Source organism: Jatropha curcas, chromosome 5, assembly GCF_041381405.1.
Source record: "Jatropha curcas cultivar XTBG-Jc1 chromosome 5, XTBG_Jcur_1.0, whole genome shotgun sequence".
NCBI classification, from domain to species: Eukaryota; Viridiplantae; Streptophyta; class Magnoliopsida; order Malpighiales; family Euphorbiaceae; genus Jatropha; species Jatropha curcas.
This window is the reverse complement of record NC_143155.1, coordinates 19,143,716-19,215,804: the sequence shown is the minus strand read 5'-3', so window position 1 is coordinate 19,215,804 and position 72,089 is coordinate 19,143,716. Positions and strand designations below refer to the sequence as shown.

At 34.1% G+C, this 72,089-nt stretch overlaps 5 protein-coding genes across 5 annotated transcripts; 3 read left to right on the top strand and 2 right to left on the bottom strand.

Moving 5' to 3' along the window:
• Nucleotides 1-21,253: 21,253 nt before the first annotated feature.
• Nucleotides 21,254-27,810, top strand: LOC105639128 (seryl-tRNA synthetase / serine-tRNA ligase). The gene is made up of 9 exons (XM_012223078.3): nt 21,254-21,517; nt 21,621-21,691; nt 21,776-21,937; nt 22,039-22,144; nt 22,751-22,944; nt 23,744-23,847; nt 23,931-24,114; nt 24,408-24,587; nt 27,362-27,810. The coding sequence occupies exons 1-9, from the start codon at nt 21,385-21,387 to the stop codon at nt 27,569-27,571; spliced, it is 1,344 nt and encodes a 447-aa protein (XP_012078468.1). The 5' UTR covers nt 21,254-21,384; the 3' UTR covers nt 27,572-27,810.
• A 1,381-nt stretch (nt 27,811-29,191) lies between these two features.
• On the bottom strand, nt 29,192-30,778 carry INH3 (inhibitor-3). Its single transcript, XM_012223077.3, has 2 exons — nt 30,302-30,778; nt 29,192-29,493 (listed from the first exon to the last, which is right to left on the bottom strand). Exon 1 carries the CDS (start codon nt 30,698-30,700, stop codon nt 30,317-30,319), a length of 384 nt encoding a protein of 127 aa, XP_012078467.1. The 5' UTR covers nt 30,701-30,778; the 3' UTR covers nt 29,192-29,493; nt 30,302-30,316.
• A 3,859-nt stretch (nt 30,779-34,637) lies between these two features.
• LOC110010364 (uncharacterized) lies at nt 34,638-42,730 on the top strand. Its single transcript, XM_089721325.1, has 7 exons — nt 34,638-34,770; nt 36,041-37,230; nt 37,804-38,145; nt 38,480-38,717; nt 38,846-41,424; nt 41,500-41,639; nt 42,201-42,730. The coding sequence occupies exons 1-7, from the start codon at nt 34,638-34,640 to the stop codon at nt 42,541-42,543; spliced, it is 4,965 nt and encodes a 1,654-aa protein (XP_089577451.1). The 3' UTR covers nt 42,544-42,730.
• Nucleotides 42,731-44,567: 1,837 nt separating this feature from the next.
• On the top strand, nt 44,568-59,587 carry LOC119370310 (uncharacterized). Its single transcript, XM_089721724.1, has 16 exons — nt 44,568-44,838; nt 46,060-46,608; nt 46,874-48,094; nt 48,204-48,531; nt 49,437-49,692; nt 50,116-50,332; nt 50,461-50,813; nt 50,935-51,492; nt 51,890-53,090; nt 53,656-53,997; nt 54,349-54,586; nt 54,715-57,293; nt 57,369-57,508; nt 58,070-58,386; nt 58,488-59,024; nt 59,261-59,587. Exons 1-15 carry the CDS (start codon nt 44,725-44,727, stop codon nt 58,937-58,939), a joined length of 8,865 nt encoding a protein of 2,954 aa, XP_089577850.1. The 5' UTR covers nt 44,568-44,724; the 3' UTR covers nt 58,940-59,024; nt 59,261-59,587.
• A 4,091-nt stretch (nt 59,588-63,678) lies between these two features.
• On the bottom strand, nt 63,679-64,752 carry LOC149496331 (uncharacterized). Its single transcript, XM_089721324.1, has 2 exons — nt 64,537-64,752; nt 63,679-64,332 (listed from the first exon to the last, which is right to left on the bottom strand). Exons 1-2 carry the CDS (start codon nt 64,750-64,752, stop codon nt 63,679-63,681), a joined length of 870 nt encoding a protein of 289 aa, XP_089577450.1.
• Nucleotides 64,753-72,089: the final 7,337 nt, after the last annotated feature.

Below are 72,089 nucleotides of genomic sequence, written 5' to 3'. Positions count from 1 at the left end.
TCCATCCATTTTCATGGTAGTTTAAGGCAACCTCAATTTTCTCCAAGTAAGTAGAATTTCTTGAAGCTTTATATTATTCAACCTCTAATTGAGCTATATTGTAGATAAGTTATAAGAATTCTGATGTGTATAGGAGAAGGGAGTTCAAAGATTGTAGAAAAAAGAAGCTAAAGAAGAGCTCAAGCTTTTTGGAGTGGAGGTTTGATATCTCTTTTCACTTACCATTTTCTTTGCATGAGAATTTGTGTGGTGTGTTGAAATTGAGACAATATATTGCTTCATGTTGAGTGGGAGGACTGGTAATGGTGAGAAAACAGGGGAGGAATTGAGTTTATGCTGAAACAGGTTTTGCTGGAAAGGAACCAGTGACTTCACCTTGATTTTGACCCTATTTAATGATGGAATTAGGAAGTGTCATAGAAGAGTTATTTGTTCCTCTATGTGTTAGCTTTACATGGGTTTTTGAATCATCCAAATCGGAGTTGTATATTGAGAGATATGACCAAACGAGTACAGACTGCGCAGGCTGAAAAACGCGACGCGCGTGCGCGAATTGCATGACGAGCTCGCGAATTTCACCTGAAACGCACTGACTCTCATTTTGCACTTCTCGTGCTCGCGACTTTGCACTGCGCGCTCGCGACTTGTGCCCGATAACTCACTGACTCTCATTTGGTGCTTTACGCGCTCGCGACTTTGCACTGCGCGCTCGCGATGACTCTCATTTTGCATCTCGCGCTCGCGACTTTGCAAGGCGCGCTCGCGACTTATGTTTTCATGCACTTTTGGACTTCATTTTTTTATGCAATTGGATTCCTTTGCTCAATTTGTATGCCTCCAATCATTTTAAAACAAAAAGACAACATTAGAACATGTATCAAAACAACATGCAAGCATGCAAATGTTGTGAAATTAAATAAACATTATGATTTATGAAGTTATGAACTATTAATATGATGTTGTATTATACTATTGACATACCAACCTTATGCTCCATTGAGGTTAGGTAGAAACCATGTCGATAAGGCTATGTCGCGACATAGGATAGCAGATCTGCACTCCATACAGTTCGATACTCCGGCTACAGGTCGTTGAGTGGATATGATTATATATGGGCCATAGCAGCCAAGCATACAGTATTCATCCAGTTTCCTACAGTTTTTCTTATCACTTCGGTTTCACTATAACCTTATGGAGCCATACAAATATCTTGACATAACATTGCATGAATCATACAGTATTATAAACAGTAAGAAAGATAATCAAGGTATCATGAAAGTATCATGATGTGTGTGTTTATATGTGCCATATGTGTTTACATGGTTCTTTCTATACATGTATGTGCTTAATTGTTTCTTTCTATATTGAGATATCCACTGAGCTTTATTTGCTCAGCAAGTTACCTGTTTAACTCGCAGGTTTTAAGACTGGACCATAGAGAGTCAGCTTACAACTGCTGCAGTTCATCTGTAGAAGACTCAGTCTTCAGGGTAGCTACTCATTTGGATGTGTATCTTTTGTCTACCCTTTTTATGGCATGTACAGGGCACACAGTTGGGCCCATTCCATTTTGAAACTAGTATCATGTCTTGTAAATATTAAGTACATTATTAATGTAAACAATATCAGCATGACAGGATATAAGCAAACCAGTTTGTAGCGTCTCGGTTCGGTTCATTCGGGTTTACGGGTGGACCGGGAAGGGATGTTACAAATTTTGCTATCAGAGCCCTAGGTTTAGTTTCCCCGGGCTTGCATGCATAAGTCAGTATAGTGTACATGCCATGACTACCCTGATGAACTAAGCAGTTGTTATTCTTTTAGGAGGATGTCTCAGGAAGGTGAGAGCGAGTCACACGCCTCCAGAGCAGTGGAGGGTGAGGCTCCAGTAGCACCAGGTCAAGCCAGAGCAGTGGAGGGTGAGGCTCCAATAGCACCAGGTCAAGAGGTATTGTTAAAGCAACTTGCGGATACTTTTAGACAAATTGCAGGGGTGATACCTCAAGCACCAGTAGTAGTAGAAAGAGAAAGAAAGCCCCCACTAGAGAAGCTTCGAAAATATGGTGCGAAGGAATTCAGCGCTAACAAGGATGATAGTCCAGAAATAGCTGAGTATTGGTTAGATGGGACATCGAGAGTTCTGGAACAATTACAGTGTACACTAGAGGACAAGTTGATTTGTGCCACATCATTGCTAATAGATGAAGCATACACATGGTGGAATACTGTTCAGCAGCGAGTATCAGCAGAGCAGCGTACATGGCAATTCTTTTTGGACGAATTCAAGAAAAAGTTCATCACAGAGGCTTACCTAGATGTGAGAAGGAAGGACTTCTTATACCTTCGGCAGAACAGAATGTCAGTTGCCGAATATGAAAGAGAATTCACCAGACTCAGCAGGTATGGTGAGCGGATAGTGGCTACAGAAGCCGAGAGGTGTAAAAAGTTTCAGGAAGGCCTGAACGATGAGATTCAGATGGGAGTGGTAGCTTCCAGATTCAGAGAGTTTTCATCTTTGGTAGAGGCAGCTCAGGAGATAGAGCGCATTCAGGCCAGTCAGCGTACCAGACGCCAGCGGTCTTAGCAGAGGAGAGACCAGACTCAGAGTGCACCTAGTACCTATCAGTCGGAGAGCAAGAGATTCAGAGGTGCTAGTAGTTCAGCTAGTTCTAGACCTTCCTTTAGCCAAGGCGCAGCTAGGGGTGCTAACACGCCAGCGGTATCAGTTGTGGCTAGTTCTGCTGGTGGTAGTCGAGGTTCAGGCAGAGGAACTGGTAGAGGCACCAGTAGAGGTGCAGAGTCAGCCGGTTATACTTTTCCACCTTGTGAGCATTGTGGCAGACGGCATGGTGGAGATTGTTGGTTGGTGACTGGTAAATGTTGGATTTGCGGAGCATCAGACCATCAGAAGAAGGATTGTCCGAAGAGGGCAAAAGTTCCTATACAGTTCATAGCAGGCAGAGGGAGAGGTGAGAGCTCCGGAGGGCAGAGACAGCAATCAGAGACTGTGGACAAACCCGATACAAGAGGTCCAGCCAGGGTCTATGCTATGCGAACCAGGGAAGATGAGGAAGCTCCAGATGTAATAGTTGGTGAGTTTTCTTTATGTGATCATACAGTTTATGCTTTAATTGATCCTGGCTCATCTCATTCATACATTAGCGTACCTAAACCTTGGGTTAAAGGGTTAGAAGTTGCATATGTGAGTTAGGGTATGGTAGTTACTAATCCATTAGGCGATGTAGTAAAAACCCATACAGTGGTCGAAGGATGTCCAATTGTTATCCATGGAAAAGAGTTTCCAGGAGATCTTATGGAGTTGCCATTTAGAGAATTTGATGTGATTCTGGGTATGGATTGGCTATCCAGACATCAGGCTATAGTTGATTGTGCAAAGAAAAGGGTGACACTATATACAACAGCAGGGGAGGAAATTATAATAGTCGGGAAGCGGCGAGATTTTCTGGGTAATGTGATATCAGCCATGGCAGCAAAGAGATTAATTCAGAAAGGTTGTGAAGCATACTTGGTATGTGCATTACAAGCAGAGAAAGAACAGTCAGAAGTGCAAGACATACCAACAGTGTGTGATTATCCAGACGTATTTCCAAAAGAGTTACCAGGGTTACCACCAAGGAGGGAAGTGGAGTTTACCATAGACGTCTATCCTGGAGCAGCACCAGTATCAATTGCACCTTACAGAATGGCACCAGCAGAGCTAAAAGAGTTAAAGATCCAGCTACAGGAGTTATTGGATAAAGGCTTTATCAGACCCAGTGTATCACCTTGGGGAGCACCGGTATTATTTGTAAAGAAGAAAGATGGATCATTCAGACTGTGCATTGACTACAGACAACTGAACAAACTGACAATCAAGAATAAGTATCCATTGCCTCGAATCGATGATTTGTTTGATCAGCTAAAGGGTGCAGGCATGTTTTCTAAGATCGACCTTAGGTCGGGATACCATCAGTTGCGGATAAAGGAAGAAGATATCGCTAAGACTGCATGCAGGACCCGATATGGTCACTATGAATTTTTAGTAATGCCATTCGGTCTCACAAATGCACCAGCGGTTTTCATGGATCTCATGAACCGCGTGTTTCATTCATATCTGGATCAGTTTGTGGTGGTGTTTATAGATGACATTTTGGTCTACTCCAGAGGCAGGGTTGAACATGATAAACATTTGCGGATTGTACTCCAGACATTGAGGGATAAACAGCTGTATGCCAAGCTCAGTAAATGTGAGTTTTGGCTGGAAGAAGTTTCTTTCTTAGGACATGTGGTGTCATCTGAGGGTATCAGAGTGGATCCTAAGAAGATTGAAGCTATTGTTGATTGGAGACCACCCAGAAATGTCACAGAAGTTCGAAGTTTTCTGGGTTTAGCCGGTTATTATAGAAGGTTCGTAAAGGGATTCTCTATCATTGCATCACCTTTAACAAGATTATTGAAGAAAGCAGTCGTATTTCAATGGGATGATAAATGTCAGCAAAGTTTTGACACTTTGAAGAAAAAGTTGACTGAAGCACCAGTGTTGACCCAGCCAGTGTCAGGTAAAGACTTTGAGATTTACAGTGATGCCTCTCATACTGGGTTAGGATGTGTACTCATGCAAGACAGGAAAGTGGTAGCTTATGTCTCCAGACAATTAAAGCCACATGAATTGAATTATCCAACCCATGATTTAGAACTGGCAGCCATTGTTCTAGCATTCAAAGTATGGCGGCATTATCTGTACGGTGAAAAGTGTCACATTTACACAGATCATCAGAATTTAAAGTATTTACCGACACAGAAGGACTTGAATTCAAGACAACGGAAGTGTATGCAGATTCTGGCTAATTATGATTATGTCATTAATTACCATCCAGGCAAAGCTAATGTGGTAGCTGATGCCCTTAGCCGGAAATCATTGTTTGCTTTGAGAGCAATGAGAATTAGCATGGAGTTGTAACAGCAGGGAGTTATTCTAGAACAGATGCAAGTACAGCCATCTTGGGTTCAGGAAGTTGCAGAAGCACAGAAGAAAGATGCACAAACAGCACTATGGGTGAAACAAGTACAGGAAGATCATGATGGGAAATTCAGATTGGATAGCAGTGGAGTATTGTTTTATGAAGACAGAGTTGTTGTACCACAGACAGGGGAGCTTAGACAAAAGATTCTGCATGAAGCTCATAACAGTCCATACACAATGCATCCAGGTAGTACCAAGATGTATCAGGATTTGAAGAAAGGTTATTGGTGGCCGGGCATGAAGAAAGATATCGGAAATGTTGTAACAAGATGTTTAACATGTCAACAAGTAAAAGCAGAACATCAATTGCCAGCTGGGTTGCTTCATCCAATAACAGTGCCAACATGGAAATGGGATCAGATCACAATGGATTTTGTGACTGGATTACCTCAGACGCAGCGGAAGCATGATGCAGTATGGGTAATTGTAGACAGATTAACTAAGTCCGCGCACTTTCTACCAGTTAGGATGGACTATTCTCTGGACAAATTAGCAGACATTTATGTTAGAGAAATAGTTCGATTACATGGAGTTCCATCATCCATTATCTCTGATCGTGATTCAAGGTTTACATCGAAGTTTTGGGGTAAACTGCAGGAAGCATTAGGGACAAAATTGCATTTCAGTACTGCATTTCATCCTCAGACAGATGGCCAATCAGAGAGAGTAATTCAAATCCTGGAAGACATGATGAGATCATGTGTTATAGAATTTGAAGGCAGTTGGGACAGATATGTACCTCTCATGGAATTTGCCTACAACAACAGCTATCAATCGAGCATTAAGATGGCACCATATGAAGCATTGTATGGTAGACAATGTAGGACACCTGTGTGTTGGACAGAACTGAGTGAGAAGAAGATTTTGGGTCCAGATTTGGTTAGAGACACGGAAGAGAAAGTGGAAATCATCAGAAAACGACTGAAAGAAGCAAGTGATCGACAGAAGTCCTATGCCAATTTAAAGAGAAAGGATATTGAGTACTCGGTTGGTGATAAAGTATTTCTGAAAGTTTCACCATGGAAAAAGATCCTAAGGTTTGGACGAAAGGGTAAGCTTAGCCCTAGGTTCATTGGTCCATACGAGATTGTCGAACGTGTAGGACCATTAGCCTATCGCCTAGCGTTACCTTCGACCTTAGATCGAATTCATAATGTCTTTCACGTATCCATGTTAAGGAGATACAGATCAGACCCATCACATGTGTTATCAGCAGAAGAGATTGAAATTCAGCCGGATCTCACTTATGAAGAAGAACCAGTGCAGATCTTAGCTAGAGAAATTAAAGAATTGCGGAACAAGAAAATAGCATTGGTAAAAGTTCTTTGGAGGAATCATAAGACAGAAGAAGCAACTTGGGAATCTGAAGAAACCATGCGACAACAGTATCCACAATTGTTCACAACAGGTAAACTTCGGGACGAAGTTTTTTTTTAGGAGGGGAGAATTGTGACATCCTATCGAGTCGAGTCGAGTCAAGTCGAGTTGAACCAAACCCGGTTGGGGTAGAATGGGTTTATAAGTGGACTTACTTGATTGAAAGAAAAAGATCAAAGTATAAGGGTTAGGATTTATTTGCATTAAAAGATCAAGCTTGAGTATTAAGTTATAGCCTTTTGCCAATTGAGGTACCATTTAGTAAGTTTCACATCTTTTTTCTTGATATTTTGATGGCCTACCCGTGATAATCATTTTCACTTTCCCATTTTCATCTTTATCTTCATCTTCTTCATCTCCTTCCTTTCTCCATCCATTTTCATGGTAGTTTAAGGCAACCTCAATTTTCTCCAAGGAAGTAGAATTTCTTGAAGCTTTATATTATTCAACCTCTAATTGAGCTATATTGTAGATAAGTTATAAGAATTCTGATGTGTATAGGAGAAGGGAGTTTAAAGATTGTAGAAAAAAGAAGCTAAAGAAGAGCTCAAGCTTTTTGGAGTGGAGGTTTGATATCTCTTTTCACTTACCATTTTCTTTGCATGAGAATTTGTGTGGTGTGTTGAAATTGAGACAATATATTGCTTCATGTTGAGTGGGAGGACTGGTAATGGTGAGAAAACAGGGGAGGAATTGAGTTTATGCTGAAACAGGTTTTGCTGGAAAGGAACCAGTGACTTCACCTTAATTTTGACCCTATTTAATGATGGAATTAGAAAGTGTCATAGAAGAGTTATTTGTTCCTCTATGTGTTAGCTTTACATGGGTTTTTGAATCATCCAAATCGGAGTTGTATATTGAGAGATATGACCAAAAGAGTACAGACTGCGCAGGCTGGAAAACGCGACGCGCGCGCGCGAATTGCATGACGAGCTCGCGAATTTCACCTGAAGCGCACTGACTCTCATTTTGCACTTCTCGCGCTCGCGAATTTACACTGCGCGCTCGCGACTTTGCACTGCGCGCTCGCGATGACTCTCATTTTGCATCTCGCGCTCGCGACTTTGCAAGGCGCGCTCGCGACTTATGTTTTCATGCACTTTTGGACTTCATTTTTTTATGCAATTGGATTCCTTTGCTCAATTTGTATGCCTCCAATCATTTTAAAACAAAAAGACAACATTAGAACATGTATCAAAACAACATGCAAGCATGCAAATGTTGTGAAATTAAATAAACATTATGATTTATGAAGTTATGAACTATTAATATGATGTTGTATTATACTATTGACATACCAACCTTATGCTCCATTGAGGTTAGGTAGAAACCATGTCGATAAGGCTATGTCGCGACATAGGATAGCAGATCTGCACCCCATACAATTCGATACTTCGGCTACAGGCCGTTGAGTGGATATGATTATATATGGGCCATAGCAGCCAAGCATACAGTATTCATCCAGTTTCCTACAGTTTTTCTTATCACTTCGGTTTCACTATAACCTTATGGAGCCATACAAATATCTTGACATAACATTGCATGAATCATACAGTATTATAAACAGTAAGAAAGATAATCAAGGTATCATGAAAGTATCATGATGTGTGTGCTTATATGTGCCATATGTGTTTACATGGTTCTTTCTATACATGTATGTGCTTAATTGTTTCTTTCTATGTTGAGATATCCACTGAGCTTTATTTGCTCAGCGAGTTACCTGTTTAACTCGCAGGTTTTAAGACTGGACCATAGAGAGTCAGCTTACAACTGCTGCAGTTCATCTGTAGAAGACTCAGTCTTCAGGGTAGCTACTCATTTGGATGTGTATCTTTTGTCTACCCTTTTTATGGCATGTACAGGGCACACAGTTGGGCCCATTCCATTTTGAAACTAGTATTATGTCTTGTAAATATTAAGTACATTATTAATGTAAACAATATCAACATGACAGGATATAAGTAAACCAGTTTGTAGCGTCTCGGTTCGGTTCATTCGGGTTTACGGGTGGACCGGGAAGGGATGTTACATTATCACTTCATTCTATAATAATAGAATTAAGTACATAATAAGTAATAGTGCAAGCAATTTGTACGACAAAGTATAATACAAATTAACCACTTGTATTTATTTTAAGCTAAACAAAACTTATATATATATATATATATATATATATATAACGAGTATAGTCAACATGTAACGGACATCATACAAAAGACTAATTATAATTAAAAGAAATAAACAAATAAAGTTAAAATGGACTTAATTTTAAACAAGTAAATAAAGAAAAAGCTCCAAAAGAAATTAGTTCTATTGGAAGGTGCATGATAACTCAAAATGGACAAACACCATGTAATTAAAATCATTTGTTATCAAATGCTGCAGACCATTGAGTAAATCCACAATCAATAATAAATATTTGGCTTGTTAAGAAAATCAAATTGGCTAGCAATATATTCGAATGGAATACGTTTATGTCCAAGCCAATCATAAAAAAGCAACAATAAAGGGATTGAAAAATATGGCTTTTTCATATACAGAAGAAATATAAGACTTTTATAATAACTTTGAAATGTTTCATGTACTTCCAGTAAAAAAGAAGGATAATGAACACAGTAGAAACCTTATAAAATAAAATGCAATTCCAAAAAAGCCCTATTTAAAAAATTGCTAAGAGCTAGTAATAAATAATAGTTACCCGTGTGAACAACATCCAAATATAATAAAACATCTCATTGTTGCTCATCAATAAAAATAGTTTGGAAAAATCAGTACTTGGTTAAACTCTACAAAAAGGGCTTCTCAACATTGACTTTGAAAACTTTCTTCACTTCTTTGCTAAGGTCAATTCTTCACTTCCAATCACAATACCACTGGGTTTTTTGAACGCTGTTGGACATAGCTTGTTGCTAGCTCCTTACCTTTAGCATTTGACATGGTTTTTACAGATGCAGCCAATGTTGTTGCTCTGTAGCCGCTGACATACTTTACACTCTCATTGCTTGGACTCTTCTCATGTACATAAATAGCAAAACATCATGTTAACAAAATCTGTAAAATGAACTATTTAAAATTCATTTTTCAATACACTAAATCATGAAAATACCTGAAAATACATCCGACCACTCTCCGTTGAGACATAGCATCCATAACCTTTTGATGCCTATTATAGATTAAGCAATCAGCAAACAAAAATTTCAGATTTTTAAAGCACTAAAACAATCCAAGTAGAGTGTATTATAGGATCCAAAAAAATATATTCTCACAATTAATTTATCCCTTGCAGCAATTGCTGCCGGATTCATCTTTGCTCTTACTTTTACATAATGGGGATGGTTCTTTGACTTATTGTTGGGTGGCCTTGGGTTTTGGAGGCCTGCCTCACTTGATTTCTTGGGAATCAGTATTGGCATTAGTTGCCTCCTTTGTGGGTCTTCCCTTTCTTTTCACCTCATAATATCAAATAATACATTAATGTTAAACATCATATCTATGATTATAAAATATATATATTTGGAGAGTTATGGCTTAACCTTTGGAGGATGTGAACTTGGTTCAACTTCTATAGGGTTGGCCTTACATGTCCTCTTATTGTGTCCAGACTGGAAGCAGTTTTGACACTTCATCTGTGAGCCGATCCTTGGTAATTTTCCTACTTTCTTGGGTTCCTTATCAGCTCCATATCTCCTCTTCCTCTTAGGCCTCCCTCCCTTCTTCTCATAGTTAGGTGGTTTTATTAGATTCTAATAAACGTCAAGCCACATTTTAGAACCATCTAATGGCTGAAGTGCATCATTATATGTCCTCAGATACGTCTCTTTCTTTAGATATGCATCAATAAAATTAGTGTCTTCATACTTCATGTAATTTATACATGAAAGTGCATGGCAACAAGGGATCCCCGTTACGTCCCAAACCCTGCAAGAGCATGTCTTCCCATTTAGATCCACTACAAATGCATCTTCACCCATATTATCTTGGAATTTGTCACCAACAGCAAGCTTTGGGGCTCAAAGTCTGGTTTGAAATTTTGATTTTTCAAGCTTTGCTCTCACTCTCGGTGGAATAACATTACTCGAATTCAACATCATTTCTCTCTTCTCATGCATCCTTTCCATTAGAGCACTCCTAATTCCTTCCAACATATTAATGATAGGCATGCACCTCGCTTTTAAAATATACCCATTAAATGTTTTAGATAAAATTATTCTCAATAACATCATATTTAGGGAGGCCATCTATGAAAGCTTTGCAGAACTTCTCCGAATTTTGTTTCATAAATGCATCGTAGGCTTCAACGCATTCCTCCTTCAACTCTTTCATAACTTGTTTGAATTCCGCACTACTTGTTGCCCTCCAAAATAGTTTTTTGAATGTGTCACCTTTGAAGTGCTTCTTCCAGTTTGCATAGATATGCCTTGCATAATTTCTATGCTATCAACAAGGGGCTAGCTCTTGAATAGCATTAATGAGACCCTATAACAAAAAAAAAAAAAAAAAATCAATGTAGTAAGCATAAACTGATGTCTAATTTATTCTAAAAATCAAAAGTGAATGACTTGACCTTTTGTTGATCATTAACAAAGGTCCATCCAGGTCCATCGCTCAAACCTAATTCTTTAAAAAAGATTCATAAAAACCAAGTCCATGTAGCTTAGCATTCAATCTCAACAATAGCCCAAGCTATTGGGTTCATTTGATTATTAGCATCTCTACCCATTGCAGATAAAAGAATTCCACCCACTGGAGTCTTTAAAAAACAACCATCTAGGCCAATAATAGGCCTACAAGAATAAGCAAATGATTTTACTAAACAACTGGACCCAATATAGTATCTCTTAAACGTAGTCATTCCAGCCTTTGCTTCATCATCAAACATAAACTCAAATCTATCATTCCTGTCAACATGATTCAACTCAGCATTATATGATCTCAATTTAGCATAATGATCCTCAAGTGAACCACTAAGCATGTCTAGGGTCTTTTGCCTCGCCCTATAATATAGAGATACTGTAACTGTCAAACCAAACTTCTCTTTCAACCATCCTGAAGTTCCTTAACATTCCACTCAAGATTCTTCCTAAACTTGCTAAGGAACTTCTTTGCAATCCATTTTCTAGTTGCTTGTCTGTTTCTGAGAGTCCTATAACATTTATGCTCATCATAATATGTCTTCACAACAAATTTTCTCTCTCTTTGGAGCTGGCTAGCATATATTCTCCATGGACATCCTTCAACACATCTTGCATCTGCCCTTGAACCACCACTTTTTTTCTATTTTACATTAAAACCATTGGAATTTGCAAATTTCTCAACAGCTTCTCTAAACTATTCATGACCTGCAAATCTCATCCCAAATCACAAACTTAAACTTCGAATGGTCACATTTAGGATCATACACAACATCCTTCTTTCGTTTTCTTAACCTATTCACTTCATACTCACTATCACTGCTATGAGGAGTTAAAACATCATCTTCGCTTTCATCATACACACTTAAGTAGCCACTATCTTCACCAATATTATTTGTTGCATTATAGTTTTTAATCTCCACCTCAAGACCATTTTATGATATAAATAAAACTCCTTCTTGATTATGATTATATTTAGAACAGATTCCCTTCATATAAGCTTTCTTGTTTCTTCTTGCCAAATGGTGCTCTTCATCGTCCGTTGATATCTCCTCTTCAGTTGATTCAATAGCAGCATTAGGACGTCGTAAAACCTTTCTAACTCATTACGGCATCGTTCTAATCTCTGGTGGAGTGGCACATTAAACTCTATTTAAAACTATGTTATTTCATTGTTGCTTTTTAATTATCTTCTATGCTGATGTGTCTATCTGATGTGGCACTGATGAGGCAATTGGTGGGTCTAACTAACGGACAACTTAGTTGTTCATAAACGAGCTCTTAACGGTTGCTAAAATTGCAAGAAAAAATTAAGTCCAAGGTACCATTTGCCAAAATTAAAAGGATTGGATAGAATTACAAAAATGATAAAAGTACAAGATTTTTTTGGTCATTAACCCTTCATTAAAATTATTATAGGTAATCTCATTATTCCCTTATTCTCACATCTATATATACTAGTCTTTTATAAGACGTGCGTTGCACGTTAACTATAGTCGTTATATACTCATTTTTATCTATATATATATCATAAGTTTTATTTAAATTAAAGTAAATAAAAGTGGTTGATTTCTATTCTACTTTGTCGTACAAATTGCTTGAAATGTTATTTATTATGTACTTAATTCTATTTTTATATAATGAAATAATATTAGGATGAAGTTCAACCCAATTCTTAGACTTAATCCTTTATTCCATAATTTATAAATGCAGATTTTTAAAACTCTAATAGGTGCTCAAAAAAAAAAAAAAAAAAAAAATCAAGTCATCACTCAATCTCCAACCCCTACTCTCAATTCCAAATCAATGTCTATATACAACTATAATTAACAATAATAATAAATTATTTTTATTGCTAGGTCAAAGAAAAGAATGAGAAGATGATTTGAATTGATAATAGAACTCACTTTGACCACAGTGACAATATTATTTACCTAATATATATGCACATACATACAAATTCTTGAAACCCAAAAGGTGATCAAAACATAAATATATAATTGCAGTTTCCTAAATACTATTTTCTTTTAAGTCAAACAGATTTAGAATATAAGAGAAAAAAATCAAGAAAATTAAAAATACTTAACCATCAATAGGCTATCTATTTATTGCAATGGAAATATAAATCTCTTACTAAATTAAAATGATAGTAGTTACAAATTATTCAGTAACGAAAAGAAAATAAAAATTATTATTAAGAATAAATATTTCAAAACTCACCTAACAAAAAAAACGTTTCAATGTATATAGATATATAAATATATCAATAAAATATTTTTTTTTAAAATTAAAAATTTCAATTGTTTACCATCCAGTTTTAATTATGTAAATTCTATTTGAAAATTTACTTTTTAAAAGATATATCCAATTAAATATACAAACATAAAGAACAAAAATATTAATAAAAATAATATACTTTTTTCTTCTTTTTTATCTCTCTCCTAAATAAAATATTATATTATATATATTTTATTCGAAAATTTATTTTTTAAAAAATATATCCAATCATATCATACAAACAAAAAGGAAAAAGAAAATTAATAAAAAAGTATATTTTTTATTGATATCTTAAAAGAATTAAATATTTAATAAATGAAATATAAAAAATTTTTAAATGTCTCATAATCATATATATTCATTAAAAATAAATTTAGTAAATATAAAAATTAAAATTTTAAAATGTTTAATTATATATATGTATTTATTTAAAAAATTATTTCTTTCAATTCTAATGGCCAAAATAATATTTTGTGCTACACAATAATCAAATTGGTAGCTCCCTAACAAAAAAAAAAAAAATGTTTCAATTTATATAGATATATAAATATATCAATAAAATATTATTTCTTTTAAAATTAAAACTTTAACTGTTTACCATCCATTTTTAATTATGTAAATTCTAGTTGAAAATTTACTTTTTTTTAAAATATATCCAATCAAATCTTACAAACATTAAAAATATTAATAAAAATAATACAATTTTTTCTTCTTTTTTATCTCTCTTAAATAAAATATTATATATATTCTATTTGAAAATTTATTTTTTAAAAAAATATCCAATCATATCATACAAACACAAAGAGAAAAAATTATTTTCTTTCTTTTTTATATATATTTTCTAAAAGAATTAAGTATTTAATAAATAAAATATAAAAAATTTTCAAATATCTCATTATCATATATATTTGTCACGACCCGACTCCATGGGCCGGACCGGCACTAGGGCCCAGGTAAGCTTAAGGCCCCCGAAGCCCGTAGTAAGCCTGAAACACTAGAATCTATTATCTCGGTATAAATTTCAACATTCAGCCCATATGATTATGAAAAATAAACCTCAACATTTTATTAGTTCTCGGCCCAAGTTTATCTTCTACAGCATTCTATAGTTCGGGCCCAGTTTACAATACATCACATTCTAATATGGTTTACAGAATTATTTTGTCTATGTTAATTCACGACTAAATATATGTAAATCCTACAACTGCGGAGTCACCAACTCTTTGGTATACATAGCTTTTTATACACATAATTACATAGTGAAATAATTATGGAACTATGAAAATTTCTCTATTGCCCTGCGCCGAAGAAACATAGCCTAAATCGGATTAAAGAAAAACTTACTTCCTGAAAAATCAAACAAGACATGAGAGTTTTCTAAGGAGTAATAATTATTGCTCAACACACACAGTCACACAAATGTGTAAACATATCAATCTAGTCATCCGACTAGTTATATGCTCTCGCAGTCAGTCACACAAATGGCACATACCAGCACAGCAGCACTCACAATCATTAACATCTTCATATAATCACATCACGTGGAAATTAGTCAGTAGAGTCACCGAACCCCCGATGAGCCGTCCTCCCACATGGCTCATCCTCTCACATGTGCACCAGGGAGCTGATCCCCCATACTGGCCGACCGGTCTAATCCTCACTTAACCAGCCCTCTCATTGTTTTTCTATCCTCTCTTTTCTTTTTCATACCAACAGGAGGCAACCCGGTGGTCTCCATCCAATCTAGATCATCAAGCACTCACAACAGGAGGCCACCCTACGGGCTGCGATCAAATCTAGACTGTCCGGTGCGCAACGACGAGAAGCCAACCCGTGGTTAACGGTAACGGTAACGGTAGGTGCACACGGGGGCGCCGATCTCCCATTTACCCGGCTAACAGAAACAGAATCAAGATCCATATAGCAGAATCAGAATATAACAGAAATCAGAATCAGGATCCGTATAATAGAAACAGTCTCACAAACCCATGGTGACCCACTTCATCCCAATTCCACACAAACAAAGCATAGCATTATCACAACACAATTAATCAAACATTGCAATTAAATGCGGACATATTGATCAGCTGAACATCGTAATGCAATGCAACATTAGACATCCATTCTCAAATGCAATTAAATAATTAAATAATAAGTAAAAATTAACAATAAACAATAATGATGAAATAAATAAATAATTGAATAATTAAAGGAATAATCATGATAGTAATAAAATAATCAGAGCACTCTATTTATTAAATAACAAGTTATAGAATTAATCTAAATAAATTTATTAATTATGTTATTAATTAAAACTAGACTAAGTTCTATCGAAATTTCGGCAACACCTCCCCTAAAAATTGGACTATCTACCTGCTCAAATATCACAATATTATTATATATTTTATCAATCAATGCACACAGCCCATCCGTCGGGCAATCAATCAAGTCGAGTTTCCATCCTCCATTAATAGCAATATCACCATTCAACCATAACTCGCAAATTAAAAATAACCTTCACTTGTTCCAAACATATTACCAATCATTCTTGTTCAAGGTATAAACATCATATTTAATTGTTATTAAAACTCTATATTAGTCACTAAACTAATGCATACTTTAAGTAACCCAACTCGCAACTTAAACATATAATTAAGGCCCATCAATTTTTCTGTCTTTGACATAAAAATACAACTTCTAGATATAGCTAAAGCGTTTTATATTTGAATTGTTAATTTAGCAAGAATATTGTTATCAAGCGGTAACCGACATAAGAGTATTAAATATATCAATACATACATATATCTGTTTCCATGCCGATTATATAAAAATGGTACGAAGTATCCGAAATAGCTGCTGCCCACCAACAAAAATATAGTTTCCTAAACTTAAGCTTATACCGCATCAAGAACCTGGTTTACGACTTCACATACTCATCCAGCCAAAACACTACAATTCAAGAAATCAACTCAATAAATTGTTGCTCGCTCAAGGGCTTCAAAGTTTTCTATTTAATACCCATGATATATCCATTGGTTTTGCACATTTCTTAATAAAATTCAGTTTATAACTCATTCAAAATGGAAACAAGTTAATAATTCCTTCATAGGATAACAAGGGCTTGAACATATATCTAACTAGCTATCTTCAACCTAAAGAATGCTTAATTCTTCGCAAGGATTTATAATAAATATAATAATGTAGCCATCGATATAGGAATTACTTTATATACCAATTCAAAAGCAAAAATTCGAAATTCCTAATCACATTCACCGAAACAGTAGCTAGATATATATAAATTTCTGCAATAGCCTAAGTATTAGCAATAATAATTGCAGTCATAATCATGCTACACTCATTCTTAAACTATAATCAAAGAATTCATGAAAATATACTGAAACAGGGTCAAAAATCAATTTACCTAGCTATAGAATGTGTGGAAAATTGAATATTTCCGGTTAAAATGACCGAAAATAGCTCGAATGCTCAAAACCGATACTGTTGGTGCGAACTTGGATGGAACTGACGAGGACTGTGGCCGACAAGGCTATTAGCGTCATGAGGAGGGTCTAATCGACCGGTCTTTGGTTGATCTTGCCGGAGAATCGAAGAGAGGAGCTGCAGGAGGTTGTGCCGATCGGAATAGCACAGCTCTCCTTTGCTGCGCCAGCGGAAACAGAGAGAAAAGGAAACTGGAGGTGGAGGAGTGGTGGTCGAAGGCGCTGGTCTCAGGTGATTGGAAAAACGAGAGAGGGAAGGGGGGGGGCAGCGAGCTCGCGCGGAGAAGAAGAAGAGAAAGAAAAAGAAAGAAAGAAGAAAGGCGGTTTCTAGCAAATTCTAGGCCATTCCGGTTCGATTCAAACCGGTTTGGTCTAATTTGATGATTTTGCTTGATTCTCGGATTTTTCCACTGATTCTCAAGTTATTCGTGTGGTTTTCGAAAAATCAATTCGATTTCTGGGTTCGGTTCGATTTATTTCGATTGTTTTAGTTAGGTTCCGTAACTTTTTCTCCATTAACTCAATAAAAATAAAAAAATATTAATAGTAACAATATTTGATTTCAGGATAATTAATTTATATATATTCATAATAGATTAAATTGCTGGAGTTTCATATTATTTCTCGAAAATTTTAACTGTTCTCAAATCGAAAATTTCCGATGATATATTTGGGCTTAGGCCCAACTCGCAAACCTGGGCTCGAATTGAAATTGTTTGGTATTTATAGCCCATATAGTTGAATATCGAGATTTTTGATTTAATAAAAATTTGAAAGTTTCGAAAATAAAAATTCGGGGTATTTCAATATTCAATTAAAAATAAATTTAATAAAGATAAAATTTTAAATTTTGAAATGCTTAATTATTTATATGTATTTATATATGAAGTGTATGTAGCTTTTTAAAAATCTTTTTTTCTTTTAATTTACTTAAGTGATGGTGAATATGCTGTTTGGATTAGGATAATTTTTTATTGTTCTCTTGCCAACTATTCCATGTATATAATGAAATCAAGTAACTAATTATTAAACATTCTCAAATTGTTGAATATTCTACTAATTAATAAATTGATTATTTCTATTTCAGGACCCTTCGAATGAACAAAAGCATATCAAAAATAAAATGGAAGGCTTCTTTTATTCCGTTCTGATCTGAATGCAATTCACATGAATATTGGTTTAATTGAAAATTTTATATGACTTCTTCTTCCACCGACTAATTTGTTAATGTTGTCTTATAAGATACTCTCAGTTGCTGGATTATTTATTATTAATTATTAGTTTTTAAATTGTTAGCTCATAGTTTTGTTTTTTTCATCTATGTTCTTGGCCTTCACTACTTTTTTTGGGAAGGTTTTCATCTCATCTAGGCATTTGTTTGGAAGGTAGTCCACGAAATATTAGGTTCTTGAAATCAAGAACTACAGCTCAAGGGAGGCGTTGAATATTTGTTGTTATTTTGACTCAAAAATTTTATTGTATCTTTTTGCTAAAGGAAAAAACATTATTGCTTTCTATAACTTTTAATTTGGTAAAAATCTAAATAAATAATTAAATTATATTTTACTATTAAATAATTTAATTATAAAATAAATAATATATACATCTATATATCATCCATTTGAATTGGAAAACTTTATTTGTATAGAATTATATATGACAAGATAAATTGTTTGAATTATAAACTTTAACTAAAACCTTTATAAACTTTAAGTAAAGCCTAAATATTTAATTGAATTGTATAATTATTTAAAATAAATTAATGGCACTACAAATTTCTATAATTTAATAATTTTACAAATAAGATGATAATTTAATAAAGCAGTCTGCGGGAAAATATATTTTTTAATAATATACTAAATACAGCTTCTAAATACAATATACAACAATAAAAAAATTTATAAGAAAAATGGGTCTTTGATATGTATTTATAAATCATAAGCAACCCGCCAAAATTTATATGCAAGTTTTCAGAAGGCATTACCATTTACCAGTGTTTAATCTCAATGATGCATACCCAGCCATGATATTATCATTTTTGTGGCTTGATTTAAAATTTGTGAAAAATAAGAAAAATTATCAAATATCTATTAATTAAATTATAGAATCTGTAGAAAGAAGAAAAACTAAAACTAAATAACTTACCTTTATTTGAACAAAAGAATCTCCAACATTAATTATGCTTCATGGATTATTGATTTTGAAATCCTTATATGACTCCCTTAAAGAATAATAATTATTAAGAAAGTAGAATATTAAAACTATAAAATTACTCAAGTAATATAGAATTTCTTCATAAAATTAATTATTTTGCATCACATTAATTGTTAATCATATATATATAACTTCAATGGATATTAAGAAATGATAAAAACAGGATTATCGTTTAATACAAAAATAAAAAAAATAAGTGTTGCTCCTTAATTTCTTAAAATTACCAAATAATTTTAGAAAATATAACTATTCTCAAAAATATTATATGAAAAACACATAAATATGCATACCTCTTAACTTTTACTTAATTTTGTTTTCAAAATTTATTTATTTAATTTCTCACTTCTCATTCATAGTTCTTTCATTTTATATATATATATATATATATATATATATATATATATATATATATATATATATATATATATTTCGATGCTTCGATTTATTACTCTTAAAGGAAATAAATTTTTATTAATTACCTCCTATTTTGATACATTGAGGCTCCGTTGTTTCTATAAAATAACTTGTTGAAAAGTATTTTCATGGAAAACATTTTCCTTGAAAAATATTTTTCAAATGACTTATTTTTCATTGTTTGATTGTAATATTGAAAATTAGTTAAACACATTAAAGTCTTTATCTCATAAGACCATAAATATTAATAATAATCGAAATTTTATAATTTAAAAATTTTATTGTTAAATATGAAAAGAATGCAAAAAGAAAATATAAATTACGAAAGCCGCTGGTGGCGGTGGCAGGTGGTGGTAGCCGGTGGCAAATGATGACCGTAATAATAACTATGATGATTAATAAATTAAAAAATATAAATTTATAATATTTACTGATGTTCAGAAAATGTTTTATTCTCTTGAGAATGAGAAATTGTTTTCCTTAAAAAATGACTTAATTTTCCTTTAAACAGGAAAATATTTTCCATTGACTTATTTTCTTGAATGCCCCAAACAACAAAAAATTGTGAAAAATATTTTCTTGCAAGTTATTTTATGGAAACAAACAGAACCTGAGTTTCATACAATAATACGCTTTCACTATTTCAATGGGCTACACATAATTATTGCATCAAACATTCTTTTTTCTTTTCAAATGTAAGGATTGAGCAGCTAACTTAACCATTAATTAGAATGATGAATTTTCAATTCTGCATATTACATTTACATCACATTACCTTTGCAAAGTAACATGTAATATGCATAAGTAATATAAATTCTATACATTCGTACAAAGTGCGGGAGATCACCTAATGTGTATATATATATAAGAGACTTGATTTCTAGGTTGTATAAAAAATTTTCCTTTTATTTTCAAAAAAAAAAAAAATTCTTATCCTTTTATTTCTCTTTTTATTGAACATTTACACTCAATTAATATTTTTTTTTAGAATAACTAAGATACTATTTCTTGAAAAGTAAAAATTACTTCATCTGTCCCAAAGATAATCCATTTTTCCTTTTTGGTTTGTCTCAAAATATATTTCACTTTCCTATTTTTTTACATTATAGTTAATTCTTGAATAGTTTACTATACCTTTATTAAAATTTACCTTATTTTCAGTAATCCTTATTAATTCTTAGTTATTATTTCAATAATCATTGTTATTTAAGATGAGCATAATAAGAAAGTTATATTAATAAAATCGTCCTTTAACCATATTTATTAATCTGTGTGAAAATAGAAAGTGAATTATCTTTTTTAGGACAGAGGGAGCATTACTTGAATTTTATTAAAAAATCATATTAGATTATATTTATATTTATTATTTTTAAATATATAGAGGGTAAAATTATAATTTTACAAGAATGAGATTTACTTTCTCTCTTCTATTTGGAAACATAGAATAAAAGATTCATTAGTTTTCACTACTATTTTCTTACTCCCTTATTTTCTTTCATTCCCTTCCCAAACATAGTGTTGGGTAACCCATTATACTTTCCCCTATTTTAAATTTGGTTTTGCTTACACTTATGCTCCCACTTTGTCAAGAATCTTATGCTTTCTTTGGGAAGTGGGGAAGTAAAATAAGGGGTGGAGGTAAAATGAGAGTATAAAATTTTACTATTCATTTTTCTAGAGTGAAAATGAGGTTAAATTATTTTACAGCCTCCTTGATTTTTTACCTTAAACTAAATAAGAGATTTTGATAATCTCAGTAAATTTTACCATTTATTTAACTTCCATCTAAATTTTACACCCATCCAAATAAAGGTTTATGAAATTTTTCACCTCTTGAGAATTGTCACTTGTTCTTCCAAACAAAAGGGTCTAGTAGCCGTCACAGACCTCTCATCACCAAGCTTTAATCCTAGGGTTTCTCTGCACTATCAGAAGAAGAGTAAACAGTATGTTGGACATAAATCTCTTTAGGGAAGACAAGGGCCACAACCCTGAACTCATCCGCGAATCGCAGCGTCGTCGTTTCGCTAATGTAGATATCGTCGACGAGATCATTCACCTTGACAAGGAATGGAGACAGCGTAATCTTCTTTTTCCTTTTTCCTATTTCTGTCTTTTCTCTTTCTTTCTTCAAGTTAACAATTGAGTTTTGTTACTTATTTATGTTTTTTGGTTTCATTTTAGGTCAATTTGAACTTGATAACCTGCGCAAAGAATTTAATAAGATAAATAAAAGAGTTGCTCAGCTCAAAATTGTGAGCATTTCTTTTTCCTGTTTTATGTATTTAGTTAATTTCTTGAGAAATTAAATTTATTTTTGTGTGAATGATGTGAATAAGGCTGGTGAGGATGCTTCTGAGTTGATTAATAGCACCAATGAGAACAAGAAATTGGCTTCTGAAAAAGAAGCTGAGGTTCAGCAGGCTGCAGAAGCTTTATATAAGAGATTGGAAGTAGTTGGTAACCTTGTCCATGATTCTGTTCCTGTTAGTAATGATGAGGTATGTGCTTGTATTATTATTTTCAGTTCGCCTCTATTCTTCCCTTGAAATGTGGAATTTACTGCACTATGAATCATTTTTTTTTTTATTTTGTCCTGCAGGCTAATAATGCTGTGATTCGTGTTTGGGGCGAAAAACGATCAGAGCCCAAATTGAAAAACCATGTGGAGCTTGTTGAGCTTCTTGGTATTGCAGATACTAAGAAAGGTATTCAAGTATGATTTACTTGTTCGAAATTCTTGTTTTTCTATTTGATTAACAATATATATTAAGTTCTTGTGTTCCGCTCATCCAAAGATATTGGCATTGCTTTTCTTTATTGCATTGCTTTACTACTCGACCTTGATGGCTGAAGTACAGTGTGGAAGTTTTCTGTTAGTCGTGTTTAATATCTTCTCTTGAATGTAAACTTCCCAAATTTCTTAATCTTAATTATCCAATGTATGATTCATTACAAATGATAAAACTTGGCTTTTTTCATATTGCATTCCATAAATGTAGTTTTTGCAATAATCATTTTCATTTATATCAAACTTGGATTTCCAAAGGAATACCTCAGTTTAATGGAATTCAATTATTAAAAACGAGACCTAAGTAAATGTTCATTTTTATCATGGTAATTATAAGTTGGTTGTCATTTCACGCTTGCTATTGCTAATATATTTGTTGTTGGTAGCCACATTGAAAGCAACTAAGTTGCTTTCATGAATATATCTAGCTTGTGCAAAAGAAATTTTTCTTTGTAGATTCTTTTCTTTTCTTTTTCCGGTTTCTATGATATTTGTGTTAATGCTTTGTGCTTGAAATGATTAGGATCTAATGTTGCTGGAGGGAGAGGCTTCTATCTGAAAGGTGATGGTGTACGACTTAATCAGGCATTGATCAACTTTGGCCTTGACTTCTTGGAGAAGAGGGGTTACACAGCCTTGCAGACTCCCTTTTTCATGAGGAAAGACATTATGTCAAAATGTGCTCAGCTTGCTCAATTTGATGAAGAACTTTACAAGGTAAAGTTTTGAAAGGTATCAATAGTATGTTTAGATATTCAGATGTAGAGAGGTGGGAGGCAGAATATGAAAGAGAGTTGAAGCGGGTGGTGTGATAAGACTCTCTCTGTCTCTCTTTCTTGTCTTTGTGTGTGTAGGCATGCTTGCATTGTAGTTATCCAAATGTTCTTCCTAAATATATGTTAGTAAAATTGGCATACTAACCGTCCTTTGAATAATGGTTGGCAGAATGATAGAATTTCACTTCTTGGAGCACTCTATCTCCTATATCCAGTTTTGTCCATTTTCAAGAATGTCACGCAATTTTTTCTTAGGAGCATATGGATGCTATTTATGATATTTTCTCGTCAAAATTCCTGTATTTCCCGAGTTGTATGTTGTAAATCAAGTTGGGTTGCTCTTAACATAATGCAAGTCTTAGTTATATATTTTAAACTTATTATTCTTGTATCAGTTATTTTTTTTCCTGGTTGTGTAATGGCTTTTGTATTTAATTATCAAAATTGATGTTCTTGACCCTTTTTTACTTTATTTGGTTGTCCAAACTCTAATATGCTTTGTGTTTAATGCATTTCCCTCTCTTTTGTTCTGCTGCTTTCCTTTGCATCACACACATTCACAAAAAAAGAAAAAGAATTATATTAATATTTATTCTAAGTCATGAAATAGCCTTGCCTTGTGATAATTTGGGTCTCAAAAAAACTTATATTCATGTTAATTATTTGGTTTTTTTTTCTTTTGTATTTCATTTGCTACTGGATGAAATGCAAGGATCACCGATGTAGTTGGTTTTTGATAGGTGACAGGTGAAGGAGATGACAAATATCTAATTGCTACTGCTGAGCAACCTCTATGTGCTTATCATTTAGAAGATTGGATCCATCCCTCCCAGCTACCAATCAGGTTAGTTTTTTCTAGTGATCAGTGGTCTCAATGGCAGAAAACTGTGACTGTATTGGTCTCATTAATTTAATACTTTTTGACAGATATGCTGGTTACTCGTCTTGTTTCCGTAAAGAAGCTGGTTCACATGGTCGTGATACATTGGGAATTTTCAGAGTCCATCAATTTGAGAAAGTGGAGCAGTTCTGTATTACCAGCCCAAATGGCAATGACTCGTGGGAAATGCATGAGGAAATGATCAAGAACTCCGAGGACTTCTACAAGATGGTATGATATCCTAACTTAAAACTTAGGATGTTCTTGTTTTTAGATTGTTTTCTTACTTCTCAGTTTTGGAAGAATATTGATTGTTTCCCAACTTGCAATGCTTGGCTCTGTACCTGATATGTGCCTTAAGAAAATCTAGAAATTGGTATAACCAATCTCTTTCACATAAACAATGGTTTCTGAAAAGAAATATGACCAGATATGTAAGGCCAAGCCTTGTTGATGACATGCTAATAATCTTGTATTGATGACACAATAAAAATAAGTTGCCTGACAGTCCCCTTTTCAAACAGTTGAACATTCCTTACCAATTGGTGTCTATTGTTTCTGGCGCTTTGAATGATGCGGCTGCCAAAAAGTATGATTTGGAGGGATGGTTTCCTGCTTCAAATACATACAGAGAGTTGGTCTCCTGTTCCAATTGTACAGACTACCAGTCAAGAAAACTAGAAATTCGATATGGACAGAAAAAGGTACTTATTATGCACTTCTTTTGTTCATACCGTAATATGGATGTCATGTATTTCATATGTTTCTGGCTTATTATCTTAGAAACATTTCTGGTCTACCATTTGAGAAATATTTTCTGTCTTCCATTTGAGCATGCCCACCATATGGTGAAAATATTGAAAAAAAAAAAGAAAAAAAGATTAAACTAAAGTGTGTTTGGTAAAATTGAAAATTAAATGCTGAAAATTTAAGAGCTGATTCTGAATTCAAATTGCTGCATGATACGGGTGCTGAAATTTCTAAATTATAGAATTTTTTAAAAGCCTATACACATTTTGTTTGATGCAAATATTAATTTAGAAACTTTGACCGATTGTCTTGAGCAGATTTGGCTTAATTGAAACTTTTAAGTGATGTGTAAATAAGTATTATCAAATAACTTAAAATTAAAAAAGCAGTGAAAATTTTAATTCGAAGTTCTGATTTGGACATCAAACGCGGCCTAAGTATTTCTTTGAAAATCATTGGAAACTTCTTGCCTGTATATAATTATGTTTTATTTGCTTTATATTTAAATCATATAGGAGTGCTAAGAGGGTTTGGACCAAGATCAACCCTGAAAAGTATGGTAAGATGGCAGCAAGATTTAAATGTGGATTAAGGATGGATTAAGAGGTTAAGAAAATGCGATTAGTAACATGGGAGGTGCCTTTTGAGATTCTATAGGATAACCGAAGAGGATAGAGTAGGGTTGTACTAGAGAGATGTTTGGCATTTAAGTAGAGGAAAGACCTGAATTTATCTGAAGTTTCTTGCACAATGAAACAATAGAAAATTTATAACCTGATGGGTTTCACATCTTGAATTTGTTCGACATGATAACTAGAGTCTCATTGGAATCATGCGCGGGTTAGAGTTGCACCAGGCAGTTGCAAAGAAATTTTGTATTCCTTGGCTTAGATAGTTTTAATTGTATGTTTATGAGATTTTACTTATCCAGACCTAACACCAGAGAGAAAGCTCACTGACTGATATAGTTGAACTATTCTTTATTCCCAGTCTGTAAGTGATTTACTTTCTGAAAAATTATATTTAAGAAATTTAGGTTTAGAAATCCTTTAGGCATAAAGGAAAACAACAAAGAAACAAACTTATAAATAAGAATAAAAAGAAATCAAGTTCTTTTGTGCTGCATAACACTAGGATGCATTCCTCTGAAGTGCCTTGAAACATTATCCCTAATGGTTGTCAGGAGGATGATATTGATATCTTATTCCTAGCCTAACCACCACCTCATTTCTCATAATTGTCAACTTCTACAGTTCTCTCTCTCTCTCTCTCTCTCTCATTTCCTTCTTTCTTTTCTTCCCATCAAAGGTATTTTGTTAAGGAGTAAATATAAGCTCTTGACTACAGGGAACATTTTTATGGCCCAAATTCTCGAAGAGGGTATGTGTGAATTGTATTATTATCCTGTTGACTGTTGTTATGGTGTTAGTATTCTCATTAATGATCAGAACTAGTTGCTAATATGTCATATTGTTTACCATGGGAATTTGTTCCCTCATAAATTTGCTTAGTTTAGTTAGTAAAGCTCCAGCTGCACGACCTGGATTATTATTTGAGAAACTATATGTTTTTGGCTTTCATCATTCTCCATACTGGGTCCAGCTCACTAGTTTTTCCACCAGCTGGATGAACAGCCTTTAAATTATTCTGCCTTCTTCTGCAACTTGTTGAACATAAATATGAAAAAAGGTCAGTTAAGTACCCTCTGAATAGCTCTTACCTTGAACATATTTTGTTCCTCATTTCCATAACTACTTGGGGTAAAGCTGACGGGTTAGCTATGATCTTAATTTTCTGTTCTTGGCTCCACTTATTTTCCTGCAGATCCTACCTTTAAACCTAATCTACAGCTTTTGTTAAAATCATTAGGATGCATGACCTTTTCTGTAGAATGTTCTAACTACATTTTTTGGTTGATATGAAATGCTTCGATCGGCTGAAACTTGTTTAACAGGAAAATGGCAATGAATCATTTTTCTTCCAAATGTTGCATGGGCATTCTTAGTACATCTGTAGATTGATTATTAGTGAATAGTGATACATTGACTGTCTTGCTTGTTAATGCGAGGAGGCATCTTTAATGAATTGGTTAGTGTTTGATAGTAATTAGGTAGTTCTGGTTATGCTACTTGAAGTCCTAACTTGCTTGTATAGATTTGTATCTTGAGGCTCAACTCCATGCGTAACTCAGTTCATGCTATCTCTGTAGGATTTTCTGTATCAAACTGAGTCGGGTGAATGACCTGCAAAATACTTTAGATGGATGAGATGTACTGGAACAAACATTGGTACTTGATGATGATTGGGAAATTTATTCCATTATATGCACTCTATCACTGTCTATAAACCTGTATTGAATTTCTTTAGGATGCTTGTGATGGGTGAAGGAATAATAGGGGTTACAAACTCACAAAAATAGGATAGAAGAGTGTAGAAACCCAAGAATAAGCATTGTTTTGGTTGAAGAGAAACTTAGAGCAATACATAATTCAGACAACAAATGAATTCATACAAGGAATGGAAGTGATGAGTGTATTAGCACACTTTCCTCGATAAACTAATTAAGATTTCACAATTCCATTATCAAATGCCTTATTTGAATTCTAGAGTTGATAATGGTCACAGCTTGCATAGAAAAAAAATGATCCTTTTCTTTTTCGTGGCTTCATCAATAAAATCCTGTTTTAAGTTTCACATATTTTGTTGCTTGTTTTGTTGTTGGTTGCAGAGCAATGAGCAAGCAAAGCAATTTGTTCATTTGTTGAATTCTACCCTGACTGCAACAGAGAGAACAATTTGCTGCATTCTTGAGAATTACCAGAAGGAAAACGGCGTGGAGGTTCCAGAACCTTTGAGATTATACATGGGTGGCAAATCTTTTCTCCCCTTCCAAAACAACCCATCCACAGATGGCAAGGGGAAGAAATCCAAGGCCTAGTCATCCTATCGAAAAAATTTTCAATGGATTTTTGAAATTTGAGAATTTTAACTTTGATATTCAAATTATTAGTTGTCATCAATGTTCTCTTTTTGGCTACATAGTCATTACCGGATGGAAGGGGTAACCTTTGGTTTGTCATACAAATTGCTTTCTACTCGTGTAGTATAACTGCAGGCTTCTGATACACATTTTTTCCTTTTCTTATAATTTTTTTCTAAATTTCCCAGTTTGCACAATTCTTTCCTTTTTTTTTATTTTTTTATTTGGTAGTCTTGAAGAATTTTTGAATGTGCATCAAATATGCAGCATGTGAAAAAAAAAAATTGTTGCTTTCGGTTATTGGTTGATATATTGTCTTGGTGAGGCGTACAAAAGGGCTTAAAAAGTGGATTAGCTGTGTAAAAAACCTACTATTGTATAGTAAATTTTCTAAATCAAGATATCCAAGTCTTGTTATCTTTTAAAACTTGGATTTGTTATGTTTAGTGTCTTTGCCTGTTAATTCTACATAATAATACATTTACAGAACTTGTTAAGCGGCAAATGATGGTTTTTCAAAAAATAAATATCTAATGAGACATTCCATTGGCTAAGATTGAAACTTATGGAATGGAAGCAAAAATGAATAATCAAAAGTAACCATTGAAAATGTTTCTAGACAATTGAATTATTTTTCCCGCTAACCTTAATTGAAAATGTTAATTTGACTTTTCTTTTAATCAAATCTTTGAAAAAAGAAATTCTTTCCAATTAGAAACATTAGGTCAGAACTTACGTAGAATACCAATTTAAGACTGATGGTAAAAAAGAAACTATTAGAATCATAAATATTGGCCGGAACTCATTTCTTGCCTTTGTTGTTTCCCTTTCGAACTTACAGCTATTTTTTAAATTGCAATCTGACTTCTTATTCATATTTTAAAATTTATTTTATTACATTTGAAAGATTATGATTGCACATTTATGTGCTTCTATGTCTTTGGTAAAAGGAAATATTTTAACATATTACCATCCACAACTTTTGTGAATTTACAATTGAAAGTCTAATCAAAATTCAAATTCACATTCATTTCAAGTAACAACCCTGAAATTGTTTTCAAACCAACAACAAAGAATATTGTTCACATCTTCCACCATCTCATTCTATGGATGTGTCTTGGAGGGATTTGTTTAGCAACAACAATGTTAGAGACTTTGTTTTTGGTTATTTTCCTTGCAGGAATATTTCAATCCTCAACCTTGCTTTGGCTTTTACTTCTGTCCTGATATAATTTCCTTTTCCCTTGGACGAATTGGTATGCACAGACAATTATATAAAATGCACAGCATTGAAAATTCTAGTATTCATGAGATGGCTATGCCAATGCATGAGAGAATAATCATCCAATCCTCTGAACAAACTTCCTCCGACTCCATCCATTTTCCAAACTTCATCAATTCAACTCTCATTATCACCAGGCACTAACTCTTCACAAATTATAACATATATTCCAAGTCTCCTTCAAACACGCCAACAGTTTGAGTTCTGATAGTTAGCATTAGGATCATATAAAAAAAATTTGTGTTCAACAGTTAGCATTAGGATCGCATATGGGCCATCTAATATATATAACTGAGTTATCCAACGCCAAAGCATGTTGCTTCTTTAGAGTCGTTCTACTTACATGAAATGTGAAAAACAAAAATAAAACAAAGTTTCGATCACATTACACTAAACACAATGTCGAGAAAGTATCACAAATAAAATGCCAGGCTAATTAGCAAAAAAGGTTCTTACAGTGACAAGCATTCATCAATTCCCCTTGCAAAGTTCAAGTTGTTAGATGATACCAAGTGCCAACCAAATTTGGCATCTCATATAGACTTGAAAGTGGGTAAAAGCCCTCATAATAATCGAAGAATTATTTACAGTAAGCAACCTGCACCACGAATATACATCAATTCCACAACACAAAGCAGCAAGCACAACAAATAATTTAGTATTTTTCTTAGCAAACCAAACAAGAAAGTAAAGTAATCGCTGCAATGCTGTTCATGTTGAAAAGACAAGCAGTAAGGCAACAACGTGTGAAGCAAATTAGAAATGGAACTAAAAACTCATGGCTACATAAACCACATTATATGTTTATCTGATACTGATTACCCATTCTTTTTCTTAAGCATAAATACAAGTAGATGAAGACTAATGGTGTATCCTCGTTCTACTAGAATAAAATCATTCCTCCAATTTACACTAGTTATGTTAAAAGGGGGGAAAGAAAAAGAAGAGAAATGAAAATTTTAAGGAGTTCATGTTCAAAATTCCAGACTTATTACAACAGCAAGATCATTAGAAGACCAAATTGTGTTAATTTAAATATTTGTGTGCCTCAGTACAAAAATAATATATTCAACGAACTAATATATTCAAATCTAACAATCTATCAAAAATCCAATTTATTTCTTTTCTAATTATCAATAATTTGTGTGTTTAACTCGCACAAAACAACATTAATATGCCAATTAAAATTAAAAGAATTAAACTACAAAATTTCTCCCATAGATTTCTCAAATGAAACTAATCATCTGTTTACTGCAGCCCATATCAAAAAGACCAAAACTTCAAATCAACTTCGCTAGGATTGAATTGAAATTCTATTTCTCAATATATAGAATTCCAAATATATTGAGCAGCGAAACAACAAACATCAATGTCAAGAAAATCAAGATTCCAATTCTTGTTCTTACAAATGAAATCCGCAATCAATCAGCCGTTGAATTGAAATTGTTAGAGTTGTCCTTCGAAGAACAGGCACCGTTAGATTTGTGATGATGATGATGGTGTTGATCGTGATCGTGATCATGATCATGGTCTTGATCATCATCGCTGGTGTCCTCATCGAATGGCTTGTCCTTGTGGAAGATACAACATTTTTTGGAGCTTTTCTTCTGCATAAACTCGTTGTCTACGGTGCCTTCTTTCCAGCTAACTTTCTTCTTCCTCCGATTAAGCCGCAATACTAGGGTTTGCGGTGGTTGTTGTTGTTGTTGGGGAGGGTTATCTAGGGTGACCGTGGTGGTGACGGTAGAAGAAGACGCCGATCTCATTGCAGCGCTGCTTGTGGTGATCGAACCTTCGCGCGACATTCTTAAAAGCAGAAAAAAAATCAAGTAACAGGAAAAAAATGGCAAATTGGCAGTAACCTGTTTTTGCAATTGCAACCGCATTTTATTTTTGCAATTTAACCATTAAACTTTATTCTTTAGGCCGAATTGACAAAACTAACCTTCCAAAGAGCATTTTCCCACGGAAAGTCAGGCCCATATTTGCACCTAGTGGTTATGGGCCTAGTATTTTTATTCGCCTACCACGACCCGAGTCCGACCCATATTGATGCCTTATTTTTTGCCTGTGGATAATATTGATTATTGTGGACTAAGGACTCAGGAGTCTCATTCCATTTTTTTAATTTACAAAATTATTATTATAACTAAAGAGCAAACTGTAGTATTTAGTTATTTCGGAATAATTTTATAGAAAAAAGGTATTATTTGAAACTGATTTAATAACATGTGATTCAAACTCGAGTAAAGTTTGAGTTTGACATCTTAAATTTCATTTGTTTAATTTTCAAATTAATTCGGATTTATTTATGAGCGCATTCAACTAGATAAAATTATAAAATTTAATATTTTTTATCTAATAATAATATCACAAATGCTTTCTAATTCTGCTGCAATAGAATTCTAATTTTTGTTTTTAAAAGTTAAATTTTTAGAAAATCCAATTCACCCCCCTCTTGGGTTGTGCCATACATAAACGGGACCCACAATCTGGTATCAGAGCTCTCTTGGGTTGTGCCATACATAAACGGGACCCGCAATTTGGTATCAGAGCTCTTGGCTCTTGACTTACCAAAGCTTAACAGCTCGAGAGAAAAGATCCCATGGCAGCCTCACTTCCTCTTACATCTTTAGACGGTCAATCTGTTTCTAGATCACCTCTGTTCAATGGTTCTAATTAATCTTACTGGAAAACTAGAATGGAAAATTTCATAAAATCAGTTGATATAAATTGTTGGAGAAACATTATTACTGGACCTCGTATTCCTATGAAAACTGTAGACAATGTAAGAGTTCCAAAAATAGAAGAAGAATATAATGATGCTGATTGGAATGACATATCTATAAATGCAAAAGCCATTAATATTCTTCCCTGTGCATTAGATCCAACAGAATATAACAAAGTTTCTGGATGTAAGTCTGCAACGGAAGTCTGGGAAAAACTTAGAGTTACCTATGAAGGTACTGACCGAGTGAAGGAATCCAGAATTAATATCCTTTGGAGAGAATATGAAATGTTTAGTATGAAAGAGGGAGAGACTATAGCTGAACTAAATTCCAGATTCACAAATATAGTTAACCCTTTGAGAACTCTTGGAAAGGAAATTTTAGAAGATGAGCTTGTTAAGAAAATCCTTAGATTTCTACCTAAAAAATGAGATTTTATAGGAACTGTAATGAACTATAAAGAAACTCCAGTAACTTATGATTATTTGATAGGAGCTCTTGTTTCAGAAGAGATGAAATTTTGTTTGACCGTAGAAGATAAGAAAAAGAAAGGATTGGCTTTGAAAGTAGTTTCTAGTGAAGAAAGTTCTTCTGATCTTGATAGTGATGATTTAGCACTTGTTGCTAAGAGATTCAAGAAGTTCTATAAAAAAGATGGAAGGCCACAGAAAAAGTTTATCAAAAACAACTTTTCACCTAAAAATAGCAACTTGCCTAAGAAAGAACCTTCTGAAGTGGTTTGTTATGAGTGCAACAAGCCCGGCCATATCAAGCCTAACTGTCCTAAGCTGAAAAAGAAATCAAATAAAGAAAAGCTGAAGCAAGCATTTGTAGCTGCTTGGAGTGACTCAGACGATTCTAATTTTGAAAGTCAAAATGACCAGGAGGAAATTGCGAATATCTGTTTAATGGCCACTATTGATTCTGACTCCAAGGAAATCAGCACTCCGACTTCAACACAGAAAGCTGAAAGTAGTGAAGCAAATGCAATAGGCCAAAAACGTGATGAAAGCAATGTAAGTATCTCTGAACTTGAATCTGAAAATGATATTCTAGATACTTATAACCTTTGCACTAAATTTGAAAAGCTTGTTAGAAAGCATAAAGTTCTAAAGAAAGACTTCAAAAAATTAAAAACTGAATGTAATCATTTGAAAGATGTTTTTTATCAAGAAGTTACATGCAAAGATCTTATCGTAGAGATCAAAGATCTTAAAGATTGCAATGACAAATTTTCTGAAAATCTGAAACACTTTGAAGAAAAATGTAAAAATCTGAATTCTGAAAATGAATCTTTGAAAACTGAGATTAGAATTCTAAAATCAATTTCAGAATCATTTCTAAAGAAAAGACAAGTTCTAACTATAATAGCATTTCAATACAGAATCATGTTTCTAATAAGAAAAATGCTATTTCTAATGTTGCGACTTTAGAACATCAGAAGCAATTTGAAAAATCTGTTAGTCTCAACAGAAAGAAAAATCATAGTAAGTTAAATACACTTGTTACCACTAACCCTCCAGGACCCAATACGAGTTGGGTACCTAAATCTGCGTGATTTTTTCAAGTGTGCCTAAGGAGTGAGCTGAAAACAGAAATGCGGTACATTGACAGCGCTTGCTCTAGGCATATGACTGGTGATAGAAAGAAATTCACCAGATTAGAAAAGAAAAAGGGAGGTACAGTGAGCTTTGGAGATAAAGCTAAAGGTAAAATCATTGGTATTGGTGTGGTAGGTTCTAATCCTTCAATAGAAGATGTATGCTTAGTAGAAGGATTACATTATAACTTGTTAAGTGTAAGTCAGATTTGTGATAAAAATAGAAGAGTGATCTTTGAACCCTCTTATTGTGAAGTTCAAAACATGCATGATAACAAAACTTTATTTATAGGAAAAAGGTTTGGGAACATATACCTAGTTGATCTTTCTGATATGCATAACCTAGATATTTGCTTAGTTTCTGTTGACAATTCTAGTTGGTTATGGCATAAAAGACTTGGATATGCAAACATGCACCTTATTTCTAAACTGTCTAAGAAAGACTTGGTTCGTGGTTTGCCAAAGCTAAAGTTTAAAAAAGATCACATTTGTGATGCTTGTCAATTGGGCAAATAAATCAGAACATCTTTCAAATCTAAGGGCACGGTTTCTACTTCTAGACCTTTAGAATTGCTACACCTTGATTTATTTGGACTTGTTACTCCTTCTAGTCTTAGAGGTAAATCTTATGCATTTGTTATTATTGATGATTACTCTAGATTCACTTGGACACTCTTCCTTAGAAATAAGGATGAGTCATATGACATGTTTGTTCATCTTTGCAAGAGAATACAGAATGAGAAAGGATACAACATCTCTGCGATTAGAAGTGACCATAGAAGAGAATTTGAAAATCAGAAATTCGATGCTTTTTGCAAAGAATCAGGAATCTTCCATAACTTTTCAGCACCTAGAACACCCCAGCAGAATGGAGTTGTAGAACGCAAGAATAGAACACTCCAGGAAATGGCCAGAATCATGCTGAGTGATTCTAAGTTACCAAAGTATTTATGGGCAGAAACAGTTAACACTGCCTGTTATATTCTAAACAGGGCATTGGTAAGATCTAAACTGAAAAAGACTCCATATGAGCTATACAAAGGTAGAAAACCAAACATTGGTTATTTTCACATTTTTGGGTGTAAATGTTTTATTCTAGATAATAAGAAAAACCACCTTGCTAAATTTGATGCTAAATCTTATGAAGGAATTTTTCTAAGATATTCTAATAATAGTAAAGCATATAGGGTGTTTAATAAGAAAACTCTAGTTGTAGAAGAATCTATCCATGTTGTGTTTGATGAATTTGATTCTACTTCTAGAATATTAGAAAATGATGATGCTGTAGATTTCAATCAAGAAAAGCAGAATGAACAATCAGAACAACTAGAACAGCCAAAAAGTGAGCAGAATGTTGAAAATCAGGCTGAACCAGAAACTGAACATGAAGATCAGAACGCAACAGAAAGTCAAATGCCAAAAACAGAAAATGAGAATTCTGAATTACCAAAAGAGTGGCGATTCCATAAGTGTCATCCTCAAGTTAATATCATTGACAACCCTTCAGAAAGGATGATGACTAAAGCTCAACTTAGAAAATATTTCGGTAATGTTGCTTTCGTTTCTCAATTAGGACCTAAAAATTTAGAAGATGCTCAAAATGATGAAAGTTGGTTTATTGCCATGCAAGAAGAACTAAATCAGTTTGAAATAAACCAAGTTTGGAAACTTGTTTCTAGACCTAAAAATCATTCTGTTATTGGTTCAAAATGGGTGTTTCGAAATAAGCTTGATGAACAAGGTAATGTTGTGAGAAACAAAGCAAGGTTAGTGGCTCTAGGTTACAACCAAGAAGAGGGTATCGATTTTGATGAGACTTTTGCTCCGGTTGCTAGACTTGAGGCCATTAGAATGCTTTGTGCATTTGCATGTTTTAAAAACTTCATGTTATATCAAATGGATGTGAAAAGTGCTTTTCTAAATGGAGTTCTAAATGAAGAAGTGTATGTAGAACAACCACTCGGTTTTGAAGTTTATAATAAACCAAATCATGTTTATAAACTTACTAAAGCACTTTATGGTTTAAAACAAGCTCCTAGAGCTTGGTATGAAAGATTAAGTAAGTTCTTGTTAGAAAATGGTTTTTCTAGAGGAAAGGTTGATACTACACTATTTATTAAGAATAAAGCACCTGATATTTTAGTTGTGCAAATCTATGTTGATGACATAATCTTTGGTTCTACGAATGACCTTCTTTGTAAGGAATTTTCTAAGATTATGTAAAGTGAGTTTGAAATGAGTATGATGGGAGAATTAAACTTCTTACTTGGACTTCAAATCAAACAATGTGACAATGGAATCTTTATAAACCAAGGCAAGTACACTCGAGAATTGTTAAAAAGGTTCAAAATGGAGAATGCCAAGGTATGTAGTACACTAATGAGTTCATCCTCAAAATTAGAAAAAGATGAAAATGGAAAGGATGTGGATATTAAGATGTTTAGAAGTATGATTGGTTCTTTATTATATCTAACTGCAAGCAGACTTGACATTCACTTTAGTGTTTGTTTATGTGCTAGATTTCAATCATGTCCTAAATAATCTCATTTAATTGCTGTAAAAAGAATTCTAAGATATATTTGTGGAACTTCTAATTTGGGTTTGTGGTATTCTAAAGATGATACATTTGACCTTGTTGGGTATAGTGATTCTGATTTTGCAGGAAGTCTGTAACTTGCCAGTTTCTAGATAGCGCCTTTGTATCATGGTTCAGCAAAAAAAACAGATTTCTGTTGCTCTTTCTACTACAGAAGCAGGATATATTGCTGCTAGAAGCTGTGTTGCACAAGTTCTGTGGATCAAACAATAATTTGCAGACTATTGTCTGAAATTAGAAATTGTTCCAATCAAACGTGACAACATAAGCGGTATAGCACAGTTCAAGGACATCCCAGATTCTTTTATTGATATTCCTTCCAATTTATATCCTCTTACTATAACTTTCCACAAATTCTTGATGATGCTTGATGGAACAATAGGTAATTCATATTTTGAAAGATTTCCTGATGTGAGGCAGTTTTTACATGGAAAAATGGGAAGTCTGGAATCCATTGCCTTACAAACTTTCATAACAACAAGGGAAGTTAACGATGATAAGTTCTGTTCAATTTATTGGCCTAGTTTCAATACACAGATGACAAAGAAGCTCGACTCATCTAGAGTCTTTACTGAGATAATGTCTCACATAAAAGGAGGTTTGCAATCAGGTGAATCTTGTGACGGTAGACTTGCAAGAAAAGATTATGTTACTCGTTCTGAGGGTCGTCTGTCGACTTTAAGTAGGGAGAAGAGAGAAATGATATATGACATTTATGAAGATTATGAAAAGATGAAGATAGCAAATGGAGATTTTGATACAGCTGATTTTGTGATTGATCTTCATCTCAGGCTTAGCAATGGAAAATATGAGGGTGACATAATGGTTTTTGTCTATATTGATGAAGTTCAAGATCTTACAATGAGACAGATTGCTCTTTTCAAGCACATTTGCAGAAATGTTACTGAGGGCTTCATTTTTTCTGGTGACACAGCACAAACCATTGCAAGGGGCATTGATTTTAGGTTTGAAGACATACGATCTCTGTTCTACAATGAATTTGTTTTAGGATCAAAAAGTGAAGGATATGACGGACGAAAGGAGAAAGGTCAAGTATCTAAAATTTTTCATTTGAGCCAGAACTTTCGTACCCATGCTGGTATTCTCAAGTTAGCTCAAAGTGTTATTGACCTTCTTTATCGTTTTTTCCCTTCATTTGTTGATATTTTAAGCCATGAAACTAGTCTTATATTTGGTGAAGCCCCAATTTGGCTTGAAGCGACAAATGATGAAAATGCAATTGTGACTATATTTGGGAGCAGTGGGAATGAAGGGACCAATTTTGTTGGGTTTGGAGCAGAACAAGTCATATTAGTGCGTGATGATTCGGCAAAGAAAGAATTATATGACTATATTGGGAAACAAGCCCTTGTCTTGACTATAATGGAGTGCAAGGGCCTAGAGTTTCAGGTCAGTATTAGTTTTTTTCCTTTTTTTTTTTCCTATTTTACTTGTTAATTCTGTTAGAGGATTTGCTTATTCTGTTTACAATCATTTGGCATTTTGAGTTCTTGTTTTGAATTATACTTTTTGCTTTTGTATGTCCTGAAATCATAATGAATTGTTTTGATAATTCAGTTATCGATCAACTATTGTAGGATTTTTCCAAGGTAATATTTCTTGGACCAGAATAAAATGTAACATAATGAAAAAGTGAATAGAATTGCTATGGTGCTCTTTATCTCATTACGGCTTATCAAACATAGAGCTAATGATTATTTGACCTTGTTCACTCTCATCTATTTTCGTCTTCTTTTGGAGGAGATCGGTTCATTGTTTACTATTTATTGTCAAAAATAAACAAAACCCTTTCCCTAATTGAAAGAGAGAAGTGGCTTTCTACTTGTTGTTGGTCATATTGATACAAACTAAACTGTGTTACACTCAGTGCTGAATAATCATTTTCTTGTGAAATATTCAAAATTCCTTAACTTATGTCCTACTTGTTATCTACTTTATAATTTGTAATGTTATCTTTTGTAGGATGTACTGTTGTACAACTTTTTCGGCTCATCACCTCTAGGAAATAAATGGAGAGTTGTCTATGAGTACATGAAGGAGCAAAATTTACTTGATGAGTCCTCTCCTGTTTTCAATATGGCAAAACACAATGTCTTATGCTCTGAGTTGAAGCAGTTATATGTTGCAATCACTCGTACAAGACAAAGACTATGGATTTGTGAGAATTTAGAAGAGTTGTCCAAACCAATGTTTGATTACTGGAAGATGAAAGCCCTTATCCAAGTCAGGACACTGGATGACTCACTTGCACAAGCAATGCAAGTTAGCAGCAGTCCAGAAGAGTGGAAGTCCAGGGGTTACAAGGTAGCTGCATCTTGTTTCTGTGATTTTTATCTGAATCACTTATAGCTAGCATAGTTGTTGTTGTCATTAATGTTCTTAATACTAGATAATTCATTTTATGCGAAAGCTGTTGCTTGATAACGTTGGTCATAATGATGGGAGATTTTTCAGATTGATGTAAATGAACTTGTCCACTAAATTTATGCAAATTTGAGAGCCTATACAATGTTTTCCCCCTTATCTAACTATAATATTAGTTGCCATTAGGTTTTTCTTTTATGGATAAGGACACTATGTCTTTCTGATCTATCTGAGTAAGTGTAACTTTTATCTATCTTTTCATTCTGGCACACAGCTTTTACGTGAGGGTAACTATGAGATGGCAACAATGTGTTTTGAAAGAGCAGGAGATACATATGGTGAAAAAGTAGCCAAGGCTGCTGGGCTTAAAGCAACTGCAGACAGAATGCATGCTTCAAACCCTGAAGAGGCTTCTGTAGCCCGTGGGCAGGCTGCTGAAATTTTTGAATCCATTGGCAAGGTGGTGCTTGCTGCAGAATGTTTTTTTATTTTAAAGCAGTATGAGTGGGCAGGTAAAATTAACAAACAATCATGCTCTTGTCCTGAAACTGCAGTTTATCACTAAGATCTTGACAAATAATCATTATGTTCCATTCTGATATTCGTAGGTATTCTACTTCTTAACTTATTTCCATTGTAGGTCAAATTTATTTGCAATGTGGGGAATCTGCTATTGAAAGAGCTGGAGAATGTTTCAGTCTTGCTGGATGTTATAAGCTTTCAGCAGAAGTATATGCTACAGGTAACCATTTCTCAGATTGCTTGTCTGCATGTTTGAAAGGAGAACTCTTTGACATGGGCTTGCAATATATTCAATGCTGGAAACAAGTGACTGCGGATCAATATATGGTTAAAAGAAGCCAAGAAATGGCAAAAATTGAACAAGAGTTTCTGGAGAAATGTGCTCTTCATTATCATAAGCTCAATGATAATAGAGCCATGATGAGATATGTTAGAACCTTTGATTCTATGGACTCAATTCGAACTTTCTTGAATGCTTTAGAGTGCCTTGATGAGCTTCTGTCACTGGAAGAAGAATCAGGCAACTTTATGGAGGCAGCAAAGATTGCAAAGTTGAAAGGTGAACTTCTACTTGAGGCTGATCTACTTGGAAGGGCTGGAGATCTTAAGCATGCAGCTATGCTTATTATATGTTATGTGTTTGCGAATTCTCTGTGGTCATCTGGGAGCAAAGGCTGGCCTTTAAAGCGTTTTCCACAACAGGAAGAGCTCTTGGCAAAGGCAAAGTCATTTGCAGAGACCGAGTCAGGCCAATTTTATGAGCTTGTATGTCTGGAATCTGAAATTTTGTTGCATGATCTAGGTAACTTGTCCATGATGAAACAACATCTGAATGCTTCTCAGAGACTTAAGAGTATCAGAGGTGAAATTTTATCAGCTCGAAAGATTCTTGATGCCCATTTTCAAGTAAATAGCTCAAAGTATGTGTGGGAAAATGAATTAGTTCTTGATCTAGAAAACTTGTTGGAAGAGAGACTATCAGAAGATGAGGTTTCCATTGAAACTCTGATGTACTCCTGGATATTTTGGAAGGCTAAGATTGTTCATGTATTTGAGTATCTCGAATGCCTTGAAACTCACGATCTGAGTGAATTTGCAAGTTATGGAGAATTCTGCTTGAATTATTTGGGTGTGCAAAAACATTTAAATAATCTAAATGCCATATATGTCCTTATAAGCTCTGATGCAGAATGGTTGAGGGAAATAGACAGCAGATACATAAAAAGGATTGGAAAGCTCAGCTATGTAGATATTCGCCAGTTTATCTCTGCTTCTCGTAGTTATTGGTCTTCTGAATTAATATCTGTTGGCATGAAGGTTTTGACTAATCTTGAATCCCTATATAAATTCTCAGTTAAGAATTCATTTTCTCTCTTCTGCCAAAGCTGGTCTCTTTCTCATATCTATGAGGTCTCAAAATTTCTTTTGAATTCCAAGTTTCTCAACATACATCATGGTGATAACAATAAGCTGCAGAAATTAATTAGCATGTCAGTTGAACAATCCTTTGCCTGCATTTATCCTCTAGACTGTAGAGAATCATTGAAACAGAATATGATTTCTTTCAGAAGAACTGAGACTTTCAGAAATCTCTTCAAAGAAATGATTTTTGAAAATGTTAGCTTGAAGAGTGAGCTGTCTTATGGGCAACTTGGAAAGATAGTATTAGTGATTCTTGGTTCTGGTAAGCTATGTAATGAATTATTTGAGAAAATCATGGGTGGATTAGAATGGAATGATTCTTGGAACAATTTGATTAAGGATCTCTGCAGGAATGTCGCAAGCAATAACATTAAAGTACCTGGAGAGCTGTCTCTCAAGTGGTTTCTGCAGGAAGCTCTGGTGGATGCTTACAGTGCCAACTGGCGTAAAGAATATGACTACATCTCACCAGGTTGTTTCTTATACCTTGTTGAGCGCCAACTGATTTTGTTATCTTGCTTCCGTGGATACTTCCTCACTACAAAATCTTCTTTTGTTGAATGGCTTATCTATGAGGAAGGCAATGGCAACCAAACTTCTAGATTAGTGGAACAAGCCCCACGATCTATAGAAGGTATGCTAAAACGTATAGTTGACATCATCCATCAGTTTCTTTATAATAAGAAAGATACAGTGGAGTGGATCAGAAAATGTCACAGTAATATGAAGGACGGCTATGCAATTGTCATGTTGAGATTGATTGTGATAGTATGTTTGCTTTTTTTGAATTTTGGGTTGTGCGAAAACATGCTTCATGATTTGCTGGGAAGGAACGACATAACAGAACAATTACCTCGGGAATTTGGTAATGTTCTTAAGAAAAGAAGGAAGCGTAATTCTCTTACTCTGGATGTAAATGTGTTAGCTGAAGCATTTAAGAAGATTGACAATAATCTGGTAATTTTCAGTTTGGGTAAAAGTTATCCAAGAAATTTTGGCCCGGATGCTATTTTTGTGTACATGAAGGCCAATCAGAGCATTGAGGATATATTTAGAGACTTATTTCCAGAGAGAAATGAAAATTCTGTAGATAACAGAGGATCAGTTGATGTGGGCACTGCCAGTTCATCTTCTGTTATCAATTTTGCTGCAGACAGGAATTCAAACATTAAAGCAAAATCCAATGTTACCCATCCTTTGACCCTTGGCCATAGTTGGGAACTATTTGAAAGTTTAAAATCAGAAAAACATTTAATAAATGATCCAAAAGTGAAGGTAATGTCAAATTCTTTTCTCTCTGCTTACATTTTATTATATTCAGGCTTATCTTCTTGTGATTTTATCTTTCAGGAAGACATAGAGAAAACTATTCAACTTTTAAGTGATCATGGGATATTGAGTAACCCTGGTGGTGAAAATGAAAGTATGTTTAGAGAAGCTGTAAACATGCTTGATGAATTGAAACAATTAAATGCTGCATTCGATGTGAGGTAAATCTAAACTCTTGTACATTCTCCAATTCCTAACTGTCAATAGTATTATTTTTCCTTCCTTTTCCATTCACCATAGGCAAATCTTGAAGTGGCCTAGAAATGTACTGCTCAATTTAATACAAGCAGTCCTTTTGGCTCTAAATAGTTGAATGTTCTTCATTGCTGCTGGGTAAAATAAGGCTAGATGGTAATATCCAGAGCAGTGCTAGGTATGTACACCATCTGTGGCTATACTGCCATAGATGGTGCCACATGACTTGCTTGTGACTTTTTGTTTTTTATGTTGTGTTTTTCTGTTTAAACTGTATTTTTGAATTCATTTTTGGATTATTATGTATTTTTGCTAGTGTATATATTTGCATATTCTATATAAAGTATTCAAGTACAATGTAAAGTGTATTCAAACGCGACAATATGGTATTTGACTATATTTTTCAAGTTTTCACTTCCCTGCCTAAAATACTTTTCACTTTCCAATACCCTTGTCTATTTTTTCACTTTTAATATGAAATCTATAATTTTGCATGCATTAGACTATAATTATCTCTTTCTGTTCAGTGAGGTGAAACATCGGAATGACAACTCAGCAATTGGAGAACTTGTCAACAAGTTGCAGTCAAGAAGGCCAAGCATGGAACCTTTCCTGATTCAAATGTTCTCAAAGAAAGATGAGAAATTAAAAGGAGAGGCTTCAAAGATCAGAATTGCATTGGATGGTGAAGGTGATGAGGAAGATAATGGCAGCAAGTCTGGTAAGAGCAAAATTGAGGCTTTGCAGGCTAATGTTGATTCTCAAATTCAAGGCAGCAACCATAATGTAGATCAAAAGGGGAAGGGAAATAGCAAATCCAAGAAAAACAAAAGGGGGGAGAGAGGTAGAAAGAAGAGCAAGAAAACTTAAACAGCTCCGAGTATATTCAGGGCAATATGTACAAAATCCATTAACTTTTTTTTTTTTTTTTTTTTCCGTTTTCATATCTTTTTTTTTTTATTAATGTAGGTAATTTGGAAAAACATTTTAGCTGGACTTGGACCCACTAAACTCTATATTTTCATAATGTTAAAACGTTTACCTTTGTTCTTGCAAATCTGTATTTTTTTTTTTTTTGTTTTTTTTTTTATTTTACATGAGATCAAAGTTCTCTTGTTCTTTTTCTTTAATGAAAAGCGATCTTCTACATGAGTTGCTATTTCTATACAGATCAAAAGAAAAAAAAAAAAAAAAAAAATTCAAGTGGTGTTATATTTGTTGTGATGTAATTATTTACTTTTTTTTAATGTCATAAAAATCTAATTATATTCCCAGTCTATTAAATGTATCATAATTTAAAATTGCACAAACATGGGAAGTGTCCTGATAATTATACTCCCATTATATAAACAATTAACTTTGTGATGGGCAACAATGAAGGAAAGAGGCTTACAGTAATGTTCTGACATGGAAGTGCTAGTGAAGAAAATCTCATGTAAAAAGAAACAGACACTGATCCTTTAAACAAATTATATTTATTGTAGCGTAAAAAGCACCCATTAAAATAAATACGAGACGGGAGGCGACGAAGGAGCTTTTGTGTATCAAGCGGCAAAATAGAAGATACAGTCGTTTTGAGTAAAGTCATGGTGACATATGGGCTAAAACATTGGAATCGTAGAGCTAAAGTAGTGGGTGACAAAATGTGTATTGTTTATCAATTGTGAATGAGTTTCCAGCTCTATAATAAAAGCTACAACAAAACTAGAAGGCATTTTTGAAAAATCAACAACATATTTACAGAATATATATTTACAATGTATTAGACATCAACAACATATTCACATTATTATTTTTGAAAAATCAACCATTATAAGTTTTTCAATCCATGAATTAACATGTTCATAATAGATTGTAAAACAACATGGAGGTCAAAACCAGTCAATATACAAAGAGTCTTGTGCTTCTAACAGCATGCATAGCATGGTATTATATGGGAAACTGCAACTGAGAGGAAGTAAAATGAGGGAAATTATACATTTAAAAAAATGCTGAGAATTTCTTCGTAGGAAAAGGGAAAAATGGCGTAACAGAGAAAAACAAGGGTGAGAATTTCTTTATAGGAACAATTGACTTGTGTCTTTAAGCCAAGGTTCCTTGTTAACTATTATTTAAAGGATTGCTTATACATTATCTAAGTCTTTAAGAAATTTTGAAATTGCCTAAGCAGAATCTAAAAAACTGCTTAAATCTGACTCAACATTCAGTACATTAGAAATGAATACAAACTTTTTTTTTTCTGAGTTCCCAAATGCTAAGCTTATGCAGGCTGTCTTTGTTCATACTGTCATTATTTCTGCTATAGTCATTTTTGAACCCCCAAAAGTTTCCAACAGCTGGTCGATGAAAGAAGTTCAAGTTCAGTCCAAGTTTGATTGGTAAGCAACCTATACAAATGGTAGCCTTCCCCTTGAGGGAGTATATATTAGTAATTAATGTTTAATTATCCTATACAAATGTACATATCATGTTATCTTTCAAAAATGAATAGGATATATCAGTGTGCAATAATATTAAAGCCTGATTCTGATGGTACAACTTCCAAGTTTACGACTTTAATTCAATCTAGTTTCAATAGAATACGATTCGGGTTCCCCCCGCAAAAAAAAGTTCAGCTTGGGCATGGGAATTGGGAAGACAAGACAGAGTTTGAAAATTGAAAGACGGATATTTTCTTTCCTTTGAGCAAGATATTTTGTAAAAATTGAAAGCAAGTCTTCTATGGGTCAGCGTAAGCGTTCTCTTTTTCTTTGATCAAAAGCAACACAAAAGATGAGAAGGGTTATTGCTAATGGCCAATGCAAATCTCTTTCTTTTTATACATACTAGTGCTTGTACTACAAAAGAATCGTAGTTACTTTCTGCTTTCATGAGTCTCCTTATTCCTTCCTTTGCGGCAAAGAAATTGCATTTTCTCATATGGGTTTTAAATGATAAAACCAATATACTCTATGGGTTCGTTGTTTGTATCTTTCCTCTATTGCTAAGAAATAAAATTTCTTATGTGGGTTTTAAGGAGACAATAAAGCAAGGAACATAGTTCAAATAAAAATGATGGAAGTACAGACTTCAAGCAAAAATAGAGGAATTCCTGATGACTGTGATTTCATTACTACCATGTTTTCCTGGTCTCTTGAGGACATTTACAATGATCAACTTTTCAAGGTTCGGTTTTTTCGCTCCTTTTGTTACAATCATGTGCAGCTTTTGGATTTTTATTTTTTTTATTGTCTTGTTCAGTTTTATGACTGTTCTATTTGGTGATATGCTTGATGGGTTGGGCTTGGAGTGGCCCAATATTCAGTTTTTTGATTGCTTTTTCTTGCCTTCCCTCCCTTTCTCTGCATGTGAATGTGCTGCAAAAGTTTACTAGAACGATTAGAGCCATGTGGAAGGAGCTCTGACTCAATCTGAATAAATAACTTGGTATTTTTGGTAGAATGTGATGGGTCCCAATGATGCCATGAAATGGTGCAATGTAATCAATGAGAAGTAATAAGTTTTGTTCCTGTACATTCTGTTAGAGTATATCAATGTAGAACGAATTGATTTTCAATGTAATTGACTAAAAATTCAACAAACCATCAACGGAAATTCATTCATTCCATTAGATTTACATGCTTTATAGAGTGAAGTCTGGGAATGGGACGGTTTTGGATATCAAGGTGCTTGTTTCACAATGATACTTATACTTGGATGGGGAAGTGCAACAGATCATACTGTAATTGGTGTATAACGAGATCTTCACTGTTTTATTATTCTTTTATCCATATGATTGATGATAAAGCTGGGTATGTTGAGTCATCATAAGTTGATGTGCATACTTGGCATCATTTGTTGTTTCACAGTATTGGTTGCTTCATGCCTCAGAAAGAAATTGATAGTTGAGCGAATCAATAATTTTCTTCTAACTATCACTTAAAATGTATTTTGTTCTCGTCTTCTTGAGAAATGATTGCTCATGCAAAATCACAAGCATATTTGCTTATCTTCCAATAATAACAGTTAAAACAGGCATATCATTGAAGGGTTTTCATATGTTATTAATATATAACAAAGTAACAAACCAACTTGACAAAATTCTTTGTGTTGAATAGAACAACTAATAGTCTTGCAAAGTTATATTCTAGATTGATCCATGTTATCCGCTTGACGAGTTCATTTCATTTTTGAAGTCAATACTTGTCTTCCCTTCTTTTAAAACTCTCCAGTGGTGTAGGCCATGCTTTCATCTCCAGTTTCTTGGTCTGATAATCATATGCTGTTGGAGAGTAATCTCAATGCTGGCATTCAGACTACATATTTTCAGTCATCAATGCAGCAGTTGACTCTTGAGAATTTCATCTCTAGCTTTTCATAATACGGTGATATTTCAATTTTTTGTAGGTGGCAGCAATTCCAGATTTGTTTGAATCGGTTGAGCATTATTTTTCATCATATGTACTTCCCTTATTGGAGGAAACACGGGCACGGCTGCATTCAAGTATGGAGATTATTTCCAGAGCACCAACATCTGAAGTTATTTCATTGTCTCGGAGCCGGCGTAATCAAACATTGTTTTATGATATTAAGATTGATTATTGGACAAATAGTTTCAGTGATTGCGGCAAGGACTTTTACAAAACATTGCCTGGAGATGTTGTTCTTCTGGCAGACATTAAACCTGAAACCGTCTCTGATTTGCAAAGGGCAGGAAGGACATGGACTTTAGCTCTGGTCACCAATATACCAGAGGATGAGATTGAGGATGCTAGTACATCATCTACTCGTTTTAAAGTCAGGCCATCAAAGGACATTGGAGTTATCGATGAAATGCAGAAATCTTTAGTTGTGATTTTCTTGACAAATATGACCACTAACAGAATAATATGGAATAGATTGCACACATTTGGAAATTTGGATATCATTAAGGAAGTTCTGTGCCATAATTCAATGGTAAGGGGATTGAATATAATTGTTGTGAAAATGATTCTGAAAGTTTACTTAAAACTTACAATAGATTTGTGCATAAATCATCTTACTGATGCTCTTCAGCACCCTTTTTATATCTTATGTATAGTGAGATTAAATATCTGTTTTTATTCAATTCAGTAATTTCTTATTCATTTTGCAAACAAAATTGTTGAGTAGTTTCCTTGCATGTATTTGAAATGCTGCCTATATTAATGGGTTTAAATTGGAGTTTCATGTAATGTAACAGGTTGAGGAAAATTGCAGCCTCTGTTCCATGCAGAACAATGGAACCTGGGATGAAAATATGGTTATGAATCTATCATCTACATTGAATGAATCTCAAACTGAGGCAATTTTGGCTTGTCTTTGTAGAACGCAGTGCAATCACAGGTCTGCTGTGGAACTTATTTGGGGCCCTCCAGGGACAGGGAAAACTAAAACCATTAGTATGTTTCTCTTTACCCTCTTAAGGGTGAAATGTAGGGTCCTGATTTGTGCCCCAACCAATGTTGCTGTAACAGAATTGGCTTCTAGGGTCCTAAAGTTGGTGACAGAATCCTCTGAAACAGACTCAGCAACTGATGCTTTGTTTTGTTCTGTAGGAAATATTCTTTTATTCGGGCATAAAGACAGGCTCAAAGTCAACTCAGATATTGAAGACATATATTTGGATTATCGTGTTAAGAGGCTTACAGAGTGCTTTGCACCTTCGACTGGTTGGCGGTACTGTTTCACTGCGACAATAAATTTTTTTGAAGATTGTGTTTGTCAGTACTATATTTTCTTGGAAAATGAATTGATCAAAGAGCAGGATTATGATCAGGAAAATAAGAAAAAAGATGAAAGTTGCAGTAATGGGGCTGACGTTTGCAGTGGAAAGCATAAATCATTTCTTGAATTCATGAGAGAAAGATTCTGCTCTACTGTATCACAACTGAAAAGATGTATCCTTACTTTATGCACTCATATACCTGAAAGCTACATTCTGAAACATAATATTCAAAGTGTAAAAACCCTTGTTATTTTACTGGGCTCTTTTGAAAATTTGCTCTTTCGTGATGATGTAAGTTCTGAAGAACTTGAGAAGCTTTTTGCACAGGAGGAGTTAGATGGGGATTCTTCTGAATTTTTTGTAGATATTTCATTACAATTGTACTGGCATAGAACCAAATGCCTTTCCACTTTAGAAACTCTCTATAGTTCTTTCAGTGAACTTGAGCTTCCAGTTGGTATGAGCAAGTATTCTATAGAGGAATTCTGCTTTCAAACAGCTTCCTTAATTTTCTGCACAGCATCTAGTTCATATAAACTCTATTCATTGGAAATGCAACCATTGAACTTATTGGTTATTGATGAAGCAGCCCAGTTGAAAGAATGTGAATCAATAATTCCCCTTCAGCTTCCCGGTATTAAACATGCCATTCTTATTGGTGATGAATGCCAGTTACCAGCTACTGTTGAGAGCAATGTACGGATATAATTCCTAACTTTTTCTTCTTCTTTTTCTTTTTTTTGTATTTCTTCTTTTTTTAAAAACTCCTGTTTTGTTATATTAATGTCATTTTTTTTTTCTATAGCTTGCTTATGATGCTGGCTTTGGAAGAAGTTTATTTGAAAGGTTGAGCTTCTTAGGTCATCCGAAACACCTTTTAAAAATGCAGTACAGAATGCATCCATCAATTAGTAGCTTCCCAAATTCAAATTTCTACTCTAATAAGATCATCGATGCACCAAATGTTAAGATAAGAAGTTATGAGAAATGTTATCTTCCAGGGCCAATGTTTGGTCCCTATTCATTCATAAATGTAACTGGTGGAAGAGAAGAGGTGGATGATGTTGGACGTAGCCAAAGAAATATGGCTGAGGCAGCTGTTGTGTTGAAATTAATTCATTGCCTATACAAAGGTATGATAAGTGGGAGTCCGATATTTTATTTGTATCCTGATTTGGAAATTGTTATTTGTGATTTATAAAATTCATATTTTTCCTGCTTGGTTTATGCTGTTATTACATTTTTTAATACTGACATTTTAAGAAATAGTTTACATTGCATTGAAATGCTAACTTCGCTCTCCCTGTATGGCCTAATATTTCACAAACTTAATGACCATGTTATATGCAACAACTAGTTTGATTACTTGTTATAATTCTCTGTAAATTTATGAACTAAACTAGATCTTTTTTGAATCTCTAGCAGCGAGCATTGTCCTGCTATTTGCTTGATTTTAACAAATGGAAAAATTATCTACGAGTCACGAGTTTTGTATACTCTGCTATTCATTTTATCTACCAGTAGTTTTGAATGCCCTTTCGTTTTTGTTTTTCCTTTTTCTTCTGAAGTTGGTAATTCAAGTATGGGTACTCATTGTAGGTGGCATTTAACATCCTCTTCTTGTTTCTGATATTTTGGATTCAATATTTTATGCAAAATATGCCGTCAGCCAATTTTTGCTGATTTCTTAAATAAATTCTTACATGAGGTTATATGCCAAACCAGTTAATCCTTAACCAATTATTTCTTCTTGTATTTGGAACCTCAATGTTTGTTTTATCCAATAAAGGAGAAACATGCAGAGTAAAATAGTTGACAATAATGTAGAAATTCATCTTGTGTGAGAAGTCGAAGAGTGCAGCAAGGATATAATGCATATTTAAAAAAAAAAAAAGTAAATAATGCCGTGAAGTTGATAATCTTTATTTTGCTTCTATGCAACTTTTTTGTGCTAATGCTATATCTGATCTGTTGAAAAACATGCAGTCAGTCTTAGATTGATTCTCATTTGGAATCCTTGCCTGTTATTTATGTACAGCATGGAATGGCTTAAAACAGAATCTCAGCATCGGCGTTATATCTCCCTATGCTGCTCAGGTAGTTGCAATTCAAGACAAACTTAGTTCCAAGTATGAAAAAGTTGATGGCTTTTCAGTGAAAGTCCAGTCAATAGATGGATTCCAAGGTGGTGAGGAAGATATTGTAATAATATCAACAGTGAGATCAAATAGTAGTGGTGGTATTGGGTTTGTGTCTGACCCTCGAAGAGTTAATGTTTCTCTTACAAGGGCTAGGTAGCACTTCATATTAACTCTTTTTCTACTACCTTTCTCTTTATTAGTTCTAATAATAACTGTCAATAAAAAGCATTTAACTGGTATTCATTTTCTCCCTGGGTAAGCTTCTCAAAATAGATATTTTGATCCTTATGGTTTGTTAACAATTCTGCACTTTAGTCCTTGATCGTAAAATTATAGATTTTATCTTTGCAATTTACACTCAAAACAATTTAAATTGAAATCCACTTAAGTCATTGAAATTTTAAAATTTAGTTGCACTTCATTATTTTAATTGTTCTATTATGAAAAATATGCTCCCTCAAACTCTTAACTTGTTTCATTAATAATAGTTTTAGGACTAAAAATGCTAATTTGAAATGGTAGTGAGTGTAGTGTATGTTACTGAATATCTTAGCATTTTTTTTTTTGTCCATTCAGGCATTGCCTTTGGATTTTAGGGAATGAAAGAACACTTTTTAGAAGTAGATCTATCTGGGAAATGCTAATTCGTGATGCAAAACATCGTCAATGTTTCTTTAATGCTGATGAAAATAAAGAATTGGCTAAAGCCATTCTAGACGTCAAGAAAGAGTTTGATCAACTTGATGATTTGCTTAATGGAAATAGCGTGCTTTTCAAATGTGCCAGGTGGAAGGTACTTACCTGTAGTCAAACCTATTCTATTCCTCACATTTTTCCTATTGTGTAATCTCATCTCCAACATCCATGTGTTTTGCATTAATCAGAGCAAATGTTTTTCATGTCAATTCATTGCATCCCCAGGTTCTTTTCAGTGAATACTTTAGAAGATCATTTGGAAAGCTGAGAGCAAAACGGACAAAGACTTCTGTTTTGAACCTTCTGCTAAGACTTTCTAGTGGATGGCGTCCTAAGAAAATAAATGTGGATTTAACTTGTGAAAGCTCTTCTCAAATCTTGAAACAGTTCAAGGTTGAAGAACTGTATGTGATCTGTTCAGTTGATATAGTGAAGGAAGTAAAATACATTCAAGTTCTGAAGGTCTGGGATATATTACCTTTGGAAGATATTCCGAGTTTGGTTAAACGTCTCAGTGGGATCTTTGAAAGACACACAGATGATTTCATCAGTCGTTGCAATGCAAAATGTTTGGAAGGGTATGTTTTTGTGGACATTAAATTCAACCTGCAGTCATTTTCCTTGATCTATGTGAACTCCTTTCTGAACAAACCAAATAAGCATTATTTCCTTGTGTTATTTTTATTTTGTTTTGTCTAGAGACTTGGAAGTTCCCAAAGTTTGGTCAACCTCATTTGATATTGTCCGTTATAAGAGTCCTATCAACAATGAAGCAGGGAATGATTCAAATTTTGGTGCTTCTGATTCTAGATGCTATGTGGAAAACTCTAAAGTGAGTGATAGTTTGTTGCTAATGAAATTCTACTCCTTGTCATCTGGAGTTGTGAAACACTTGCTTTCTGACCGTGATGGTAAAGAATTAGAACTCCCTTTTGAAGTGACAGATGAAGAGTTGGAAGTAATTGTGTTCCAAAGAACTACTTTTATTCTAGGACGGTCAGGGACTGGGAAACCAACTGTTTTAACAATGAAGTTGTTTCAGAAAGAGCAACAGTTCCATATGGCAACTGAAGGATTTGGTGAAGACATTGGCAATTTGTCAAAGGATGCCTGCTGGAGAAACAATGTTTCTGATGATGTAAAAAAGGTTGAGGACAGTGTTAGAGAAGATAATAAGAACGTCTTGCACCAGCTTTTTGTGACAGTCAGTTCTACACTTTGTTACGCTGTAAAACATCATGTTTCACAGCTGAAAAGGTGTGTAAACATATTTAACTAGTAGAACAAATACTTTCAAAATACGAGTTTGCATTTCTTTATTTCGTGGATGTGCTTGATACTGTTTCTGTGTAGAATCTCTCGTAAATATTAGATGAAATCTTAGACATTTCTATATTTGTTAGATGTGTCAATTTCTTCTTATATGTATCTTTCTTTTCTCTACCATGACTAATTGGTTGTCTAAGATTTCAGAATACAGAAATGTCTAAAATTTCGTCTAATAGTTACAAGAGATTTTATACATTTCTGTATTCATTTTTTAAGACATCTAGATTGATGAAATTCTTACATAGGTTAGTTACCTGTGAATACATGAAGAAGTTTTTTACATGGAGATTTGTTTTATTACAAAATCTTTATTGTATGCGTACAGCTTTGCATCGGGGGGAAAATATATGGCAGAAAGCAATTCCGTTGATATGGAAGATATTGATGGTATAGCACAGTTCAAGGACATCCCAGATTCTTTTATTGATATTCCTTCCAATTTATATCCTCTTACTATAACTTTCCACAAATTTTTGATGATGCTTGATGGAACAATAGGCAATTCATATTTTGAAAGATTTCCTGATGTGAGGCAGTTTTTACATGAAAAAATGGGAAGTCTGGAATCCATTGCCCTACAAACTTTCATAACAACAAGGGAAGTTAACTATGATAAGTTCTGTTCAATTTATTGGCCTTGTTTCAATACACAGATGACAAAGAAGCTCGACTCATCTAGAGTCTTTACTGAGATAATGTCTCACATAAAAGGAGGTTTGCAATCAGGTGAATCTTGTGACGGTAGACTTGCAAGAAAAGATTATGTTACTCGTTCTGAGGGTCGTCTGTCGACTTTAAGTAGGGAGAAGAGAGAAATGATATATGACATTTATGAAGATTATGAAAAGATGAAGATAGCAAATGGAGATTTTGATACAGCTGATTTTGTGATTGATCTTCATCTCAGGCTTAGCAATGGAAAATATGAGGGTGACATAATGGATTTTGTGTATATTGATGAAGTTCAAGATCTTACAATGAGACAGATTGCTCTTTTCAAGCACATTTGCAGAAATGTTACTGAGGGCTTCATTTTTTCTGGTGACACAGCACAAACCATTGCAAGGGGCATTGATTTTAGGTTTGAAGACATACGATCTCTGTTCTACAATGAATTTGTTTTAGGATCAAAAAGTGAAGGATATGACGGACGAAAGGAGAAAGGTCAAGTATCTAAAATTTTTCATTTGAGCCAGAACTTTCGTACCCATGCTGGTATTCTCAAGTTAGCTCAAAGTGTTATTGACCTTCTTTATCGTTTTTTCCCTTCATTTGTTGATATTTTAAGCCATGAAACTAGTCTTATATTTGGTGAAGCCCCAGTTTGGCTTGAAGCGACAAATGATGAAAATGCAATTGTGACTATATTTGGGAGCAGTGGGAATGAAGGGACCAATTTTGTTGGGTTTGGAGCAGAACAAGTCATATTAGTGCGTGATGATTCGGCAAAGAAAGAAGTGTATGACTATGTTGGGAAACAAGCCCTTGTCTTGACTATAATGGAGTGCAGGGGCCTAGAGTTTCAGGTCAGTATTAGTTTTTTTTCCTTTTTTTTTTTCCTATTTTATTAATTCTGTTAGAGGATTTGCTTATTCTGTTTACAATCATTTAGCATTTTGAGTTCTCATTTTGAATTATACTTTTTGCTTTTGTATGTCCTGAAATCATAATGCATTGTTTTGATAATTCAGTTATCGATCAACTATTGTAGGATTTTTCCAAGGTAATATTTCTTGGACCAGAATAAAATGTAACATAATGAAAAAGTGAATAGAAGTGCTATGGTGCTCTTTATCTCATTACAGCTTATCAAACATAGAGCTAATGATTATTTGACCTTGTTCACTCTCATCTATTTTCGTCTTCTTTTGGAGGAGATCGGTTCATTGTTTACTATTTATTGTCAAAAATAAACAAAACCCTTTCCCTAATTGAAAGAGAGAAGTGGCTTTCTACTTGTTGTTGGTCATATTGATACAAACTAAACTGTGTTACACTCAGTGCTGAATAATCATTTTCTTGTGAAATATTCAAAATTCCTTATGTCCTATTTGTTATCTACTTTATAATTTGTAATGTTATCTTTTGTAGGATGTACTGTTGTACAACTTTTTCGGCTCATCACCTCTAAGAAATAAATGGAGAGTTGTCTATGAGTACATGAAGGAGCAAAATTTACTTGATGAGTCCTCTCCTGTTTTCAATATGGCAAAACACAATGTCTTATGCTCTGAGTTGAAGCAGTTATATGTTGCAATCACTCGTACAAGACAAAGACTATGGATTTGTGAGAATTTAGAAGAGTTGTCCAAACCAATGTTTGATTACTGGAAGAAGAAAGCCATTATCCAAGTCAGGACACTGGATTACTTACTTGCACAAGCAATGCAAGTTAGCAGCAGTCCAGAAGAGTGGAAGTCCAGGGGTTACAAGGTAGCTGCATCTTGTTTCTGTGATTTTTATCTGAATCACTTATAGCTAGCATAGTTGTTGTTGTCATTAATGTTCTTAGTACTAGATAATTCATTTTATGCGAAAGCTGTTGCTTGATAATGTTGGTCATAATGATGGGAGATTTTTCAGATTGATGTAAATGAACTTGTCCACTAAATTTATGCAAATTTGAGAGCCTATACTTGTAGGTGTTGAGTACAATGTTTTCCCCTTTATCTAACTATAATATTAGTTGCCATTAGGTTTTTCTTTTATGGATAAGGACACTATGTCTTTCTGATCTATCTGAGTAAGTGTAACTTTTATCTATCTTTTCATTCTGGCACACAGCTTTTACGTGAGGGTAACTATGAGATGGCAACAATGTGTTTTGAAAGAGCAGGAGATACATATGGTGAAAAAGTAGCCAAGGCTGCTGGGCTTAAAGCAACTGCAGACAGAATGCATGCTTCAAACCCTGAAGAGGCTTCTGTAGCCCGTGGGCAGGCTGCTGAAATTTTCGAATCCATTGGCAAGTTGGAGCTTGCTGCAGAATGTTTTTTTGTTTTAAAGCAGTATGAGCGGGCAGGTAAAATTAACAAATAATCATGCTCTTGTCCTGAAACTGCAGTTTATCACTAAGATCTTGACAAATAATCATTATGTTCCATTCTGATATTCATAGGCATTCTACTTCTTAACTTATTTCCATTGTAGGTCAAATTTATTTGCAATGTGGGGAATCTGCTATTGAAAGAGCTGGAGAATGTTTCAGTCTTGCTGGATGCTATAAGCTTGCAGCAGAAGTATATGCTACAGGTAACCATTTCTCAGATTGCTTGTCTGCATGTTTGAAAGGAGAACTCTTTGACATGGGCTTGCAATATATTCAATGCTGGAAACAAGTGACTGGGGATCAATATATGGTTAAAAGAAGCAAAGAAATGGCCAAAATTGAACTAGAGTTTCTGGAGAAATGTGCTCTTCATTATCATAAGCTCAATGATAATAGAGCCATGATGAGATATGTTAGAACCTTTGATTCTATGGACTCAATTCGAACTTTCTTGAATGCTTTAGAGTGCCTTGATGAGCTTCTGTCACTGGAAGAAGAATCAGGCAACTTTATGGAGGCAGCAAAGATTGCAAAGTTGAAAGGTGAACTTCTACTTGAGGCTGATCTACTTGGAAGGGCTGGAGATCTTAAGCATGCAGCTATGCTTATTATATGTTATGTGTTTGCGAATTCTCTGTGGTCATCTGGGAGCAAAGGCTGGCCTTTAAAGCGTTTTCCACAACAGGAAGAGCTCTTGGCAAAGGCAAAGTCATTTGCAGAGACAGAGTCAAGCCAATTTTATGAGCTTGTATGTCTGGAATCTGAAATTTTGTTGCATGATCTAGGTAACTTGTCCATGATGAAACAACATCTGAATGCTTCTCAGAGACTTAAGAGTATCAGAGGTGAAATTTTATCAGCTCGAAAGATTCTTGATGCCCATTTTCAAGTAAACAGCTCAAAGTACGTGTGGGAAAATGAATTTGTTCTTGATCTAGAAAACTTGTTGGAAGAGAGACTATCAGAAGATGAGGTTTCCATTGAAACTCTGATGTACTCCTGGATATTTTGGAAGGCTAAGATTGTTCATGTATTTGAGTATCTCGAATGCCTTGAAACTCACGATCTGAGTGAATATGCAAGTTATGGAGAATTCTGCTTGAATTATTTGGGTGTGCAAAGACATTTCAATAATCTAAATGCCATATATGTCCTTATAAACTCTGATGCAGAATGGTTGAGAGAAATAGACAGCAGATACATAAAAAGGATTGGAAAGCTCAGCTATGTAGATATTCGCCAGTTTATCTCTGCTTCTCGTAGTTATTGGTCTTCTGAATTAATATCTGTTGGCGTGAAGGTTTTGACTAATCTTGAATCCCTATATAAATTCTCAGTTAAGAATTCATTTTCTCTCTTCTGCCAAAGCAGGTCTCTTTCTCATATCTATGAGGTCTCAAAATTTCTTTTGAATTCCAAGTTTCTCGACATACGTCATGGTGATAACAATAAGCTGCAGAAATTAATTAGCATGTCAGTTGAACAATCCTTTGCCTGCATTTATCCTCTAGACTGTAGAGAATCATTGAAACAGAATATGATTTCTTTCAGAAGAACTGAGACTTTCAGAAATCTCTTCAAAGAAATGATTTTTGAAAATGTTAGCTTGAAGAGTGAGCTGTCTTATGGGCAACTTGGAAAGATAGTATTAGTGATTCTTGGTTCTGGTAAGCTATGTAATGAATTATATGAGAAAATCATGGGTGGATTAGAATGGAATGATTCTTGGAACAATTTGATTAAGGATCTCTGCAGGAATGTCGCAAGCAATAACATTAAAGTACCTGGAGAGCTGTCTCTCAAGTGGTTTCTGCAGGAAGCTCTGGTGGATGCTTACAGTGCCATCTGGCGTAAAGAATATGACTACATCTCACCAGGTTGTTTCTTATACCTTGTTGAGCGCCAACTGATTTTGTTATCTTGCTTCCGTGGATACTTCCTCACTACAAAATCTTCTTTTGTTGAATGGCTTATCTATGAGGAAGGCAATGGCAACCAAACTTCTAGATTAGTGGAACAAGCCCCACGATCTATAGAAGGTATGCTAAAACGTATAGTTGACATCATCCATCAGTTTCTTTATAATAAGAAAGAGACAGTGGAGTGGATCAGAAAATGTCACAGTAATATGAAGGACGGCTATGCAATTGTCATGTTGAGATTGATTGTGATAGTATGTTTGCTTTTTTTGAATTTTGGGTTGTGCGAAAACATGCTTCATGATTTGCTGGGAAGGAACGACATAACAGAACAATTACCTCGGGAATTTGGTAATGTTCTTAAGAAAAGAAGGAAGCGTAATTCTCTTACTCTGGATGTAAATGTGTTAGCTGAAGCATTTAAGAAGATTGACAATAATCTGGTAATTGTCAGTTTGGGTAAAAGTTATCCAAGAAATTTTGGCCCGGATGCTATTTTTGTGTACATGAAGGCCAATCAGAGCATTGAGGATATATTTAGAGACTTATTTCCAGAGAGAAATGAAAATTCTGTAGATAACAGAGGATCAGTTGATGTGGGCACTGCCAGTTCATCTTCTGTTATCAATTTTGCTGCAGACAGGAATTCAAACATTGAAGCAAAATCCAATGTTACCCATCCTTTGACCCTTGGCCATAGTTGGGAACTATTTGAAAGTTTAAAATCAGAAAAACATTTAATAAATGATCCAAAAGTGAAGGTAATGTCAAATTCTTTTCTCTCTGCTTACATTTTATTATATTCAGGCTTATCTTCTTGTGATTTGATCTTTCAGGAAGACATAGAGAAAACTATTCAACTTTTAAGTGATCATGGGATATTGAGTAACCCTGATGGTGAAAATGAAAGTATGTTTAGAGAAGCTGCAAACATGCTTGATGAATTGAAACAATTAAATGCTGCATTAGATGTGAGGTAAATCTAAACTCTTGTACATTCTCCAATTCCTAACTGTCAATAGTATTATTTTTCCTTCCTTTTCCATTCACCATAGGCAAATCTTGAAGTGGCCTAGAAATGTACTGCTCAATTTAATACAAGCAGTCCTTTTGGCTCTAAATAGTGGAATGTTCTTCATTGCTGCTGGGTAAAATAAGGCTAGATGGTAATATCCAGAGCAGTGCTAGGTATGTACACCATCTGTGGCTATACTGCCATAGATGGTGCCACATGACTTGCTTGTGACTTTTTGTTTTTTATGTTGTGTTTTTCTGTTTAAGCTGTATTTTTGAATTCATTTTTGGATTATTATGTATTTTTGCTAGTGTATATATTTGCATATTCTATATAAAGTATTCAAGTACAATGTAAAGTGTATTCAAACGCGACAATATGGTATTTGACTATATTTTTCAAGTTTTCACTTTCCTGCCTAAAATACTTTTCACTTTCCAATACCCTTGTCTATTTGTTCAGTTTTAATATGAAATCTATAATTTTGCATGCATTAGACTATAATTATCTCTTTCTGTTCAGTGAGGTGAAACTTTGGAATGACAACTCAGCAATTGGAGAACTTGTCAACAAGTTGCAGTCAAGAAGGCCAAGCATGGAACCTTTCCTGATTCAAATGTTCTCAAAGAAAGATGAGAAATTAAAAGGAGAGGCTTCAAAGATCAGAATTGCATTGGATGGTGAAGGTGATGAGGAAGATAATGGCAGCAAGTCTGGTAAGAGCAAAATTGAGGCTTTGCAGGCTAATGTTGATTCTCAAATTCAAGGCAGCAACCATAATGTAGATCAAAAGGGGAAGAGAAATAGCAAATCCAAGAAAAACAAAAGGCGGGAGAGAGGTAGAAAGAAGAGCAAGAAAACTTAAACAGCTCCGAGTATATTCAGGGCAATATATATAAAATCCATTAACTTTTTTTTTTTTTTTCATATATATATTCAGCAGCATCTCCTCCTACGGCTATGATGGCAAAATCTCCTCCTGTTGAAGCATTATCATCTAGTCAACAATCATGGAATCAGTCTTCTTATTCTGCCAGACCTAATAATCGAGGACGACGTGGAAATAATAGGCATCGTGGCCGTGGAAATTATTCTGGAGTACGTGGCAATAATTCTAGTGGTCGAACATTTCCACGAGGGGGTGGTTTTTCTCATCCATGGCAATATCCGTTTGTAGGAGTATGGCAGCCTTCTTATTATGATCAGCAATCACAGTTGCAGCAGTGGGCTACACCTCCATGTCCTTATCCCTCATGGAATTATAGGCCTCTTGTCCCAGCACGGCAACAAGGAATTTTGGGTCATTCACCATCACAACCACAGTCTTCTGCTCCATTGCAGGCTTTCTATACTGCTGCCTCTAGCAGTTATGCTCCCACAGACATTGATTAGGCTATGCATACTTTGTCGTTAAAACCGCCTGAGGAACATTGGTTCATGGACAGTGCTGCCACTTCTCATATGACTGCAAATTCTGGTAATCTCACTTCTTATTCTAATTTGAGCCGAAATAATGGAATAATTATTGGTAATGGTAGCACTATTCCAATTCATGGTCTTGATCATGCATTATTACCATATACTAAACCCCCTTTGCATCTCAACAATGTTTTACATACTCCACATTTAATTAAAAATCTTGTATCTGTTCGAAAGTTTATAGTTGATAACAAAGTTTCTGTTGAATTTGATCATTTTGGATTTACTGTGAAGGATTTTCTGACGGGGAGCCACCTTTTGAGGTGCAATAGCACATGTGATTTATATCCATTTACTGATTCTGCATTCAATTGCGTTGGACCATCTTCTGTTCAGTCTACGTTTTCTGTTCTTTCTTCTTCAACATGGCATTCATGTTTAGGTCATCTTGGGAAAGATGTGCTAGTTTCTCTTATGAACAATAATTCTATTTCTTGTAATAACGACAAGTTTCCATTTTGTAATTCTTGTCCATTGGGGAAATCTATAAGACTGCCGTTTCATGCTTCTAGTTCAACTACAAATATGCCATTTGATATTATTCATAGTGATTTATGGTCATCACTTGTTCCAAGTTCAGCTGGTCATCAATATTATGTCTTGTTTCTTGATTTTACCAAATTCTTATGGACATTTCCAATATCACATAAATCTCAAGTGCTTAGTGTCTTTATTTCTTTCTCTAAATATGTTCAAACACAATTTGGTAAGACAATTAAGCATTTATAATGTGATAATGGTGGCGAATATAACAATGTCAAATTTCATGATTATTGTATACAAAATGGCATAGTTTTTCGGTTTTCTTGTCCCTATTCCTCTTCTCAAAATGGTAAAGCTGAATGTAAAATTAAAACCATCAATAACATGGTTCTAACTGTTTTGCTTCATGCTTCTATACCTTTCATGCTTCTATACCTGCACGTTTTTGGCATCATGCTTTATCAACTGCCACCTATCTTCTTAATATACTTCCTAGCAAATTATTGAATTACAGGTCACCCACTCAAATGCTCTACTTTAAATATCCGTCGTATTCTCATTTACGAATATTTGGGTGTTTATGTTTCCCGTTAATGCCGTCTACCACCATTCATAAGTTAGAGCAAAGATCTAAACCTTGTGTATTTTTAGGATATCCTTCAAATCATAGAGGATATAAGTGTCTTGATCTGTCTTCAAATAAAATCATCATTTGTCGACATGTTAAATTTGATGAGAATCAGTATCCTTTTTCCAAATTACCTGCTGCTAACACTTCTGAATATGATTTTCTGGATGGTAGTTTAACACCACTACAGATACACAGGCTACATAATTCATCTCTTTCTCCACCTACCAATGATGAGCCTTTACATGTGTCATCACCTGCTCCCATTATACCAACTTCACAACAACATTCCCCTGCACCTTCCAATAATATGACATAACACCATGCACCTGTCAATAATTCCCAAGCTCACTTAAATCCACCTGCACCTTCTCATAATATGACAACCCGTAGTAAATCATGAATATTTAAGCCTAACCCAAAATATCAGTCTTATGTTGCTACTTCTTCGTCTGTTTCCCCTATACCAACAAATCCTGTGTCAGCTCTAAAAGACCCGAATTGGAAAAGTGCTATGCTTGATGAATTTGAGGCTCTCATTAAGAATAAGACTTGGGATTTAGTTCCTCGTCCAGCAAATGTCAATATTATTAGATCAATGTGGGTTTTTCGTCATAAAAAGAATTCTGATGGTTCATTTGAGAGGCATAAAGCCCGTCTTGTAGGTGATGGCAGGTCTCAGCGGGAAGGAATTGATTGTGAGGATTACTTCAGTCCAGCTGTTAAACCTGCGACAATCAGAATGGTGCTTAGCCTAGCAGTTTCGAAGAATTGGTCCATTCATCAACTTGACGTCAATAATGCATTCTTGCACGGTAATCTCAATGAGACAGTTTATATGTATCAGCCTTTGGGATTTCGAGACTCCTCCCGGCCTGATCATGTATGCCTGTTAAAGAAGTCTTTATATGGCTTGAAGCAAGCCCCTCGCGCTTGGTACCAAAGGTTTACTGATTTTGCGGCAACAATTGGTTTTATTCATAGCACACGTGATCATTCTTTATTCATTTATCATAAACATGCAGAAATGGCATACATATTACTGTACGTTGATGATATAGTTCTTGTAACTTCATCAGTTGCTTTAAGAAAGGACATCATTACTAAATTAAGTGCTGAGTTTGCAATGAAGGACTTAGGACCACTTAATTATTTTCTCGGCATTAAAGTTCAACGCAACAGCGCAGGTATGTTTTTGACGCAACAAAAATATGCTGCTGAACTGTTAGATCATGCCGGCATGACTGAGTGTAAATCGAGTCTTACACCTGTGGATACAATAGGCAAATTAAGTGCTCAAAGTGGTGAACCGTGTTCTAATCCTAAGTTATACAGGCAACTGGCTGGAGCATTACAGTATTTAACTTTTACTAGACCTGACATTTGTTATGCAGTCCAACAAATCTGTCTCTTTATGCATGCTCCAACTGAACAGCACATGAAGGCTTTAAAGCGGATACTGCGGTACATTAAAGGAACAATTCATTATGGTTTACAGTTATATAAATCATCGGCACATTCTCTGGTGGCTGACACGGATGCCGATTGGGGTGGTTGTCCTGACACCCGCCGCTCTACTTCTGGTTACTGTATATTTCTTGGGAATAATCTTATTTCTTGGTCTTCAAAGCGGCAACGTATAATCTCAAAATCAAGTTGTGAATGTTGTTTCTGAATCTTGTTGGTTAAGGAATCTTTTGCTGGAACTACATTGTCCGATATCAAAAGCTACAATGGTATATTGTGATAATGTTAGTGCGATCTATTTGTCAGAGAATCCAGTTCAGCATCAACGCACTAAACATATCGAGATGGATATTCATTTTGTGCGTGAAAAAGTTCAAAAAGGAGAGGTTCGAGTTCATCATATTCCTTCTCATTATCAAATTGCAGACATCTTTACAAAAGGTCTTCCGCGCATTTTGTTTGATGATTTCAGAAACAGTCTAAGTGTTCGCTCTGCTGCCCCTTCGACTGAGGGGGTGTGATAGAGATAATGACAATCTGTCAATTTGTTATTTGTTATTTCTGATATGTATAATTAGTAGTATAGTTATAATAGGACACTTCTGTATATAATGTACAGATGGGTATCTTCAGAAATCAATTGAAACTCAAATACTTTCACTAGTGAAGAAAATCTTATGTAAAAAGAAACAGAAACTGATCCTTTAAACAAATTATATTTATTGTAGCATAAAAAGCACCCATTGAAATAAAAACGAGAAGGGAGGTGACGAAGGAGCTTTGTGTATCAAGCGGCAAAATAGAGGATACAGTCGTTTTGAGTAAAGTCGTGGTGACATTGGGCTAAAACATTGGAATTGTAAGGCTAAAATAGTGGGTGACAAAATGTATATTGTTCATCAATTGTGAATGAGTTTCCTGCTCTTTAATAAAAGCTACAACAAAACTAGAAGGTATTTTTATAGTTCTTAAAAAAAGGCCAGATTTGGTTATTCACTGATCAGAAGAGAGAGATGAAGAAGGAGAAGATGATAGAAAGAGAAGAGACATGTTTGACATGGGTAGTCTTTTGAAAGTGAAGAGTGCATTGAGAGGAGGAGGAGATTTAATGTTCTTGGACTGTCTTTCGTTACTTTATGCTTTTATTAATAAAAAATAAGGTTAATAATTATTTTAGTTTACTTTTAAGCCCAAGTGGTGGGAGTTTTGTAAAAAAAAAAAAAAAGGTAAAAAATGGACAATTTGTAGTAGGGTTCTGCAAAACCTGAACAACCTAACCCGATCCGACCAAACCGATTGGATTAGATAATTTGAGGGATGTATATCCCTTATTCGGATCGGGTGGATCGATTAAATACCTTGTTTAACTCGATCCCACCCGAAACAATGAAAATATTAATTTTTTTAAAAATTTTTTTCACATGACTCATTTTTCAAGTAAGCTTATCTTTGATTTCTTCGAAGCTTTTATTTGCAGCTTCAGTCCACACAAATTGTTGAACTCTCTCATTTTTCAAGCAAGACCATGAAAGCTGTGAACTTCAGTGATGTTCTTGGGAATAGGCCAATTTCGAATGGCCTCAATATTTCTGTCATCAACATGAATTCCTTTCGAGCTAACAATATAACCAAGGAATAGAATCCGCTTCGTCATAAATTTGCACTTCTTAAGGTTGATGTACAACTCATTTTTATGTAAAGCATCCAACACCCCTCGAAGGTGCTGAAGGTGTTCTTCCTTGCTGCGACTGAAAATCAAGATGTCATTAAAGTAAACAACCACAAATTTGCACAAGAAAGGACGTAAAACCTGAGTCATAAGTAGCTTGAATGTGCTCGGTGCATTAGTCAACCCAAATGGCATAACCAACCACTCATATAATCCTTCCTTAGTCTTGAATGCAGTTTTCAACTCATCTCTCTCCTTGATCCTGATTTGATGATACTTGCTGCAAAGATCTATTTTGGAGAACACTATAGATCCTGACAGTTGGTCCAACATGTCTTTCAGATGAGGAATAGGGAATCGATACTGCACCATGATCTTGTTGATGGCTCTACTATCCACACACATTCACCAAGTCCCATCCTTCTTTGGTACCAATAAAGCAGGAACCTCACAAGGACTAATGTTTTCCCAGATATGTCCCTTCTTCAGTAATTCTTCTACTTGTTCTTGAAGGATCTTGCTCTCCTTTGGATTCATTTTATAATGGAGCAGGTTTGGTATCTTCGATCTAGGGATAAAATCAATCTGATGTTGAATATCCCGCAATGGTGGAAGTGTAGATGGTTCTTCAAGTACGGCATAAAACTCATCTAGCAACTCCTTGACTGGTGATGGTACTAGTGCCCCTTCATTAGAGCCTGTCTCTGGCTTAATCAGCAATGCCAATGCACCCTCGAACTTCTCAATGGCACCAGATAATTCCTGCACATTGGAAGAAACAGCTACTATGGATTTTCCCTCCACTTTATAAGCTTTGGCAAAAGATCCCGAAGGAAGGACAATGATTTTCTTATTTTTCCAAGTGAACATGTATGAGTTCTCTCTACCCTTGTGCAATGCATCTACATCAAACTGCCATGGACGTTCTAATAATACCCCGCAGTCATCCATATCCACAACATCACAATTGCCACAGTCTGAGTAGGACTTTCCCATTGAAATAGGAACCTTACAAACCCGGTTTACTTCAATTGTTGGACCCTCTTTACTCCACCCTACCTTGTATGGTGAAGGATGTGGTTATGTGGTAAATTTAGCTTTTTCAACCAGCTACTTGGTTATCAAACTTTTACAACTGCAACTATCAATAATGAGTCGACACACTGCTTCACCAACCCGACATTTAGCTTGGAAAATTTTTCTCCGTTGAGTTTCCCTTTCTTTTCTTGGAGAACACAAAATTTTCTAAATAACAAACGTGACCTCGCCTTCTTCTGAACCAGCCATGGATCCTTCATCTTCATCTTCTCCTTCTTCAACGTCAGGCACCTCATCAACTACATTAACCTGTCGACACCCTTCATTAGCCACCCTTTTCTTAGGACATAAGTTAGACGTATGCCCCGGTTTTCTGCAACGATAACAATAGTCTCTGGTTGGCTTCTGATATGGAGTCGACTTATTATTTCTGTCTGCCATGGGTGCCTTTCCCCGGGAGTCTTTCTTTTCTTTTGTTGAGGGCTGCTGTGAATTTTGGTTATTAATAGGAGTTGCTGCTCTTGAATTCTATCCACTATAGTTTCTATTGTACTGTTGATTTTTGGGTGAATATTGTTGCCTGAAGTTCTGATTACGATTAGACGGTTGTCGAAGCTGCCAGTTAATTCTATGTTCTGCACGTTTGGCCATCTCAATTGCATCTGCCTGTGTAGAAATTACAACTACACCCATCATACACATTATATCATGGTTCAGTCCCCTCTGATAATGAGCTACCTGCTAGGATTCGGGTTCATTGTTGTCACAACGAGCCTATAATCTCAAAAACTCTTTTGCATACTCATCAACTTTTTGGTTTCCTTGAAAACAGTCATGATACTTGTTATACAAAATTTGAGAGTGATCACTGGGAAGGAAACGTTGCTCAATCATCTATTTCATTAAAATCCAATCTCGCATAGGTTCAATCCTTCGACGATGACGTTTGTTTTGAACAGAATGCCACCATGCTGCTCCTCCTCCTTTTAGTTTATAGGCCATAATGGAGACTTTACGTTCATCCTCAACATTCATAATCTCGAAGAATCGTTCGACCTCTGCCAGCCAATCAAGGGTGCTTTCAATATCTAATGATCTTGAGAAAGGTTGAAGGTTCACCTTTATTTTATATCCATCATGAAAGTTTTCACCATTGTTTCTATAATCTCGGCCTCCATCATAACGATTTTGGCGCCTTATATAATCTGGTTGCTGCTAATTCGGAGCGTAGGTTGTGGGTTGCCTTGTTGGATTGCAAGAGTCAACTGTCTAATCTGTTCGGTTAACTCTTTGAATCTCGCCTCTATGGCTGTGAGTCGTGTCTCATGATTGTTGGCCATGGAGATACTTCGCCTTTTGGCTCTGATACCAACTGACGCAGAACGGTTACATGAATGGGAATAACGATTATACTCCGTCAGGAGTTTCGATCAATAATATTTGATCTGACGAATAAAGTAGTGAAATAAACTCTTAAAGAGGTTCATTGATATGAATAATGATCCAAGAATAATAATGTGTTTCCAAATAACAAAGTAGCCTATTTATATGTTTAGGCTAAAATATAAAAAACCCTAAAAATAACACAAAAGTCATAACTAGGTTAAATCTTAGCAAGGTCAGTGGCACGGGTGTGCTTGGGGTGACACGGGCATGCTTGGACTTCCAGGAGCTAGCACGGGCGTGCTTGTTGTGACACGGGCGTGCTGGCACTCGAAACATAATTGAGCTCCTCGGCATCGGCATGGGCGTGTTGGTTGTGACACGGGCTTGCTTGGACTTCTAGGAGCTAGCACGGGTGTGCTAGTTGTGGCACGGGCGTGCCTGCGTTTCTTGGTCTTGGGCGTGTCCCACGTGCTGGACTTCCACGCCCCTGCTCCTTCTTTTTGGATTTGCAGCAATCCAACTCTTCCATATATTTAAGAGCCAGTTACTGTACATCATCTTAATGACCTTAAATTCAAGCTGGAATTCGAGCTCTTAACGAGCTTAAATTTAAGCTTGAACTTGAGTCAATATAAACGAGTTGAGTTCGAATCGAGCTTGAGCTTAATGTTTATTACATGAGCCAAGCTCGAATTAAAATGCGAGCTCGAACTGAACCCGAGGTTTTATTATCATTCACATACCAAACTTAAACAACTTAAAGTTTGATTCAGCTCGATTCATTTATGGTCCTAAATTTTCTTAAGCCTCAAAGCAAGCAAGCAAGTAGAGACAAAATTTATCCTCTTAGGAGCAACCTATAAAAAAACTTTATAAATAATCCAGCCAACATTCATATCCGGAACCTGGGAAATAACAACATCTATAAGCACATACTGATGATCCAGCCAAAATTTAGTATATGCACCATTACCAATGGCGTACATAACTGCCTCTCGAAGCCTAAGCCAAGCCTTAGAAAGGCCCTTCAACATAGCAGAGGCATTAGACTGAATATCCACAGGACCCAATAATAACCTTGAGCTATAGGGTTTATACTTATCACACAAAACTTGAACCCAAACAGAGTGCTGACAATTGAAAAACATATATTATTTAATTGCGATTAATAATCATATTGTGGAAGATTAATGGAATAAAAAAACTTCATATCTTGCAAAATTATATTACACACCATTGTCATCATTATTTGTGAAATTGAAATTGAAATTAAATATTAAAAATTGCTTTCTTTTTCTTCCAAAATCTAAAACTTAAACATTTCTCTTTTCTTCTTTCACAGGCGGCCAATGGTGAGCTCTCACCGATAGTCGCATATTTTCTTTTTATTTATTTATTTATTTTGAATTGTCATTCAAATATTGAAATTTATTTTTGCACATCGATTTTATTTTCAGATTTAGCTCTAAGTTATTATTATCACCGTTATGGTGACATTGTCTAAGATCTTTCGTTATGTGAATAGTTATGCAGAAACAAGTGTAGATCTCCTCTATAATAGAAGAAAGAAATTTGAAGGTAATCAGATTAGACTTGTAGATCGATTATGTAGTCAAACAATGGCCATGAATAGCCACCAAGTGGAGCAAGTGATGGCCTATGGCAAAAATATTATGTTCAACTCGATCGAATTCTTCAAATCAAAATTGTATTTTTTTATTCTTTGTATAGATGGTTTATTATTAGACTTCCTATACAAAAAATATAGAAACATATTGATCTGTATCTATATTTGTATCCAGTTTCCTGAAACTTCTAATTTGATTTTTTTCTCAAAAAAAAAAAATAGAAATTGAATTTTAAATTTCAAAATCTAAAATTTTAAAAATTTGACCAATTCAAATTAATATATGAAAATTAGAGTGAAGTCATTTTGGACTATACTACATTACAATAAGAGTAAAATTGTGATTTATATAGGTATTATACTGTAATTATCCCAATTTATTAAAAATTTCATATTATAATTTAAAAAATAATAAATTTTTAAGCTTCTTGATTTTTGAATTTCAGGTTTGAATTTTATTATAGTAATACCCATAGCTAAAATAAAACTTTTGAATTTTACCCAAACTATATCCATATCAATCCAAAATTTAAAATTTAAATTTGACTGGATTCAGGTCGGATTCATATCTATTGGGCCGTGTTAATTTTAGCATCCTACTCGTGAGCATTTTCTCTTTTGCTTGAATGTCATTTTCTATCCACGCTTTGTTTGCTAAATGATTTAACGAAGGTTTCTTAGGATAGATCTGTTTGGTTGTTCTGAGTTGTTATTCCCTTTAATGGAAAAAAAAAATTACATGGGCATCAAGTCAATTTAATGGCATTCAAATTGGAATTTTTCTCACTCATATAAGCGGAAAGTGGGCAAAAAGAAAAGGAGAAAACCACTATATTACATGAAGTGATTTGGCTTAATCTTTTATATTTACTATTGAGATGAAAGTCTCGTTACTCTCCTCTCTCTTTTCTCTCTAGCCTTTTAATCTTAGTTTTGTTTTGGAGCGACTGTTGTTTATCAGCAGTAGCTTCTACCTTCTACCTTCTACCTTCTACCTTCTATTTTTCTTTTCGCTTCACTTCTTTTTATTTTTAATCTTTTATTCCCTTCCCTCTAATAAAATCAAATTTATTTTTTCTATAATAGATTTGTCCTTTTTTGGTTTTGTTATTATTATTTTGTCTCCATATTTGGAGTTTTTTCTCCCTTCTTTGTAGGAGTAATCCCTTCAATGTGAGGGTATATTACTAATTAAAATAATATGATATTTAATTTTATTTCATTGGAGATTTTATATCTTGATTTATAGGTGTAAATCTTTGATCAATATAGCCTAGAAGTGCGGCATGTTCCTCCATTGATACTATTGAGCCATAGCATCGTAAACTCATCATTCATCATATGTTGCAAATTCTTAGAAAAACAATCAAAGTATAGAAGATTCAGAAGAGTTATTATTTTATCGTCCAAAACACTTAACGGACTAGGTGCTGTTATAAAGATTTATATATTTTGTCAAGAATAAATCTAAGCAGAAAGATCGCATATTATATTTTTTAATTTTAGTTTTATTATTCAAAAGAATATAAATTCTTTTGATTTGTTAAAGGATCAGCGAACTCTATTAGCTACTAATAGTAGAGTTCTATGTCTGATTTATATGAGTATTTGTAATTCTTAATATTATTATTAATGAATTATATTTTAAAAAAATACTATTGAGATGAAAAAATAACTTTCATTTATAAAATTAAAAATAAACTACAATGTAATCAATCCTTAACAGAACAAACTCTTTATTATAAATTCATAAATTAAACTGACATAAAATACATTTAATTTAATTTTTTTAAAATGATCTCCACTTATAAAAATAAGTACATGTTGATGAAATAATAGATATACATAATGCTCTATTTAATGACAAATCCAAACCACAATTTAATCATGGGATTATGTATTTAATATTTATTATTATACAGTAATTGATAATAATTAATTTGCATTATACAAGATGCACTGTACAATAATTTATTTCATTTGTAAATAAACCATCAACAACAATCATAATTACTTACAGGAAAATCTAAAAATTTCACGTTATTAAGATTAAAAAGAAAAAACATTAAAAAAAAAAAAAAGAACAAGTGACACATCCTTGACATATACATAATAAATTATCAATATCAATACATATGATATATATGTGCCATGAAAAGATAGTCAATATATAAATATATATATTTATATATTGTTTCAACTAATCACATTCTAAACCATTTCTCTAATAGAATGTGCTTTATTAGCTAGTTCTGATAGACTTGAGCCAACAGAATATCCACGGACCATGCCAGCCGGATTCCGGTGGATCCGGCACCGGAATGAGCCTGCGTGAGTGGTCGGAGAGCAGAGACAATTTTTTGAGGTTTTTGTGTTCGACAATGCCCTGTGTAGCCTTGGTGAATTCTCTAAAGATGAACTAATCTTCTGGTGCTTGTTGGCTGTGTCAAAGTTTGGTGTCTGCACAGATATATTTGGACTATGTTTCTGAACAAGCTTTGCTGATTCCTTTTGATCCTTTCCTACTTCAGACATTTTGATCTGTTCAAACTCAATACACATATTAGTGGTATTTTGTACAATTTCTTTTTTTAATTATTAAAGGTGTCCTTTCGTCTTCTATTTAACTGTGTTCTTATACAACTTTTTGACAACTAGTTATTGCAATATACAATTAAGACATGCTAATACAATAAATAATTTTGCGAAATTATATATTCAATCACTTACTAAGGTGTCTAGTTAGTGAGGTTTAGAAGGTTTGGTAAGTGAGAATAATGGACAAAAGTAATAATTAAGTAGGGCAAGGGAAAAACTTACCTACATTTGATATATGGGTCTATCTATACACCAAATTAATTACAAACGATGTTTTGATTCAAATGAGGATTTTTCTGACCATACATTTAGAAAAAATATATATAATAGCATTTATTGAACACTTTAACTTGCAAAATTAGATTAATTAAACACTCATTAAAAAGTTAAAATTTACAAAATTATTATTCCAAAAGTCATGCTAACTAAATATCAAATCGATAATTTACGGTTAAAAGCCAAAACCCCTAAAAATTATTGATATTAGTGTTTGAAGGTGTGTAATATTATCAAAAATTTTCAAATTCAAATATATAATAGGTTATTCACAAAGTCCAAGATGCGTAAGATTAAAATTACGAAATTCATAAGTGAATTTATATAGTCAGCCTTTAATAATACAATAATTGAATGATTACCTCGTGAGAAGACATGATTTAAAACTTCAGCAGCTCTTCTTCCTGTTAAATATTTTCGACATGGATATATATATAAAAAAGAAGTTAGGCAAATTCCAAGTGCATAAAAGATAAACTCCAAAGATTGACATGATTAAAAATAAATTTTTTAACAAATGAATTTATCTTTTTAATATAAATTACATTTGTGTTTTGAGAATATTTTTTTAAGAGACATAGATGACTTGAATATTTTTCATTATATCTCTAGAAACTGAATATCAAAAATCAAACTTAAGATCCTAATCAAGTACACATGCCAATGAATGACAAAGAAATTGCAAATTGATAACCTAATTTTTATATTTTTGAAGGATTATGTATAAGCAATTAATGATAATTAATACTAAAAAAAAGTCAGAAATAAATAATTAAGAGGCTATTTTCATTATACCCAAATGCAGATCTCATATCATAGCAATAGAAGGCCTTAATGAATAATACAAAATTAAAAAAAAAAAAAATGATGATAAAATTGTACCTGACCTGAAAACTGAAGGAATAAGGGAAGAGAATTGTTTCCTCCGGTGATGGTCAAATGGGAAACTATTTATTACGAGATGACCCAAAAGATTTTTCTCTTCAAAGGAACAGAAAAACAATCAAATGGGCAAATGTTAACATTACACTGCAATAGTTGTTGTTAGGTTAGATTTTTTGGGTCCTAATTCCTGTTTGGCCGTTATCAATTTGTGGTAATCTCTAATAAAAAATTTCCAACCACTAACTTATATTGTTCCTCCCTAAATGCTAGCTTATTTATATTTATGTTTTAAACGATTGATTATTAAAATATGTTTTTATTTATTAAATAGAAAATATACAATCTACCCATAGTTATTAAGATTCGATTTAATCAGCGGTTCACATATTAGCTAATTTGCTTCTAACAACTAAGTTAATGATATTTTGGTAAAGATTTTAATTAGCAGCTGATCAAAATCCCAATTAATTGTTAATTGCATTAGATACATTTTCGAGATTTTTTCTTATCACTTACCAGCTAATTTATATTTGAATTATATTTAATTTTATAAAAATAATTAATATTAAAATTAATTTTTTCTCAAATTAATAATTTTATGTAAGATTTATTTGTAATTATTCAAAATTATTATAAAATTTAATTAATATTTCTATATCATAACCAAATAGCATACTTAGACATAGCTAGCCAGTCGTAAATGCATACTCGACTTGGTCATACATCCAGATTCGAATCCACTAAAATTTTATCAAACAACTAATATTAAAATTATGAGCTATTAGTAACTGCTATCACATAAACTAAACAAAACAAGCGCGTCAAATGTAAGGCAAATCGTTTAAATTTAATGGTCATATGTAATTTTTGTTTTCAACAGTATTTATTATACAAACAATTCGAATCAATAGCCCAACTATAAGAGGCAATTATAGATTTTTTTAAAGGATAAACTCATGTATTTTCTGGAAATCAAATTTATCACCTTAATCTATAGGTTCTTTGT

Excerpts from the sequence above, each read along its gene's own strand:
- LOC105639128 (XM_012223078.3), top strand. The coding sequence starts at position 21,385 with ATGTTGGACATAAATCTCTTTAGGGAAGACAAGGGCCACAACCCTGAA. Across the intron at positions 22,945-23,743 it reads TTGATGAAGAACTTTACAAG|GTGACAGGTGAAGGAGATGA; the intron begins GTAAAGTTTTGA and ends GGTTTTTGATAG. Across the intron at positions 23,848-23,930 it reads CCCTCCCAGCTACCAATCAG|ATATGCTGGTTACTCGTCTT; the intron begins GTTAGTTTTTTC and ends ACTTTTTGACAG.
- INH3 (XM_012223077.3), bottom strand. The coding sequence starts at position 30,700 with ATGTCGCGCGAAGGTTCGATCACCACAAGCAGCGCTGCAATGAGATCG.
- LOC110010364 (XM_089721325.1), top strand. The coding sequence starts at position 34,638 with ATGCCAAAAACAGAAAATGAGAATTCTGAATTACCAAAAGAGTGGCGA. Across the intron at positions 41,425-41,499 it reads TAAATGATCCAAAAGTGAAG|GAAGACATAGAGAAAACTAT; the intron begins GTAATGTCAAAT and ends TTTATCTTTCAG. Across the intron at positions 41,640-42,200 it reads AATGCTGCATTCGATGTGAG|TGAGGTGAAACATCGGAATG; the intron begins GTAAATCTAAAC and ends CTTTCTGTTCAG.
- LOC119370310 (XM_089721724.1), top strand. The coding sequence starts at position 44,725 with ATGATGGAAGTACAGACTTCAAGCAAAAATAGAGGAATTCCTGATGAC. Across the intron at positions 48,532-49,436 it reads AATTCATTGCCTATACAAAG|CATGGAATGGCTTAAAACAG; the intron begins GTATGATAAGTG and ends ATTTATGTACAG. Across the intron at positions 53,091-53,655 it reads GCAGGGGCCTAGAGTTTCAG|GATGTACTGTTGTACAACTT; the intron begins GTCAGTATTAGT and ends TATCTTTTGTAG.
- LOC149496331 (XM_089721324.1), bottom strand. The coding sequence starts at position 64,752 with ATGGCAGACAGAAATAATAAGTCGACTCCATATCAGAAGCCAACCAGA. Across the intron at positions 64,333-64,536 it reads CTGGTTCAGAAGAAGGCGAG|GTAGGGTGGAGTAAAGAGGG; the intron begins GTCACGTTTGTT and ends TCACCATACAAG.